Source organism: Durio zibethinus, chromosome 19 (assembly GCF_047325235.1).
Source record: "Durio zibethinus cultivar Kanyao isolate XHJ-2024 chromosome 19, ASM4732523v1, whole genome shotgun sequence".
NCBI lineage: Eukaryota > Viridiplantae > Streptophyta > Magnoliopsida > Malvales > Malvaceae > Durio > Durio zibethinus.
The window spans coordinates 3,891,592-3,963,680 of NC_143180.1; the positions used below are offsets into that span (position 1 = coordinate 3,891,592).

The window sequence follows — 72,089 nt, forward strand, 5'->3', positions numbered from 1 at the left end:
CTTTTTCTCTTTCAAGTCATCTAAATTAAGAACTTGAATCGGTTCTATTACCTTTTCAATAAATATAGGATTTACATAGCTATGGTAATACCCTGGATTCGAAGCTGATGGTATTTCGAGATATACTGGATATGTGAACTGTTGTGGTGAAATATCTTATGTGGGCTAAGCTTGTTGTGGACCAAAACTTGAAGGATACAAAGGGTCGACCATTTTTTATGATGGAAGGCCTTGTTGGCTTGTATTTTTTTCTTTTTCTTTTCCTTTGTTTAGCTTATTGAAATCATCTAGAATATTGCTCAACTCATTCTTAATCTTTTTCTATGCTTTTTCTAGTTTTTCAAATTTGTGAGAGTTTTTTTGCTCTATTTGTCTGGCTTTAACTATTGTGTTATATCAATGGATAGGGTTCTCGCTAGATGGAGCTATCCTTGAACCTTGAATACCATATCTTAGAATTAATAAATTTATATGACTATCTCATGGTTATTTTGTTAGGTGTAATAAGTGAAAATGCAATGAATGAAAATGCATGTATGCAAAAAATATTTACCTTAAGACTGTGCTTAACTAGAAGATTACATTTATTCCAAAAAACTTTTATTTACATTGAGTTTATCATCCTAGAGTTATAACCATAAAATTGTTTGATCTGCTCATACTAGGCTCTGGCTTCTTCGATGAAGTTCAATAGATGCTACCCATGTACTCTTACTGGGGCCACCACTTGTTTCAATGCCTCTGTCTCTTCTACCATCTCTCTTACTTTGCATACTCCTTTACAAATTTGGATCGTTAGGTGCTCAATGTATTTCTATCTTTCTAAGTTCTCTCTTTTATCACACCAGACTTGGTATGATAACTCTCTATGCTCTCTAACCAATGCAGCAATATGGTCTTTTTGTTCATTCAACTTTTGTCTCAACTTGCTTAGAGAGTTATTCAACATGTTATTCTCTGTCTATACTTAGGTACTTTCTTTTTTCAATTCAGTATATTCTTGTTTCAATCTTGCATTCTCTTCAGTCAGCTCAATAATTATTATCTCTTTGGCCTTTTCTCTCACACATAACCTCTTATGTTCTTGGTGTAGCTCGTTAGGTCTTCAATAGCTGTATCACGTTCTCTAGCAATCTTGCAAACTCTAGCTTCATGTCTTTCAGCTCTATTTTTCCACTGATCTTTTTCATCTCGAAGCTTCTGGATTTCTTGTTTTAACTTATTTTTTTCAGACTCAAATTTTTTTATCACAAGCTATAATTCTGATGGTGTCTCTTCAAGCTTTTCTTTTGTTGGCAGTTGAAAGCTTTCATAAGTGAATACCATTTTTTATCTTTATCTTGCTCTCCAAAGTAAATACTCTAGAGTGACTTTATCAGTGAATGGTCCAGGACTCACTCTACGAGAATTTTTTCATGCTTTAATCACTTCATTCATCCTTTGAAATGCTTTTGACTCACTGTAAGAAAAATCTGATTGATGAAGCCCGTGGGTCATAGAAATGAACTGTTCTACCCCAAACTATCTTCTTACTAGAAGTGGCGCATAACTTGTTGCCCCTCATAAACCTAAAAATGGGACCATAGTATTATCTCCACACTGATATAACATAGGTTCATGATTCATCTATGCGACCAACCACCTTACTTTGGCACTTGTCAGTTATTATAAGAAAACTATCCACTCTTTTTTTTACTTTTGTTTTGACCACCTACTTTCACAGAATTCTTTGATCGAAGCTTGATTGCGGACATAAAGCTTCGAGAAAGTAACTTTTCTCCATTCGAAGTGGCTTTTCATCTATAAGTATAATAACTGTATGCAGCCTATAAAACGCCCTCTATTTCATCGACAGTAACTCAATGATCTAATAGTCTCTGTTAATATTACCGTTGAAGGGTTACAACCATTGATCACACTCTCGAAGAAATCAACCACCACTATTTCAATATAACCCAAAACCTTTAAAAATATCATCATTCCGTATATAGCTAAGGTAAATACATCTAGCCCCTATTCTTCATTGGTATGTTGCACTAGAAACTCCTGAAAGAACTCCAAGGTAGGCAAACCTGTTCTTGTTTCTTCTTTGTATAAGAATCAACAACTTTTTTGTCTATCCCCATGAGTCGAGCTAAATCTTTACGAAATCCTAACTTGTGTTTTTTTACATATATTTTATCAGGAGCCTTGAGGTGCAAACCCAACAAAATTGAATATTCTTCGATGGTTGGTGTCATATCAACTTCATTGAAGATGAAACACTTGTATGCTAGATCCAAGAATTACGCTGTAGCTCTGATTAATTGATCATCGATAACTACTGTGAGAAGGTGTGCTATATGCTCGTGTCTCTGATAAAACTTCTCTTGTCTAGTTGGGCTCATCTTCTTCCATATATCAACCAATTTTTTTAGATTATTTTATTTAAGGATAGATATTTCTTGAGACATGGTAGAATCATAGTTGATTGGTCATCTTTAGTTGCATCTTTTTTTTATTGGATTTTTACTTCATTGGGTAGCTCACAAGGAGCTAATACAGATGAAGAGCAAACTAATCGTTCTGTGGAGTCCATAAAAAACTTTTTGTTGAAGATCGTCTTTCAAGCAAATATTTTTTATACAACTTTATGATATGAGCATGAACCAATGCAAAAGAATGAGAGAAAAGGTTAGTATGCCAAAAAAAAAGAATAAATAAATAACTAAGTAAATTAAAACATCACACAGAATAAAAGGAATTAACCCTATGCTTTTGGTCAATTCTAAAAGGGAAGGATGATGGCTCTATCTATAGGTTAGGCACTCTTAAGGTTCACTATATGTGGTTTGAGGTTAAAGTCTAAAGGTTTTCAAATTGCTCCTTACATAATTATCCATCACAGACTAGCAAGGCACTCTAATCCTCACCCATTATAGGCTACAAGCAAAAAAGGTTCAATTTGAGTGGGAGTATTCCGTTAGCCACTACAGAGGCATTAAATCTCATGAAAGCAATAGGTACTTTACTCCCTTTTAGAGGGATGAAGCTCGGGTATAGAGCTCATGTTATACATATGCATATGAATGACATAACTAATAAAGTAAATAAACATGAATAAATAAAAAATTTATACAAAAGGTTCAATTTTATTAGGCTTTTGGATAACACAAATTTATTTGCTGGCCTGACTTTCAGACGTTCCCAGTGGATTCGTCAAATTATCATAATGAATAGATCAGGGGATTTATTGCTAGATATTGACTTGAAAGAGTTGCCACCAATCTTTTTTATCTAGGTGTAATTGGCCACTTAAGAAATTTATCATTTTAAGAAACACCTAAGCCTAAGGGTCCCTAAAAAAATAGGTTCAGGTCTACTAACCGGAACAAGGTTCGGGAGTACGATTACGTGTGAGGAAGGTTATAGCACTTTCACAACGCCCATCGAAAGATGGTACCAGCTTAATTTTGTGTTATCCAATAAGCCTTAAAAATTTACCAAGTAGTTAATTATTGAAAATTATTCTCAATTGACTCTAATACTGTTAGCAAAAAATTGAGAAAATCCCATCACCTCAAGAGTATGCAAGGAAACTACTATTTTACTTGCAGAGACTCTATCATCGGATTATTTAACATTAATAAAAATTCAAAAAGGAAAAGAAATAAAATGAAAAAAAAAAGAATAATGATTCAACTTTAGATATAAATCATTTTCTCTTCAAAAACTCATTGTTTTTGTACAAGAAAAATTGATACTTTCAACTTTTTCTCCAAAAAACCCTTTTTTAGAAAATTATTTTCAAAAAAATTGATACTTTCAACTTTTCCTTGAAAATTTTTTTTTAGAAAACTTATTTTAAAGGAAAATTGATACTTTCAACTTTTTCTCAAAAATATTTTTTAAAAAATTTATTTTAAAGGAAAATTGATACTTTAAACTTTTTTTCAAAAATATTTTTTAAAAAACTTATTTTCAAGGAATATTGATACTTTCAACTTTTTCTCAAAAATATTTTTTTTGGAATTTTATTTAAAAAAATCATTTAAAAATAAAATAAAATAAAAATAAAATAAGAAATACTAAATAATTCTAATCTAATCAATAAATAATAATAATAAAATAAATAATAATAATAATAAAAAAAACCTTTAGAACGGCTCAGCTCGAGACAGAAATCATGGCTGGGATGATGCGGCTTGGTGGCTTGGCTCGACTGAAAAGGTCGGCAGAGGCATGGGTCGAACCTGGGTCAAAAGCGGGTTGGCGCTACGGGTCGGGTCGTCCGATTGAAAACGCGCGGATCCTGGGGTTTTCTTAAGCATAAAATGACGTCATTTTTCGACACTATAAAAGGCTCTAACTTCTGTTTCCTCCGCAGACTACCTCCCTTCATTCTCTTTCTTCCCCTCATTTTTATCCTTCTTCTCTTTACCTGAAGAACACAACCCAGAATCCAGTTGAATTTCCATCGAATTTTGAAAAATAACATCGAAAACTTCAAAGTTGGCCGGAAAACTCATCGAAAAATTCAAGATTTGCCAAAAAATTTCATCGGATTCTGAAAATTTTCTAAAAATTTTCCAAAAAAAAAACTTCAAAAATTCTAAAAAATTTTGCACAAATTCCTAAAGCTATATCTAATACACCTGAACCTTTTTAGCTTTCATTTTCTCTCTAAGTGTGTGTTTTCGTTCATTTCTGTGGATCTATTTATAGGGATTGATCAGAAGAGTTTTTGATCAATCCCAATTCCCTCTTGGATTAGGATCCAATCTTTGAATCCAATCTAGACTCTGATTGAATCCCAAATTCACAGTAAAATTCTCACTTTTTGATCAATATCCTTTAATCCCAGCAAAAAAAAAAAGATAAATAATAAATATATATATACTAATAGATAAATAATAGATAATAGTTAATAATAAAAATTTATATACATTAATAGATAAATAATAATATATATTAATGAATAATAATAATAGCAATAAATAAATAAATAATAAATAATAAATAAATAAGATACAAAATAAAAATACAAAATTAGCTTACCCATTTGGACCAAGCCCAATTGATCTGGGCCTGGACCAAATTAGGTGTCTACAAATTTTATAAAACAAACTTGGAAAATCAACTAAAAAAATTCAAATATTCAAAAGTAAAAAGTTGAATTTTATCTTAAAAAGTAGAATCTATACTGCTATATATAAAAAGAATCCTAAAAGATTTTGAGGTTACTATGTATACGATTTTTTGTGTTGGTTTTTCATGATTTTTCTCCTCTGTTCAACAAGAAAATTAGCACAAAAAGAAAACCAGAGAAAACTAGAAAGTCATGGTTTCAACAAGATGAAGTGGATCTCTTTCTAGTAATAAGAGATCATTTTCTTCTAAAGATAAGCCTCTATTTCCAAAATGATAAAATGTGCCAGCATAAAATGTATTTGAAAACAATTTTTCTTTTTAATTTTTGGGTTTTGAAAATTAACTTTTTAGTGGGTTTTTATCTCAGGTGAAAAATGCAAAGAAACCGATGTCAGTTTTAGAGAATTTCAAAGAAATGTGTATGTCACCCACCATGGATCCCAGAGATTATGGGAACGGCAAAGCTTCAATCACCAGAGAAAATGTGAACGCCCGGAAAGGCGAGACATCATTAGCTACTATCGTGGTGGCAGCACAGATCGTTGATGGTTTAATTATTAGTTTTGAACTCTCCACGATTGTTAAATTTCTTTGCAATTTGAGAGTCATTATAGTGAATTTGGATTTTTATTTGAGTTTTGAGATTCATCATATCTCAAAATTTCCTAATATCACTTTTAGTGAGGTTTTGGATTTGCTTTTTAGTTATTTTCTTTCTCTACATGCTTTGATTTAGTTATTTTCGTAGTCGATATTCCATTAAAATTTTAATTTGTGACACTTGATTTGGTGCTATTGTTTCGAGTTAAAAATTTTAGGTTTTTGATTTTCGATGATCTTTCTCAGATTAGAGATTTGTTGTGTTTATTATTTTTTGTTGCGTTTTTTGGAAACCTTTTTAGGTGAAATTTTTTTCTTGAATAACTAAAAGTTACCTTTTTTGTATTTCTTTAGGATAAATAGAAACAGCAATCCAATTTTCTTTAGGTAGCTTTAGATAGCTACACTTTGCTTTAAATTGGGTTAGTAAAAATTATGAATTGGGCCAAGTGAACATTTAAATGGGAACAACAAGTTGGCAAATGGCAATTATGAAGTAGGCTTTGGTTTCGAGTTGTTGTGTTATGTTACATTTCCCAATTGCCCAAATGATTTCAAGTAAGATAGAAAAGTTGAGATGTTATCAAACAGGTCTAACGTTTGTAGCCTGTAAAGTCATAGCCTTTTAATTAATAAGCTTGCTAACACTCCAGCCTTTTTGTTTGTGTTTTTAATTTTCTTGTTTAGTTAATGTGTTTTCCTCTTTTATTGATTGTTAGTGTTCTGTTATGGTAAGGTTATCTCAATAATATAAAAGCTACAACATCAACTCTTGATTCAGATAGATGGTTAAAGATTGGTGATCTTTACTACATCGATGGTAATGGCTTCCTATTTGTTGTTGATAAGTTGAAAGATTTGATTAAATATAAAAGACATCCGGTGGATAAAGCATCTGAGTTGTGGATAGTTAAGTTGATGATATTTTTTACTGTAATGGCTTTGTTTGCATTGTTGTAGGTGGCCCCTGCTAAATTGGAGGTATTGCTATTTTCTCACCTAGAGATTTATAATGTTGTTGTTATACCCTAAGTTTCCCTCTTCAATGATTTTATTTGAGCTAGCTTGAAACTCCATTTCTCATACATGATACACAAATTTTCCCTTTTTGATAGAAAAGTATGTATCACAAGGAACTAGGATGACTTTGAAACATCTGTTTCTTTGATATGATCTCTTGTAAGACTATGGTTTTGATATCTAATAGTTTCAATAATTTGAACGATTTTGTTTATAATCATGAATAATTTTGTTCATTAAAAATTACTTAGTTTTTTTTTCCTCTTATGTCTTATGCTTCATACTACTAATTTTAGAAATGAAAGTTTGTGCTAACACCATTGTAGGGAAAAAAAAATGTGTTTTTGCATGTTTTTAAGATGTTTCGGGTGAATAGTATTGTTCTTTTTTATCAATGCTTCTAATAGAATGGTTATATTAAAATTCATAACTTTTACCTTTATATTTAGCTTGAACTTAGTGCAATTTTACTACTATATTTGTGCAAGCTAGATAGCATCACAATGCAATTAAAGATGGAACAATCTACCTAAGCGCTCTCTTTTTTTTTTTTGTGCTTAACTTAATTATTTTCACTTGATTTTTAAGTTTTCATTGATCATAGATAAATTTCTAATTCAATAGAATATAAAATTTTTTTATAAAAAACCATGCAAAACTGAGCTTCACGCACTAGTTTGATTATATGAAAATTTATAACTTTTACTTTTTTATTTTAGCTTGAACTTAGTGCAATTTTCCTATTGTATTTGTGCAAGTTAGAAAGCATTACAGTACAATTGAAAATGGAACATCTACTTAGACGCTCTTTTATTTTTTTGTGCTTAACTCAATTATTTTTTTTTTATTTTTTGAGCTTTCATTGACCATAGATAAGTTTCTGATTCAAAAGAATCTAAAAAATTATTATAATAAACCGTGTGAAACTGAACTTCACGCACTAATTCCATAAAAAGTTGAATCTTTTTGTTCTCATCGTGAAGTATTGCCGTAAAACCATGAAAAAGCCATGGCTGAATTATCTTTTTTAGTTTCTCTGTTATCCAAGTCATTTTTACGAATTATTCACGAATTTATTCACGAATTGTTCGTCAAAAATTTTATTAACTTTCACTAACAAATTTAACATGAACGAGTTTTGTTTTATTTATAATTTGTTTATTTAATTAATGAATATTAAAATATTATTCATGATTATTTGTTAAATTTAATAAATAAATTAAATGAACAAAAATCAAACATATTCATCAACTATTTATCAAAACGTTTTATTAGCTTACAACCTTTATTGATGCTCAACAAAATTTTTTTTTTTTAGGTTGATGGGATGGCTGCAGAATTTACCGACATAAATCGAAAAAAAAAAACATGAACACTTACCATGGACTGCAGAAACTTTTTATTATCTTGGAATTGAGCAGAATTTGGATTGTTTGCACAGTTTTTTTTTTTTTTTTTATATATATATATATACGGAAATGCCTCAGAATTTTTAACTGAAAATCTGAAATAAAGCCATGTCTGTTGTGCTTAGATCTAAACCTATAAATACTGTTAATCTTTCGTAGTATTTTCCTTTTATTGTTGAAGTGAAACGTAGTTCATTTAACAGCATTAACAGCCAAGGGCACTGTCATGTCTAAATGTTCATTTAACAAGATTAATTTGGTACACATTTGATTGTCACGTTATTGTTAAAAAGAATTGATGTCTAAGTTTTTTGCCACAATATGGGCTCGTCCCTGAGTTTCTTTCCTACCAGAACTTTTTTGCTCAAGAAGATGGATTGTCCAACTACTTTTATTAATGTTTCACGAATATGTCACTTTACAAAATTCAATTTATTTCAAATTTATTTAAAATTTATTTAAAATTATTAAATCCAACTCACTTTATCTATATGGACCATTTTCGAGTTTCACATGAATTTTTCATTAATTGTCACCTACTTAAGTTATGTTATCATTCCATATCTCATATAAAAAATAAATAAGAGATCCAAGCGCATATTTTGAACCCTTCACCCTTAAGTGTTTTCTACAATTCATCTTTTTTCTTTTTAACCCTAATATATTTACCTAATATGAATGTTAAAACTCATTCTAAAGATCAATCTTTGACATCCCTTTAATCATGATTATAGCTCTTTAAACATGTTCAAGCTCATGATTCTTTTTCTTAAATCATCAAAAATGAAAATCGAAAATGCAATGATCTCGATTAAAAACAATTTAACAAAACTTAAACTTAAATGAAATAGAGTCGAGAAAAGAAAAAGGTTATTAGTATCAAAGCTCTCAGCCAGATACATGTTGCACAAACTCAAGGAGAAAAATTGTCAAGAAGTGATTGTAGATTGATTGAATGCTTGAGGCTTACCGACCACTAAATCGGACAGATCAAGTACTTGTTCGATTCCACTATCCCAGCCACCATCGCTACTAACAAATACAAAACAAAGTTGAGATTCGAGAAAGATTGAAAATGAAAAATTCTGCTACTGTACCTGCAAGTGTTGTGTGTTGAAGTCCCCTGTTCATTTGGCAACTTCCTCGTATTAAATCTAACAATTTAAAAATATAATATAAAAATTATATGAAAAAAATGAATATAAATTTTAATATAAATTATATATAAATTTAACAAAAATTAAAATTATATTTTAAGTTTTTTGTGTAATTATAATACATAATTTTTATATAAAATATAATATAAATACATAAAATATTAATATTTTATGTTATATAAATATACAAATTATCAAATCTATCTCGAATGATTTTCGCCTGAGCAACCTTCAACTGGAAGAAGCTGTTTGCATAAAATCAGCTAACAAATATTAGAATCAAATTACGACTTTGGAGTATCTTATAAGCTAAGGCACTTTCTTTCATGTATTTTGCTTGCAAAAATTTGACGTAGGATTTAAGGATAGTAACTATTATTTTCATAAATTCGAACTCTCATTTGTGATTCAGTTTCAAACTTTCACATCAAAAAGGTTTGAACCTCAATCATTATAGGCTGAAATTAAACACCAATAATTTGCATTTCGATATTTATCAAAAAATGTGTTACCTCTTTAATTAGTAAGTAATTACCTAAGTTATCAAATTTTCTTTTTTTTTCTTAATTTGGAATGAATTATTGACATGGAAACAACTTTGAAAATTAATTTTCTTTCCCGAAACAGGTACATTTTTAGCTTATTCTATGTCATGATAGATATTTTTCTCTTCAACACTTTTATTTATCACAATAATACTTGGTCTAAATACATTTTTAGATCTCTGTATTTTTCTTTTTTTGGTAAATAACAAGTGATCATGGGAAAATTATTATCTAATATTACAATCACAATTAAATATTATATATCAAAGAAAGTTTTCATTATCATGCCTTGTATTAATCAATAAAACATTTTTATTGGGACAAAGTTTAGGTAAGATGTTGAAAATCAATCAAATATTTAATATTATCCTTGTAGCAAATCAAAATTGATGTAAATATAAACAAAATCAATAATTTTGTAGACATATTAATCAACAACAGTACGATTTGTTGGTAGAGTATAATCTATAACAATCTGAAATATAAAAACACATGTTTTTAAGTTATTTTTTTCATCATAAATACCATATAGTAATAGAAAAATATTATATGCTTGGTCATGAAAATGCTTTATCTTTCTTACATTATTTTTGTAAATGCAAATATTGTACATAGACGTCTTCGTGAATGCTGGGGCATAAGCCAACAAAATTGAATTATAGTGGCTTTGCTTCTTTTAATGATTATATAGTGGATTGCATCTTTTTTTTTTTTTGGGAATAAAATTTCAATTACCCAAAAAAAAAATTTATGTTCGTTGAAAAGTGGGCATTAATTATCTCATGGCCAGCTCAAGCCAAAATTCTATATATAGTGTTGTTTTTATCTCGTTTCCTCAACGGAGAGAAATATGGAGTTAGAACAAATAGAACAAAGCAGCCAAAATACTACTACTGTCAATAATGAAGATGGACAAACAATGATGGATGATCATAAAGGAGGAGGAAGGACAACTTTGCCCTTCATTCTAGGTATGTAAACTCTTTACTTAATTAAACACCTCCATTCAATTAAGTACTAGCACCTTCATATATCAGATTATTAGTTTTTTTTAGTACTTGAATTTATCAAGTATTGAATTTTAATTATTAAAATTAAGAGTTTAACGTTTTACCCATAAATAATATTGTCGTCGGTTAATATTGAATTATTAATTTAATTATTGTTAATATTGACATATTAATTTCTTATATGATTAATTTATCGGTTTTAATTTTAAAATTTTATTTTGTGCTTAATTTAAAATTAGTTTATCCAAACAACCGTGCAAGTAAAGTTTATTGTGAAACGTGTATCGAGTTAGTTTAGCTAGAAAAAAAATGCATAAAATTTTAGCTATTGTAAAGGTTTAGGGTTTGGGTTTCTCATGATTAAAACGAAGTGATTAAGGCAAATATTATGCAGGAGCAACGGCGGGGCTTTCCCTTGCATCCAGTGGGTGGACAGCAAATCTGATAGTATTTCTAATAAGTGAATTCAATGTGAAGAACATCACTGCTCTTCAAATCAATAATGTGATACTTGGCTGCAACACTCTCTTTCCCATTGCTGGAGCCATTGTTGCCGACACCTTCTTCGACTCTTTCACCGTTATCACTACTTTTTCCTTTGTTTCCTTACTGGTAGTACTTCTTAAAAATCTCCTTTCCTTATTTACTTAATTAATTAATAGCGATTAAAATATCGTTACATGTCGTTTTTTTATTATATATTAATTTTTTTTTCAAATATATATTTTAATGAGGTACATGACAACCATAATATTTCGTTTGTGGAATTCAAAATTTTCATTAATAATATATTAAATAATTCTTAGCCAAAATTTATGAAATTAACCTTAGTTTCTTTCTATTATATATATATATATATATATATATATACACACATATATACATATATATATGTGTATGTGTATGTGTATCGTGAGTCAATTGATGTAAAGTCATCAATTGATTATAATTAATGATTAAAAACCAAATAAAAACAAATAAAAGGGAGACATATAAATAATTTCCTCCCAATCAACTCGAAAATAACACTAAAAAACTAACCGGTAATTTCAAATCTTCTTATTGTTTTTCTACTTATTTTTGCCCACTTTTTATTTATTTATTTATTATTATTATTATTATTATTATTATTATTATTATTATTATTTTAATTTCACCTATCTTGCTCATTCACTTACATAGTGGGTGTGCCATAATCTAATACTAACCCTAAAACATTAGTGATATATATGTCATGATTATTAGATGGGTAATCATGTCTTCAATTGTTTATTCTTTAAACACTTATCCCTTAGTTATGATTTCCTCCTACGAAAATTTCTCCTGAATTTTAAAAAATAATAAACTAATGATTTTTCATAATTGGTATGATTCGGTAAGATATTTCGGTGGTTTGGCGCAACCATGGTCTTTGGGGTTTTTGGTTGTTGGGGAAAATATGTTTGTCTGAATATTTGTGTCTGATAATTGTCCGATCATATGAATCAGTTAGCCTTACTCTTTGGATTTGGTCGTACGTAGTAAATTATTAAACTTGATAATTCGAGTTATTGTATCATGTAAAATATTATATTTATATTATATTTTATACAAAATTACTTATCATAGTTTATGTCGACATAAAAATATAAAATATAATTTTTTAATTTTATTAAACTTATTTATGATTTTTTTTTTAAATTTTAAGTCGTGTTATCTCTGTATCTGATGAAATTAATAGTTACCATTTCTCTTTTTCTGGCTCACAAAAAAAGACGTATATGACGTGTAATATTTCATTTTCATTTGGTAATTTTAAAATTCAATTTTTGAATCGCCATATATTAAAAATATTTCAAATCCTTTTTTTTTTTTTTTGGTTTCGTGACTAAATGATTGTATTCACTTATCATGTAGAAGTAAAAAAAAAAAATTGAATGTAGTAATCAGCTATTTAACTTTGTATTTTTGGAGCTTAATTTCAGGGAATGATATTGTTTACCCTAACAACCACAATCCACTCCTTGAAGCCTTCACCATGTGCAATGGGTTCACTTCAATGTCCCACTCCATCAAAGCTTCAATTTGCAGTCCTTTACATGGCTTTAGCACTAGGTTCTCTTGGCGTTGGGGGCACAAGGTTTACAATTGCAACTATGGGAGCTGATCAATTCGACAAACCCAAAGATCAGGAGATGTTTTTCATTTGGTATTTTTTGGCCTTATATCTTGCCAATGCTATTAGCTTAACAGCCATCATCTACATTCAAGACAATGTGAGTTGGGGTGTAGCATTTGTGATTTGTGTCGTCGCGAATGCTATTGCTTTGATACTATTTTTGTCGGGGAAACGCTTTTATCGACGCATCAAGCCCAACGGAAACCCGTTCGTTCGCCTTTTGTGTGTAGGATTTGCGGCCTTTCAGAAGAGGAATGTATCAGGCACTTTTGGCTATCAAGATTATAACTATGGAAGTATAGAGGCAGCAAATATCTTGAAAGATGGTCCTAGCAATAGATTCAGGTACGCAATTGAGTCCTTAATACCAAGCATTTAATTCTTCGTTTGATAAGAAAAACAAAAAAAAAAAAAAAAAGAAAAGAAAAAAGTATAGCTATGAATCTCAATCATTTGATTGAAACATTTTAGCACTATATTTTTAATTTTGAAGCAAATTTAGTCAAGATGTAATAGCTGAAAAATATGTTGTAAAATATTTGTTAGAAGTTGTTTTATGTCACTTCAGCTTGTAACCTATATATAACCTACAATCTCTATGGCAGATTCTTGAACCGTGCAGCCCTAAAACCTGAGAGTGATGACACTCAATCGAGTGGTTCCAATGCAAAATCATGGAAGCTATGCACGGTGGAAGAAGTAGAAGACCTCAAAACCATACTCAAGATCATGCCATTATGGTCAAGTAACATTCTCTTAAGCACCACTATAGGCATGCTTAACAACCTATCGGTCCTCCAAGTCCTAACCATGGATCGACACCTCGGACCACACTTCAAAATCCCAGCTGGTTCTTTCGTTGTGTTTAACCTATTAGCCATAGCTCTATCAATTTTGATCATCGATCGCTTCCTCCATCCAATATGGAAAAAATTCATCCCTCATTGGACTTTGACACCTCTTCGACGAATCTGGATCGGCCACGTCATCAATATCATCGCCATGATAGGGTCTGTCCTAATCGAAATGAGACGTCGCCATGCGGTTCGAACCAATCACCTCACCAAACAGCCTAGCTCCGTGGTTCCCATTTCCAGCCTATGGCTTGCGGTGCCACTAACAATTGTAGGTATCAGCGAAGGATTTCACTTCCCTGGACAAATTGTATTGTATTACCAAGGATTTCCAAAGTCACTGAAAAATACATCCACGGCGATGATAGCGTTACTAATTGGAATTGGATATTATGCAAGCACCGGGATCATAGATTTGGTTCGTAGAACAACAGGGTGGTTGCCGGACAATCTCAACGATGGAAGAATGGATAATGTATATTGGTTGTTGGCAGCGATTGGAGGGGTGAACTTGGGATATCATTTAGTTTGTGCAAAGTTGTTCAAGCACGAAAATATAGAGAAGCCTAATGATCCTGTCGGTGATCTTCCTAATTAGAAGAGAAATTTTCTAATTTGGGGATATAATATTTGTGCTTTGGTTTAATTTTAATGCGATTAAGTCGGTCAAATTATACAAAAAATCCTTATATATTTGTGAAAATTTAAAATTTAGTCTATATATTATAATTCGTAACAATTTAATTCTCATATTATTTTAGTTTGATAATTCGAGTCCAATCACAAACTTTATTAAAATTTTGCTAATACAAATGTTGGCATGGTTGTTGACTTGATGACAAATGTATTGACTTTATTGATGTGATATTGACTTGATAATGTCACAATTTGAATGAATGAAATTAGTTGTAAAATTATATAAATGATCTTTGTACATATACAAAATTTAAAATTTAATCCCTATACTAGCATAAATTTAAAATTTAATCTCTATATTCGTACAAAATTTAAAATTTGGTCACTCTAATATAAAATTTTTTAAAATTTTAAGAATTTTTTTAGTTTTTTAAAATATTAAATTTTAAAAATACTTTAATCCTTTAATATAAAAATATTTTTTGAAATATATTAGTTTTATTATATATAATTAATTATTAATAATATCATATTAATAATAATATTATTATTATCAGTTATATTAATCAATTATAATATTAATAATTTACATTAATATATCAAAATTAATATTATTTTAATTAGTTTAAATATATCATGTAACAAAATTTATAATGAATCAAATTATTGAATAGAGTTATATTGTAATGAATTTGAAATAAACCATGAATAAAATGATCATTTTATCTAACTAAACAAAATAAGAGATTTAAATTTAAATTCTTACGAGAGATGAGCTCCTATTTATTTGAAAGACGGATACTAAATCCTAACAAAATAAAAGGTAAAAATTATTTATTTGATAAACCAAAACATTAATATCATGTATCATAATGAGAATTTTCAATTTTTTAGATCTTCACAAAAAAAACTTATCTAAATAATTATATTAAATTAAATAATAACTTTAATTTTAAAATCAATACATATTAAGTTTAGTAATTTACTTTAATATATTTAGAATCTTGAATCTAAATTTGATTATAAAAAATCATTTAAATAGGGTTTGATTTTAAAAAATAGAAACATTATTTGATAGATAATTTTACTTTTGTGGGATTTAATTATAATTCTAATTCATATATTGACAAATTTGTGATAGATTTCTAATAGAATTGTGTAAGTTTTTTTTCCATATAGCCACAATATACTACAATTGTGACAAAAAAAGTGTGACAAAATTAATAATATATTTGTATTTTATGCCGAAATGTAACAAAAAATGGTGAAAGAACTAGTATCAGTATTTCACATGTATGACAAAAAATTATGATAAATTTAGTGACAATATATAAAAATTGTGACAGAATATTGTAATAGATTTTTCAATATTTGTGACAAAATATTATGAGAAAATATTATATAATTTAACAACTGATTTCATCTATTCTAATTAACAAGCCAACAAGTCAATGCCAAATCAGCAAAGTTAATGTAATGCCAAAAAGTCAATGGCTACATCAGCATTTCTAAGGGCAAAAAATCGATGAAGTTAGTGATGATGCTAAAATTATTAAATTAAAATATTACGAGAATTAAATTTGTATAAATTATAATATAAAAATTAAATTCCAAATTTTCACAAAGTTTAAGGATCTCAAACAGAATTTGACCATAAATTAATATTATTTTATTCTAAATAAATTGATATAGACAATAACAATTATTCTATGATAAAAAAAATATCATAATTATTTAAAATAGATAATTAATTAAATAGTGATAATTCTTTAAATTTATTCGACAAACATATTTATTTTTTAAATCATTTACTTATTAATTTTAAAAATATTAATAAATAAATTTTATTTTATTTTAAATAAACTTATATTAACAATAACAATTATTTTATAATAAAATAAAAGGTCGAAATTATTTGAAATAGAAAACGATATAGTTGTTCTATGATACAGCAATGATCTTCTATTTATGATTCCATTCAAGTGAGAAAGGGGAAAGGGCTGAAATAATTCGTTACTCTCATCTCCTGGCATTGCATTTGCAACTCCAAAATTATCTTCATTGGAACAATTACAAACGATAAAGGCCACAAGACTGTATGGTCTAATACAAAGTATAATCAGCAATTACATTCCATGTAAGACATGGCATGAATGTTTGCAGGTTGTCTGGGATTTATCTCACTTTAACAGGTTTGGGAAATGACAAACAAATCAAAACTAGAGACATACAGTAACATGTCACGAGGAATGTGGTACGTCCTTTGGCCTCTATTGAAAATTGATTTGCTTAGGACAATTTAATCCAGTCCCCCTTTAAATAGACTCAGAATAGATGCCCCTCACAGCCCCAGCCTGAACCCCAAAGTATCATGCAAGAGATCTACGGGATATTAATAGCCAAGTATATTATTATAAATATTGCATTCACTCTAATAACGAGTTCCAAAACCGAAAATGTCTAGATGTTTGTCAGCTTGTTACAGGCTTGAAAAGACAAATGTTTCTATCAAATAAATTGGAAAGCCACACATTATTTGCTAAACAGATCTTTGGGAGATTTATTAGCTTGCTCTGGCCCTTTTATCTCTTTCTCCATTCTCCGTGAGAAAAGACCCAGCAGACTCAAACTTGAATATTTTAATCTTTAGTAATTTCAAATTCAGCACCTATTGGCAGATGATCACTCGGGTGGCTATAGTTTGGCAATCCACCGGTAATATCAGGCGAATCCAACACTGGAAGTTCGAGAATACTAACAGGTTTTAGGCAGTCAGATGGGGAAAAGAAAATGTAGTCAAGCGTATTTGTGAAGTTCGGGGTGCAGTTTGTAAATGGTGGTTCTCCTCTTGTGAAAGCATGAACACTGCACAAGGAAAGGGGAGGTTCTTCCAAACATCCAATTGATGATGTTGACGAGTTGCCAGAAATAAGATAATGATAAACCTGAAAAGATAAGAACATACAGAATGTTGCAAAGTGTAAGGCTGCAGAAAGAACAAAAAACTAGTTGTAGGCAAACTAGTAAAGTCATTCACAAAACTTATCAAGATAAAAAATGGCTTATTCAGAATGTCAACCATAAACAGACTATGCAAGTCTGACTGCCTAATAAGGCTTCTGTAGAGGATGAAGCCAGGTTTCTATCCCTGAGTGGAATAATACCCAAGGAAATAAGCCCAAAGATGAAAAGTGGGAGAACAATGTACAAAAAAATCATGGAGTGCGATATCACAAAAATAAGGTGGCCCAGAAAACATTCTAAAAACCAGTCCAGGAGGAAGGGCAAGGTTTTTGACTGAGGACGCTTAAGGTGAGTTAAAAAGAACAATGAATGTCAAATTAGAGTATTGAACAAGTCAGGCAATGCCTTTGGATGCTCAAGTTCACCAACCATCACACTTGAGCTTTCATGGGGTAAAACTGTCCATTTTCATGTGCTAGATATATAATACAAAACAAAACTACGCAAGACAACCTGCTACTCAGCACAACCTTAGTTCACTCGCACCCACAGTCTTCCTTCTAGAGGTTTATTCTTTATGCTATGTTTGATAGGGAGGATGGAAAGCTTTTTAATCCAATGGTTGAGATTCATAACATGTGCCGTTTTGTAATTCAACTATCAGGTTAGTTTTCCTACATAAAATTGCATGAAATGGTCGAGAAAGAAGCCATAGATAACATGAAACTATTAGCAAATTGAAGAATTATGAAGCCTAAGGGAAATAGGCTTATCCACCTGGAACCTAGATAAGCATTTATATATGTCTGTATATATATATATATGAAAATTTTAATAAATAAATAAATAAAATGTACTAGCTAACCTTATCTCCGGGAGTTGAATTGAAGTCACCAGACAAAATTAATGAAGGAGTACATTCAAATTTGTCTGTTACCAATGTTTTAAACTGAGCTAAGCGTGATAAAAGATATTTGGCTTGGGCAAGCTTAACATCAGCTAACTTTGGATCCCTGGAAAAAAACAGCAATAAATGTACTTATAATTCAACCCCATAGAATCCAAGATGTATAACACATTATACCTACATTAAATGGATAAACAAAATTTTGGATAGTTTACCAATAAAGATGTGTGGTTGCCAGAATAATGACATGATCAAAAGGATCTTTGAGTTTAAAGGCAGCCATAATTCCTACACAATCTTGTTTTAATCTTACACGTTGATCATTGGGATCTCCATGATGCGCTGGACTACTCCTAACAGAAGAATCTGATAACAGATCATCCAAGCAGTGAACTACCAGCGTACAATATCATTACTAGTTTGTAGTAGGAGATAATAGCAACTTCCATCGCGAAATAATATATATATATATATATATATGTACTGAGAGGTAGAGATAAAGCAAATAAAGGTTTAAAATTTGCTTAGCATATGCAATGAACTACATCATTTTTGTTATTCATCAAATTATACTTGTGCTCTGATATCAACTAATAAAACTTGACTGAGAGACATTTAGTGCAGATATTATCTATGATAAACATAACCAGAAGACGGTTTGTGATTAAAATGCCATCACCAGCTCAGCTGATGACAATGCTAGTTCTGCATTTCTTTCCTCGTGAAAAGCCCTTCTCCAGCAGAAGACTGAACCATCTTAAAAAGTTAAATTTTAGCATTCTGCAGAATATTTAATCTATTCTTATCGACCTAAGCTGCAAGCAATGACTTTATACAATAATAATATGATTTATGAACCAGTGAAAGTTTAGCAAGCAAAAATGCAATAAGCTATTACACGATTGCTTGCTTTTAGCAGCCTAGGATGCAATATGCTTTTATACGACTGCTTGCTCTTCTGCAAACAGAATTTAAGTTAACTAGGGAAACACAATTTACTAACTTCCAAAAACCACAGAAAACAGGGTATCTCTAACTGATCTATATGTTTGATGATTTCCTATAAAGCCTTTCATTCAATGATAACACCAAATAAAGCTTCTCTCTGATCCATCTCAACTAGTAAAGGACTTAAAAACCTCCCAAAAATTGCTGGAGAAAAAGTGGAAGAGAAGACACTAAAACAAATGCATGTACAGTAAAACTAATTGTCCATTGTAATTCAAAGCAGGTTAAAACAAGGGTAACAGGTAGCACAGTAATTATTGAGCAGTCCTCAAAACTAGGGTTAGAATGTCTAATAAAATTATGTAACACAGCTTTAAGATGCCAAAATATCAAGTAACAAGTCATAATAAGTACAACATACATGTCGTTGGATGCAAAAAGAAAACATAACAATAGAAAATCAAGCAACAAGTCATAAGTACAATACGGGCGTTGTTGGATGCAAAAACATAATAATAGAAAAATTTACCATTCTTTGGATCAGCACCATTATTTGTATTGGTCAGTGTCTCATTCTGCTTGTTAGCAGATAAGGAGGTTTCACCCTGTAACAAGTCTACAAGATCATTGTATTCTATTGTTTCCTTCGAAAGTAATTCTGCACTGAAGCAATGTGTGACGGTAAGTTTGTAAAATAAGATAGTATGTTGGCTTCCTGCAAAAGGAGGACTTCATAAAGGCAAAATTTGCTGCAAAACACACACAAAATGTAATGCATAAACACCCAAGAAAGAGAAAAAACTTTAATTTGAAAAAAAGTTGTTGTAAAAAAACCTACTGTATATACGCTAGAATATTCTTCAATATTCTAGTATACATGTTCAAGGAAATTATTTTGAAAGAAAAATAGAGACTAGTTTCAGCATACCAGTTGTTCTTATAAAATATTCCACACCCATCATGCCTCTGTCCACCTCTCTGAACGTATATACTAGAATATCCATGTTCCTCAGACTTTCTTTTATAAAAGGAATCATACTCATCTACTTCCTGGTATGTTTTTAGACCATAAAAAAAGGGCAATTAGAATAATATGCAGAAATATACACAATGTATGAACGCACATGCACTGACATGGTCAATGCATGAAAGAGCAGAAGCTGCAGAGGGAGATGAAGGTAGCAGAAAAATGTGCAAATTTATGAACTTCATTTAATAGAATGAAGCAAACCTGAAGGCAAAAGAAGTCAGCTCCAAGGTTTTTTAGAAGAGTTAAAATTGACTGTGAACGAGTGTTCCATCTGTTACAAAGTAGAATCAGAAAAATTAAGAATAACCTACAAGTCAGTTTGATTACATAAACAATCGTAAACAATCACTTGGTTATTAAATTGCAGAAAAAGAAATTTGAAAAAAGAAAGGAAAATGCAAATTTACTAGATAATCAACAACTATCCTTTTTGTGGTAGCCATAATCAAGGTTGAAAGAGAAGATAAACAAGTGAAGGATGTGGAGAAATTCCAAAGGTAATAAAGAATGGAAATTTGGGTTGAAAGACAACGCACGTGGTAATTTATTTAATATACTAATGAGGTTAAAAATACTAAACTTGGAAAGCCGTTAAGAAAGAAGAAGGAATGGCAGTGGCAGTACGATAACTGAAGAGAAGAGAAAAGATGAAGAAGTAATTAATTGACCTGAGACAAGGAAACGGAGAATGCAGAAACAGAGACCTCTTGATGTACACCTGTAATACATACAAGTATACGAAACGTAATACTACTTTGAAAATGGAAGCTTTGGATTACTTAAACAAAACAAGAAAAAAAATGATCCCAAATCCCAAATACTAGTTACCTGAGCCAAAATGTTGTATGATACAAGACGGAATTTGATAACATCATGTTGGCTTCTGGCACTGGCACTACCGTCTATCCTAACAAATTCCCGCATTATTGGTACTGCCTTGCTGCTGCTACTCCCTCCCGTGCTTGTCCTCATACTCATTTTGCCACTTCTGTCCATTTTCAATTTACTACTAAAATTTTAAACTGGTCAAAAAAATTAGCTTTTATTTTTATAAACACTGTGCATTGCAGAGCACAGCCAAAAGTACCTGACACTACCGATGATTGTATGAATGGTTAGGTCAGCAGATAAAGCTAGACTTCTGATCTTGATTAAGGGTTGATTAGGGGTGTAATCGATCAAGTTCGAGCCTATACAATACCAAGCTCAAGCTCAACACCAAATTCAAAGCTCGAAACTTGGTTCAAACTCGATCGAGTTATATTTTTTTATCTCGAGCTCGACTTGAAATAAAAATCAAGTTATTCGAGCTTAGACTCGTTTAACAAGTAAAAATAAACTCGATTCTTATACTTGACAAAAACACAACAACAACAACAACAAAATCCAAGCAAATAAAAGTCTCTCAATTCAAATACAACATGCAAACAAAAGATATAATTAAACTTAGAAATTCAAGTCCTAATTGAAAGAAATTAAATTATCCCAATTCATTGTGATTGCTTTTGCTGGTCAGTCTGTATCTTATAGTCATTTTTGAATCCAGAATATGTGCAACTGGCTGTTTATGGTATCTTGTGAAAGAGCCCAAACTCAAATCACTGCACGGCCAAAGGCCTCTATTCTCCCAGCTATTCAACTACATGCGCTATTAGAAGAAAATCTTAACTAAGTGCTCAGTTACATTGCCAATAATTCTTTTGCATAAAGCATACCTATGCAGGAATATAGGGAGAGAGACACCTAATGTGGAATATCAACAAGGGAGCTAACAGTAATGGCAAAAGAAATGAGCACAGACAAGCTGACCATTATGAATTAACCAAGGAGCTAGTCCGCTTGACATTCATTGCAAAATCTGAAGTTTTTAAGAAGACCTTGACACGAGTAAAGTCCAACAACTCTTTGTTAATCCAAATCATATAGATTTCGTTGAATTACTGGATAACTTTCCTTTTTTCTTGACATTTAGGGAGGAAAAAAGAAAATGAGCAAAGCTGATTAGTCTATGGACTAATAATTAGTCAAGAATTATAGGGTTTAAGCCCAGGTTTTCTCAGAAAATCATATAGCAAACAGTTAATACATGAGATTCCATATTCATAGTCAACCATAATCACAGATTAATCAACCAAGAAGAGATATTCAAGTCGAATCATTGATCAAAAGGCAATGGTCAACAAGTTCAAAGTTGACCATGACAAGATTTAGAAAACAGAGAATCTCCATGATTGGAATACGATGAAGGAATAATGGTGAAAACTTAAAAATGGTACAACTCAACTATTTTTTGTACATAATAGTACAAATTTAGGTCAATAACGAAAAAAAAGGCCTAAAACTTTTCTAATGTGATAAACATGCGGAAGCCCCTGAAAAAGAAAATTTGATAGAAAAACACGAAAGTGGCATAACGGCAATTAGACATAAATCCCAACCATCAAGAAATGCAAGGAAAGAAACCACCCAAATTCTTGAATATAGAGATCCACAGGTTTGTGTTTGTTCTTTTCAAGCAGAAACGTACACAGATAATTAGTTACCTTCTTCAAGGGATAACTTTAGCACCCGAGATTTTGCTGCTGAAAACGATCTTGGCCTCCCTATTGCTGCTGTTTATTTCAGTTGTCAAAGAGAAAGAGGCGTTGCTGGCCTATATTTCTTGGGTTTAAAAAGGAGGTTTTGTTTTAAAAGTTTGAAAAAGGTTTACGGCCATGACTGTTAGGTACTGAGAACATGGGCAAAATATTAAAAATTATATTTATTTAAAAAAATTTTATAATCATAATTTATATACAAATTTTTTTTTATCCTCAATCATACATAAAAATTCCATCGCAACAAATATTAGAACCTTCCAGTTTATTTTGCAATGTATTTAAATTGAAGGCAGGGAAAGAAATGAAAGTAAAGTAAAAAAATGTAAAGAAAACAAAACCCCGTTCTTTTGATTAGATAAATTTTTAATTTAAGAAAAGGGAAAGAGATCGAAACCAATATTTGCTTCCTCTTATAAATTTAATTTTTTTAATATCTCAATTTGAAGGAAAAATCATAAAAAAAAAGTTGAAAAATATTTTTTTATAAAAAGATTATTATATTCATCTATTTATTAATACTAAAAATTTAATAAAAAAATTTAAATAGATCACAATCATCCTGTAATTTTATCAAAGTCATCTATTTTTTCAAGTAAGTTTCACATATCTTTTTCAATATATAATTTTTTTTAAAATTTTTTGATGATTTGATTTTGATAAATGGTTGAATATGAATAGATATATTTTTTAAGTTTATGAGATGACAGACTAACATAAAATCCATCAATGCATGTTTATAAAATATCTTTATATTTCACTTGATTAAAAACTATTGATATAACAGCAATGTGAGGTCAAACAATATAACAAATATATCATGATCTAAGAGTGCTCTAAAATCATAGATAATAAAATGTTATAATTGAAAAAAATTACTATAATGAAACATTTCCTTTCTTTTTTACTCTTTATTCAAATAATAGTTATTAGAATTCTTTTCATTTTTTTTTTATTAATTTTAATTATTCAAACAAGTGTTACATATATCTTTTTCTTTCATTTAAAAAATTTTCTTTTCCATTCTTTTCCTTTCCTTTATTAATATTTATCTAAACATAACATTAATTTCTCCAAAATCCAAATCAATGCACTTCAATATTACATTTGAAATTATTCAAAAAAAATTTTTATTAAAATCATAACAAAATTTTTCATAAACAAAAAATTTTTATAACCTAATATTACCCCATGAGTTATATAATCTCATAAATAAAGTTTAAAAATTTAAACTTTAAGATAGTAAATTAACTTTTAGAAAAAAAAAAACGTAATTAAGCTTGTAAAAGGTTTATGCTTTACTTTAAGTAAAGATATGCCCAATTTTGATTTGCGCATGTAGTACAAACGACCCAATACCACGTTTTTTTCGTTATGATTTCATTTCATTTACTTTTTTATTTTATTTTAACTCCTTTTTCTTTTTCTTTCATGTTTTTTGCTAAATATTCAACCTATTACTCATATTATTCGATTGATTAAAAGTTTGAAATCGCTCTTATTTATATTTATAATTAAAAAAATTATAATTATGAAATATGTGGTAATCTTAAATAAGCTTGTGGAAGGATTAACCTAACATGTTAATAAATTTTAAAATTTTCAAAATCTTGTTTAAATAATTTAACTTTAAGAAATTCAGAGGAACCATAAATTTTTTAATTTGATGAAAAATAATAATCCTTAAATAGATAAACAATCTCTTAAATATTTGTAATTTTTTCACGAAAGAAAAAAAATCATTACTTCTTTTCTTTTAAAACTTTAAAAAAAAATTTGTATAAAAAATTAACAAAGTCTTATCTAATGAACTTTTTAATAAAATAAAAAATTCAATAAGAAATGAAGTAAATCTACTACTTCATGAAAAATTTTATGAATATTTTTTATGTATATTTGAAAAATAAAAAAATTTTAGGAGGATTTTCTAAAATTAAATTCAGATTAAATCATAACTCTTATGATATAATCAGTATTAGAATATGTTTTGTAGGAATAATTACTTTTTAATTTATCTTTTCATGTAATAAGGTATTTTCCTACTTTTATTAAGTCAAAAAAATTTTATTTTGTTAAAAATAATGAATATTTTTCTCGTATGCATATTAAAATAACTAATTTAGTAGGATATTTTCACAGAGAAATATTTTTTTAATCCTATCAAATCTGAGAGATCAAAAAAAATTTTATGGACAAGATTTATTAGCACCTAATAAAAATGAAAAAAATATAAAATTTGCTTTTCTCATAATTTAATAGAGCAAGTTTATACAAATTTTAAGCTAAAATCATCATCATAGAAAAAGTAACAAAATTACTAAATGAAATCCCATCAAATTCACAAACTATTTATATTACTGCTATAATAGATAGTAAAAAAATTTTTGTGAAAAAATTTTATGATAGAAATAATTCAAAGTTAAAACTTGAAGTGATTGAACTTCTAAAAAAATTATTTAGAATGAAAGATTTAGATTACTTTATTTTTTTACTATTCTAGTATTAAAATAGATAGAAATAATGGAACAAATAAAAAATAACTTCATCAATATCTTTTAATTCAAAAAATAAAAAGACTATAAACTTGAACAATTAATAAGATAAATAAAGAAGATAATAAGTCAAAAAATTATATATTCATCAACACTCAGCCACTAAAAAGATGGATATGTGTCGGTATAGCAACAATAATTGTCATAGTCATTATCTTTTGCAATTTGTCAAAGCTCATTTAATTGTTACCGAACGTACCAAACCTAATTAATAGGAATTGATTATTGATTGTAACAATAAAAGGAGATACAAAGAAGTATAGGTGGACTCTTTTCTCGCCATTTCCTCTTTTCTTGTTTAACTTTCCTTTCACTCTTGTAAATTTTTATATTTTCTCACTTTTATTTGTAATTTGCATAAGAGATTAAGTTTAAAAAAGGAGGTTTTGTTTAACTTTTCTTCAGTTCTGATTTCTGAAAATAACCATAAGCTGCCATGTGGTAGATGTTTTGGGCATTTAACCGGAAATCTAATGTCATGAGTTAGGGTTTTTCTATGTCTTGTGTAAATTACTAAAATATATACATTTTTATTATATTTTATATAAAAGTTACATGGTATAATTATTTTTGTACAAAATTATAAAATATATATTTTTACTTTTATTAAATTTATGTATAATTATTATTAAATTTTTAAATTATATTTTTATTTTATTTTTATATCATATTATCGTATCATATTTTAAATTAACAGTTTTAATTATCGTATATCACCTCGAACCCATTAGTTTGATAATTTTTTTTAACTTTAATTTGTATTTATGGATGAAAATGAAAAGGGTAAAGAAATTATTCTTTAAATTTTTAAATTTTATTAGTAAAATTACGAGAGTGATATATTTTTTTAAGATATATTAAAAATAAAATAAGTAATAATTTTTAATTTTATTTGTAAAATTAAAAATTTTTGTTATTAATTAATGTATTAAAAATAAATTCGACGTGTAAATTTTATTTGGTATAAATAATTTTTTGAATGGATGAATTTAAAAAAAAAAAGTTTGAATTGATGTTTTCCCTTTTCCTAATACTTGATCCTAACCCTACTTGTATACAATGGCCCTATTTGCATAATTAATACAATGGTTGAGGTATATGAAAAGAGCTTGAAAGTTGAAAATGGCCCTGTAACCTTCCTTGGAAATACCAAAAACAAGGTGATAGCAGCGAACCGGAATAGAACTTAACTATAAGCATTGAAAATTGTTGACTATAAACTTGCAAACCAAACCATCTTATCTCAGGCCTGTCATGTCTTACACCAATTCATTGCAGGACTGGCAAACCTGAGATCAACAATAGAACCATTATCTTTGTCAAAAAAGAACTTCAATAACTGGTTTCTTCAAACAATTTAGGTTTCATTTGTGAAGATGGTGCGAATCTCGTCATAGGATTTTGTATCTATTTCGTATCATATCTCTTAATTGTGTTTAGAATTATTGGATTTACTTATTTGATACTTCAATTTTATATTGAAAGATTTTAACAATTTATTATAATATATAAGTGAGGTTAAACTTAAAATTTATGAGATATTTTTGTATGATAAAATTATGAGATATTTGGATTAAAGTTGTTAATATATCGTAAGTTAAATGTAAATCTTTACAAATTATATTATGCTGTTATCAATCGAATGATAATTAAATGCTACACTATAAAAGTTTCCTCTAAAATGTCAACATCTAATATAATTTTAGTTCTATTGTTCTATTTATATTTTATGTTACGTTTAACGAGAATATCAAATTTTAACAAAAAAAATTTATGATACATTAATTTCACATTGAAATGTTATGAATATTTATTATGATATATATGTTGATCATCCATATTGATAAATAAAACTTTTATTTATTTGTTGAACAAATAAATAAACTAAAAAATCATAACTATATTTAACAATAAAATATTAAGAAAAAATATTTAAAATTCATACTTACGAGCTTTTTAAAGATAAAATTATAAAATTTTCGTATCAAAATAAATAATATCTTACAAATTAAATACCGTCCTACCATTATTTTAAAAGTAGCCTTATTAAATGAAACTACAAGAATTATACAAAAAACCCAATGTTCACTTTAGTGATCAATTGTTTGATTTTTCCGAAAAGGAATTAAACGGAGACTATAAATTAAGCTATGGGAGAATAGACAGATTAATACATTTCCCGGTTCTCAACTGGCTGATGAAGGGTTCATCATTATATATTGAGCGGGATTTTCATTCCCAGTGGTCTAACAACGTGGACTGATAACAATTAAAAGAACAACATGGAAATGAATCTTCTTGGTACCATTTACTATTGATTTTGTTACATGTAATTTATTTGGATGGCTATATTGCAAATCATCATGAATGACTGTTTTTAAGTCACTTTTAGGAGTCCAGATGAATTCAAGGCATGAATGGCTTATGCTAGATACTAATTTTGCTGACATTTTTGCCTTGGGATGTTTGTTTAGTAATAATTTATTTCAGGGACTTAAATTGTGTTCGCCGTTGTGTTTTCGGTCACGTTGTGTTTATGACGATTGCGGACATAACGGAGACCTTCCTGATCATTATGGTTATCATGGTCGTGAAATTTTTTTTTTTTTAATTTTACTCAACTTACTATAAAATGTAGTAATTTTAATTATTAGTTATAAAAAATTTTTATTTTATGATTTTTAAAATAATTTATATCATATTATGTGTTTTATTTATTTAACGAAAAATATTTATAATAAAATATTCATATTTAAAAAATTACTCATATGATAATTAAAAAATAACGAAAAATAAATAAACATATGAAAAATAGATAACCATAATTGATGATACATTTGATTCTTTAATTACCATATACTCATCAAGATATTGGCAGACTATTGTGCAAAAATCAGCTAACAAGTAGTTAGGCATCCATAATTTAAACAGGGCATTACTATTTATGGGGTAAGAGCATTACTATTTATATAAAAATAAAAATGATTGAAACGGATGATGTGATTCTTTCAAAAGCATGAACTATTTGCTATTTTTAATTTTGAGTCGAAAGGAGTAATCTTATTGTTCTTTTATTCTGTGGAACTCAGTATCTAGATCATATATCATAAAATTGGCTTGGGGATCAACTATTAGACTTTGCTACTATATGTCGATCTATTTCTCATCTAAATGCAATAATGCGGTTTTCCAATTGATTGTGTGAACTATGATGGCACAAGAGAAGTGTGCTCTGTTAATTTTGTTGTTACTTTATAAAAAAAAAAAATGCTTTTCCTTAATTAATCATTCTTGGCTTTCTTTTGCCATCTGGTCCAGAGATTTTTATGTTTCTATTGTTTATAGTGTTGCCTATTTATGCCTTTTTTTCAATTTTGTACCCAGAAAGCTGCAAACACTGGTTGGCGTCCTCAGGATAAAAGTTCAAGATGGGGAAATGACAAATTTGAGGGTTCAAAAGAGTGAGAAAAGTTTTGGCATGCAGAAGCATGTAGTTCAAGAAGGTTTTCGACTATCAAGGGGTTTATGGGAGGGAAGGTAAGAGATCTAGAAGCTATGATGATAAAGATGTTGGACAAACTTCAAACAAAGATTATAATCATAGAGAAGAAAAGAGATCAACACAGCATAATGATGATTATCGGTTTAAAAAGGAAGAAAAATGATCTAGAAGGCTCAACAATAGCAACTTTGAGCCGATGTTACCAGAAGATCATCATAGGAGGGATGAAAAGAGATAAAAAAGGCATGATGATGATGGGTTTGAGCCAAGGCCCAGTAGAGATCATGATAGGAGAGAATTTATTTAGGAATGAATCAGAATCTTATCATTGAGAAGATGGTGATAAGAGAGGTGGGGAGAAATAGTCAGCCTATAATAGGGATTCTTCCTTCCATCGACATGAATAAAGTCAAGAGCTCAAGTCAGATAGATAAAATTTTTATATATGCAGAGAGGACCTCTGTACTTTACCTTTATTTCTTGTATGGTGCAAGGTGAATCCCGAGCTTTTATTTGAAATACCTGTATTCATCATAAATATTTTGATACACAATCTTTTTTGTTAGTATTTTTTTTCAGTTGGATTGATAATTCAATTTTGATGAAGTTTTTATCTAGAAACACTCTACCATTTCCCAGTTTTGGCTTATAAATACATCAGATGAAGAGATCATATGCTCCGTGGTTTCCAGGATCCAACTCAAGCAAAATGGCTACAAGCACAAAACAAATTAGTAAAAGTCACAGAAATTAGGTTTCATCGTGGTTTCTTGCATTCTGGAGAACAAATCTATTGCATCTCTCCCATGTCCATTACAACCTTTGGCTGGCATTCGAATGCGATGACGTGAAAAACTGATCTTGCACTTACGGAAGAAACCAAAGTGAAAGGGTGCCCGGTTTCCATCCTGAGAACCAAAATCGCTGTTTAATCACCCAAAGATCGCACGAACACTGTCGACGCAGCCAAGAACTGCATTTTATCAGGGACAAATTGCCAGGGACCCGAATTTTGATACAAAGAATTACTAAAGCCAAATTTGCAATCAAATTGAGAAATTTAGTAGTAAATTTTTTTTAAAACAAAGAAACAATTAAAAATTTAAAATATAAATAAATTTTATATCATGTCACTTTCGTATTTTTATTTATATCGTATTGATGTTATATTTTAAATTATCAAATAAAAAAAAGTTAAAGCAAGACAAAATATATAATTTTATTTGTACAAGCCAAATTTGTAATTCAAAACGAAAAATTGGTAAAAATATATTAAGGGTTTTCTAATATTAAGGATAAAATGATAAAAATAATTATAAAATATTAAAATATAAAAGTTCGATTAAGTTCGTGAATTATTTGAGTCAAATATTATAATGTGTGAATTTTGCTCATTTACTAAATTGAGTTACTCGAGTTTGACTCAACATAATCAAACTAAATTTAAATTTTATTTGAGTCAAATTTAAATAATTTATAAGTATTAATATATCATTTATATCTCTAGTCTTAACAAGCAAATATGATCGATGGATCAAAGTCACTCAACGCCTCTTTTCACTTGTTTTACAAATAAGCTCGACAATTTCAAACATGACATGATGATATGACAAGAAAATAATATAAATAAAAACTATAAAAGTAATACAGTTTAAATTGTAGCAAAAATCATAAATAAATTTAACAAAACAAAAAAAAAATATTTAATATTTTTATGTCAACACAAATTATGATACGTAATTTTGTATATCTAAAATACAACATAAAAAAATAAAATTTTAATATTTTATATGATACAAATACATAAATTATCATACATATTTATTAACCTCTCCTAAACGAAAGATAATTAAAATAAATAAACAAAATAGTTTTAAAAGCTAGCTGCTTATCGTTTTGGTTTCTGTATGGTTCACCTAACTAGAGTAAGGCCGCTTGGCCCAAGAAAACTAGGGTACGGTTCGCAAGCCTAAAACCCAAATTTCAAGCCCATCAGCAACAGCTTTAAACCATTCTCCTAACGAGACGAGAGTAGAGGTCACGCCAGAGGATACATGTCAAGCAAAGGGATAGGCTACCACTCAGTTTCACTTAAATTTTTTTTTTAGATTTTATTTTATAAATATGCTGTGTGCACATACTTCATGTATTCAAATTAAGCTGAAAAGTTGTATTATAAATCATAAATCAATAACTGTCCATTAATTTGTTGCAAACCCAAAATGAAACAAATAACAAATTTGGCACTCAATAAATTATTCTCTCATTTTAAATTGAAACAATTTTTTTAAAAGATTGTTGATGTCGTCGACAAAGTGTAAAATATAAATGGAGTGATAACAATTAAGATTGGATTTAATTTAATTTTTTAGATAATATATAATATTATAAATTTTTAAAATTTAATTTGAATCTGAATCATTTTTCTTTTAAATCCGATCTAATTTGAGTTGAATTTTATTAATTTAATTTGATTTATCGATTTTAAATTTTATTATTTTATTATTATTTTATATATTATTTTAATAAAATTTTTAATATATTTAAATAAATTTTTATATAAAATAATTATTTTTATTTTATAAAAATTTAAAAATATATAAAAACTAAAAATATATAATTCGGTTCGGTTTTTTTTTTAATTTTTCATATTCTATTCTGAAATCATATTCAAATGATATATACATTTAATATTTGAACTTAATCCGAATTGAATAAAAACATCGATTCAAATCAAATAAAATATTATAGTGTTAAATCAATTTTTATTTTTTAAATTTTTTTCTCACTTCTAATATATATATATAAGGTATCTTCTTCCTAATCAATCAAATATACCTTCCATTCCACTATAAATCTTTTAAGTAAAAGCTCTTAATTCAAAATTTTAATTCAAGTATTTCATAAGAGAACAATAATTTGTAGAGAACGAAAAGATATGGGTTCAATTATTTAAAAATGTAGTATGAGACCAATGAAAAGCAAATTGTTTTTCTAGCAAAAATAGTAAAAATTTGCTGTCCCAATTTTCATTTTTATTATAAGATCTATATCCAAAATGAAGTTTTAAAAATTCACAATTGATTTTTTTTTGTTTTGTTTTGTTGGGATAGTATAATATAGTATAATTTTATATAAATATGTAAAAGTCAAAAATATTGACAAAAAATTTAATGTGAATAATTTTTTTTTAACATCTTGAGAAAAAGTTTAAACAATTGCTATGCGTTTTACATTTAATTATTTTTATTTAATTTTATATAAATTTTAAAATATTTCAATACATCAATTATATTTATTTTCATTAAATTTTCAATTGACTTACCTATTTTATGGTCAATTATGCTAGGGGCTCTTATACATTGCGAAATTTTAAAATTTAGTTATTATATTATAATTCATAAAAATTTAATCATCATACTATTTTAATTTAATAATCATAGTTCAATTACTCATTCTATTAATTTTTTATTATTAAAAATGCTGACGTAACCATTGACTTGATGATATAAATATTGACTTTGTTGATGTTGTATTGACTTATTAGTGGCAACTTAGATGAATGAAATTAGTTATAAAATTATGTAAACAATCTATGTATTCACACGAAATTTAAAATTTAGTTCTTGTACTTGCACAAATTTTGAAATTTAGTCACTATACTCTTACGAAATTTAAATTTTCTTCTAATATAAAAGATATTTTAAATTTTTTAGAACTTTTTTTTAAATATTAAAATTTAAAAATATTTTAATTCATAAAATATAAAAATATTTTAATGCATAAAATATAAAAATATTTTTTGAAATATATTAGTTTTTATTGTATATAATTAATTAGTAATAATATCATAATAATATTATTATTATTGTCATTTATATTAATCAAGTGTAATATTAATAATTTAAATTAATATATCAAAATTAATATTATTTTAATTAGTTTAAATATATCATGTAACAAATTTTATAATTATCCAAATTATTAAATAGAGTTATATTTGTAATGAATCTAAAATAGATCATGATTGAAATGATCATTTTATCCAACTAAACAAAATAAGAGATTTAAATTTAGATTCTTACAAGAAATGAGCTTCTATCTATTTGAACAACGAATTTTGAATCCTAACAAAATGAAAGGAGGAAATGATTTATTTGATAAACCAAAACATCAATTTCGTGTATCATAATGAGAACTTTCAATTTTTTGGGTCTTCACAAAAAACTTATCTAAAAATTATGTTAAATTAAATAATAAGTTTAATTTTAAAACTAATACACATTAAGTTTAGTAAATTACTTTAATATATTTAACATAGTGAACCTAGATTTGATTATAAAAAATAATTTAAATAGGATTTAATTTAAAGAAATAGAAAAACTATTTGATGGATAATTTACCTTTATGGGATGTAATTATAATTATAACTCATTTAATAAATTAATAAAAAATAACAATTTTATTAAAATTAGATAGTGAAAGATTTGTATCGACAAATTTGTGATAAATTTTTAACAGATTTTTGTAAGATTTTTTTTTTTTTTCATATAGCCACAATATATTACAATTGTGATAAAAAAGTGCAACAAAATTAGTAACATATTTGTATTTTATAACAAAATGTAACAAAAAATAGTGACAAAACTAGTAATAGTATTTCATATGTATAATAAAAATTTGTGATAGATTTAGTGACAGTATATATAAATTGTGACAGAATATTGTGATAGATTTTTTAATATTATGACAAAATATTACGAGAGAATATTGTAACAATTTTTAAAATTTAATATTTTAAAAAAACTAGAAAATTTTTTAAAAATTTAAAATATTTTTTGTATTAGAAGGATTAAATTTCAAATTTCGTTTAAATACAATAACTATTTACATAATTTAACAACTGATTATCATTTCTAATTGACACTTCAATAAATTAATGTCACATCAACAAAGCCAACACCATGTCAAAAAAGCTAATTGCCATGTCAACATTTTTAATGGCAAAAAGTTAACGAAATTAGTGATTGAACTAAGATTATCAAATCAAAATAATACAAGAATTAAATTTATATAAATTATAGCATAAGGATTAAATTCTAAATTTTCATAAGTATAGGGACCTCTAACATAATTTGACCGGTTAAATTCCCAAATTTGTTTCCAATTTGGATATGATTTCCATTACTTACATGCTATTTTATGAATTGGATTGCATGAATCAATAAATCAATTAGAAGCTAATAAATCTTTCAAAACCACTCAAGTAAAATTGACTTTGGTTGGAATTTTTTATTTTCCATTTTAATTAGCTCGTGAGAAGTAAAATCAAGAAACATCAAGGAGACAATTCAATACCATGGTCAACATGAAATTTCTAATAATTAACATTATAAGATTCACAACAAAAATAGATCACTGCTACAATATAGACTCTTTTTTCATAGAATTATTAATTTATTTGGTGGTGATAAAAATAAGTAGGTTAATTTTTCATGGCTTCGGGCTTGCCATTCAGAGTTACTTCAATGCCAGAAGCAGAATTTAGAACCAGCCTTGAATGAAAGACAGAATTATTTATAAATTTGGAATAAATTATTTACGTGGAAAACTTTGAAAATTAGTTTTCTTTTATTTCCTCCCATTTTAAACAGGTACGATTTTAGCTTATTTTATTTTATATATGTCATGTTGAATTTTTTGTTACTTCAACACATTTATCACAATAATAATACTTTGGTTCAAAAATGAAGGCACAATAATACTATACATTGAAAAATAAAAACTATAGTTTTACAATACGAAATTTTATCTCAACGGCTAGAATTTTTAAGATTTTTATTTAGAGTGAATCTTATATTTCAAGTCAGAAGTTTCGGGTGAATCTTATTATAATGTTAAGGATATGAGATATATCATATATTTGAGCTTAAATATCCTAGAATTTTGCAAGTGATGAGGTTTATTGGATGCTCAAGTTATAAATTTTGGAGTGTCTCCAGTTTCCTTGATTTATTTTGCATATGAAAACCTGGTAAGATTTAATGATAGTAAATCTCTTTTATTTTATAAATGTTAATTTTCATTTGCGATTCGAATTTGAGACTTTGGAACTAAAAGCAATCATTATAATGTTTTTTTCTCGAGACTGGAATGAAACGCCAATCATTTTCATCAAATGAGGTCATATTAGGTTATGAGGTTGGCAAAGATGGTTGTTTAATTACTTTAAGCAATCAAAATTTTCCTTTTTCTTTTAATTTCTTTTGCACTTTTAAATAGTGATTATGAAGTTGAAGGTAGGGGACTTTGGAAAGGAAATGGCCAAAATTATCTTATTACTATTATGTGGATGAGTATTCATTATAATAACAACCCAATGTTGGTGAAAAAGTTATCAAGTAATTGTTTCTCTTTTTATAAGTATGTGTTAGGGGCATTTTAAGATTTAAAAGGCAAAATAGATCTTTCATATGAGAGAATAAGTTTTTCGTCAAATCGAGATAATTTGGTCAATTAGGCCTAGTTAACTGATAAATCGATTTGAATTCTTAGATTTCACGTCAACTCAGTTATCTCAGCTAGATTTATCATCCTTTAATTGAATGGTTGATTGTCAGCATAGTTTGGGTTTACAATGCAGCTCTAACCCTGTTATTCGGAGCTCGAGCTAAGCCCAATATCCCTATCGCACAAGTCCAAATATTTTTATTCAATTACTCATAAATTAACTAAAACTCTAATTTTCAAACTTATTTTATACTTTTTGACCGAACACTAATTTAAGCATTAGAACACAAATCCCAAAAGGACTTCCAACCTTTATCCTTGATTAATCTCCTTCTTTTGTGTTTTCAAGTTCTTACCTTCATAGAAAGCTTCGGCACCAACAATACTAAGAAAGAACAAGTATAATTGTTACACAAACTTATAATGTGGAGACTCTTTTATAATAATTTCCTCAAATTATTATGCACTGGCACACTAGTTTCTCTATATGTCACTTCTCATTTAATCCACTCACGGTACTTCTCACTATTTTATTTTTTATTAAAAAAAATTATGTAAACACTCATATGTGTCCGGAATCAACAGAGTTATTTTTATTAGTACTATTATATTATATGAATTCTTAGATTTCATGTCAACTTAATTATCTCAACTAGATTTATCATCCTTTAATTGAATGGTTGATTGCCAGCATAGTTTGGGTTTATGATGCAGCTCTAACCTTGTTATTTGGAGCTTGAGCTAAGCCCAATATCCCTATCGCACAAGTATAAATATTTTTATTTAAGTACTCATAAATTAACTAAAACTTTAATTTTCATACTTATTTTTTACCTTTTTTTAGTTACATCATGAGGGCAAAGCCTTAGTACAAGTAAATGGGAAGGGGGATGCCTGGTTTGAAATCAGGCCCTTGATGTCCCCTCAAACGTCTTTAGCTATTAGGCCAAAGGCTTGGGAACTATTTTTTACCTTTTTTTCTTACTTTTTAACCAAACACTAATTTAAGCATCAGAACATAAATCCCAAAAGGACTTTCAGCCTTTATCCTTGATTAATCTCCTTCCTTTGTGTTTTCAAGTTCTTACCTTCGTAGAAAGCTTTGGCACCAACAATACCAAGAAAGAACAAATACAATTGTTACACAAACTTATAATGTGGAGATTATTTTATAATAATTTCCTCAAATTATTATGCACTGGCACACTAATTTGTTGACACATGCGATGACCTATCTACTGACTAGACCCAATCACAAGGTTTCTATTTTCCTTTTTTATTTTATTTTTTGATTTTTATTTATTTTCATAGTTTAAGTTTTGTTTTATTTTCATTTCTTTGGTTTTTATTTATTTATTTAGTAATTCAATTTTTATTAATAAAAAAAGAAAAAATGTCTTTTCTTTATGGAAAAACGCAGATGACAAAAAAAAATCTTTTCAAATAAGTTTTCGAAATAAAATAAAAAAACAAAAAAAAAAGATCTTTTTAAGTTTTCAAAAAAAATTTATAAAAGCAAAAAAAATCCTTTCAATAAATAACAAAAAAATATTTTTCAAATAAAAATCCTTACAAAATAAATTCATGAAATTTACCAAACTATTGGAGAATTTTCATGGATTTACTTTTTAAAAATGGAATCCACCAAACTATTAAGAAATTTCACAAAAAAAATTTTCAAAAAAAAATTAAATAAAAAAATAAAATAATTTTTATCTTTTAAACTATTGGAAGATTGATTCTAAATTAAATCTTGCCAAACTATTGGGAGACTTAATGAATTTTCTAAAATAAGATTTTTGTAAATATCTTTTGCAATAAAATCTCACTAAACTATTAAGAGACTTGCTTTAAAGTAAGTTCTACCAAATTATTGAGAGACTTTACTAATTTTTTTAAAATAAAGATAGACCAATAAATCTGATGAAGGAGCCTCTTCAGAGTGAGATACTAATTTTCATGAATACTCTTAGGTGAAAGAATTATCTTAAATTGCTACCAAACTATTGGAACAATTTTAAGATATATTTTCAATATTAAACTATCCAATAAATTACAAATGTGATCAAGGTTTAGATAATTTGAAATCTAACTGGTACTATCCTTTGAATAAGCACTGTGAGGGTGCTATAACCTTCTTCATGTGTAACTGTACTCCCGAACTTGAACTCTAGTTTCGTGGATCAAATTTAATCAGGTGGCCAATCACACCTAAACAAAAAAGATTGGTGACGATTTTTTTAACCCATATCTAGTGGCAGGTCCATGGACTTATATGTTATGATAGTTTGGTGACTCCACTAGGGATGTAAAGAGTCAAGTCAATAAATAATTTCTTATTTTCCAAGCCATGCTTAACAAATTTGAAATTATTTTATTATTTTTCATTGCTTATACTTGCTTTATTATTTATTATTTATTCCTTTTCACTGTTTATACTTGCTTAATTACTCATTTGTTTTTCTTCATTGTTTATATCTACTTAATTATTTATTTGTTATACATATACCTATTATCCATTTGCATATGCATAACAAAAGCTTTCCACCTGACTCTACCCTTAGGAGAGAACGAAGTACCTATGCCCTCGTGAGATTTCATGTCTTCTCATGGGCCTGCGAAATACTTTTACTCAAATTGAATTTTTTTCGCTTGTAGCCTATGATGGGTGAGGATCGGGGTGCCTTACTAGTCTATGATGAACTATGATGTAAGGAACGATTTAGGAATCTTTTAGAGGTAATCCAAATCGCATATAGTTAATTTTAAAAGCCTAACCATAGATAGAGCCATGTCCTTCTATCCATTATAGTTAACCTAAAATCTAGGGTCATATTGTTATTTTACTTGCTTTATAGTATTTATTCTTTATTTTTTTATTATTTATTTAAGGTGACTAATTGATTTTCTTGTCTTTCTTTTATTTCTTTTATTTTTGTACATATTCATAAGCATACATGCAGATTACATATTATGCTTACTAATTTTTTTATTGTGTATGCATGCATTCATGCATCACTACATTTATTATAATGGTTCCATAAACATCATTATAAATTTGCACTATAATTGTGAGAAATCAAGGTTCAAGGATAGATCAACACCAGTACTACACTCGAACTAGAGCCAGAAAGATAGAGCAGGATAATGCAAATTATTTTGAAAGGATAGAAAAAGGCTTAAGATATACTTGAAAAAAAATTAAGCAAAACTCTAAAAGCCCTAAAAAAGGCAAATAGAAGAAAATAAGTGGAAGAAGATACCTCATAAGAAGTTACTGAATTAGCATATCCTCAAGGTTTCAGCCTACATCAAACTCAGACCACCCCAAGCTTTCAACCATAACAAGCTGCATTCTGAATTACAATTACCTAGGAATGACTTATGTACCTAGTCATGAGAATGTCCAAAGTTATAATAATCTCATTTTTATTGAAAAAACAGTCGAACCCATTTAATCCCCTACTTTAAATAAGACAAAAGAAAAAGAAAGCTGTAAATGGTTGTACCCCTAAAAAACTCTAAGATCGATCAAGCCATGAGCATGAGCTGTAGAAGGCATTGATTTCTATGGATCCATGGATGCTGCCAATCTTTGGTTTTAGATGTTGTAATTCTTTGAAAATTTAAGATACCAAAATTTGATAAGTATAACAGTACCAAATACCCCATTACACATATCATAATGTACTATCATAAAATGGTAGCTTACGTCAGTAATGAAAAGTTGATTATGCATGTGTTTCAAGATAGTTTGACTAGATCTATCGCAAGATGGTATGTCCAATTGGATATAACTCGTATTAAGTCATGAAAGGATCTAACTCGTTCCTTAATTAACCATTATCATCACATCATAGATATGGTTCCTGATCGTCTCTCATTACAAGGGATGAAGAAAAAAGTATTCAAATCTTTCAAACAGTATCCCAAAGGTGACGGGATGTTGTTACTCAAATACAATTCCCTTTAACGAAAAAAAATAATAGTGCTATTTGTAAGCACTCTCAAGTCGTTATATTATGAAAAGATGATAAGAAATGCGACTAAAAATTTTATCGACATGATGATTTCAAGGGAGATCATTGAAAATGCAATCAAAAGTGATAAATTGGAAGAAAGAAAGTCTTCTGCTGCTAAAAAAAATACCTAAAAAAAAGTGAAACTCAAGATGTGAGCTTCGACAAGCAGTAATCTAAAAATTATTCTCGATCAATCTATCCTACATAACATTCTCTTATAAGTCATGTTTCTGTTATTGTGTACCAATCAACTCCATGGGTTTCTTATCCATCCACACCTAGACCTTTTGTTCATCAAACTACCCCAACAATTGGTGTGTGAGAATCATAGAACCGAGAAAAGCCTACATTTAACCTTATCCTTATGAGTTAGACAGATTTGTACCAAAAATTTTATAAGAATGATTTAATTGCTCCCATTCCTACAAAAGAAATCGAACCTTTCTATCCTAAATGGTATGATTTCACTGCTCACTGTGACTACCATTTTGGGGTGGCGAGCTATTCCATCGAAAATTGCATCCCTTTGAAATGTATGGTGCAAAGTTTGATCAAAGAACAGTTGATAAATTTTGATATTAGTGGAAATATGGTATCCAATATCAGTGGTAATCCATCACCCAATCATCCAGGGGCATAATTTTAGAGAGTTTGATTGAAATTGCTTATCATCTTGGACTTATTGAGAATACAAATACTTTTATGTATTTGGATTTTATCTTATTTTTCATAATTTTAATAAAGTGACATGTTTAATCCATTTTCATACCCATTATTTATTTTTACCTTTTTATACCTTTTCCCCACACCCATTCTTTGTTTCCAAATAGTGAATGTTCAGACAATTGTGATGATAGTTTAGGATTTGATTTTGAAAACATAATTCGACAATCTAATTAATAGATAAAAATTATTGATCTATAAGGACTGCTAAATAAAAAGACAAGTCTGGAGAAGAATTTTAAAAGTGATGCAACACATGATCTTTGCTCATTCACAAGTCTACTATTAGTCAACAAAGATTTTTCATTGAGAGTATTCATGTTCGAAATGAGAAATGGCAATCTTTCTTCTATCCTTCAAAAATTATTATCCCTTACTACCCCATTTGAGTCCGTTGAAATTTTTTTTTGAGGAACCCTAACTAAGGATCACCTCCACACTGAAGGGTAAAGTCGAGAAATTTATAATTTCAGGGGCAAAGCCCTTTTATGTTCAAATTTTCATGAAAAATAAAAAAAATAAAAGAGAAATTGATGAGGCAAAATGCCAATGTGCTCCACCTAAAAAAAGTAAAAAAGAAAGAAAAAAAAACTAATAGGAAAAATATTAAAGTGCTTCACATAAAGAAATGATCCCTGATTTGATTACCCTGTAAATACAATTTGGGTCTATTTTACCCAATTTTTGAAAACTTTTACCCTAGCCTATGTTACGTTTCTTAAAAGTCCATTTTGATCGAACAAGAATACTCAATTTGGAGAATCATGAATTGAATTAGGGTAAATTTACCATTGGATTGTTTGAAACTTTGATCAAAGTGTCATTAATGAAAAAGGGAAAGAGAAATAAAAAAAAAATGAAGAAAAAATGTGCAAAAAAAAAAAGCAAAAAAAGGGCAAAAAAAAAATTACAGGGAAAAAAAGCAAGAAAAAAAAAGAAGAAGAAAGAGGAAAAAAATGACTTAAACTGAAAACCTGAAAAAGGCAGTTTAAATGAAAATAAAAACTTAAAAAAAAAAAACTTCATATGAAGTCCCTAGAATGAGGATGATGACAAGCTTAAAGATTGAAGATATTAATAGAATGTGTTTTTGAAGGATGATCTTGAGTTTGAGTTTAAAATTGTCGAAGTAATCATTATTTTGGATGTTAATGTCCTATTTGAATAAATCACAGTATTTTATCTTTGTTCACCATTGAGTTGTTCTTGACCCTACCTTTTGTTCTCTCAATAATAAAGATTCATTTTTCTCACTCTTTACCAAATGAACATTCCATGAATGAACCAAGAAAATGTATCATGTTTGTCATTAATTTAAAAAATGCCAAATAAATGAATGACATTTTTCATAAGGAGTTTTTTATTTTTTTGAAAAAAATTCAAGATGAGATAAATGAAAGAAGCATGAGAAAATGATTTACAAGGGGGTAAACAAGATGACTCAGTGATGAATTTAGTGATAGATTGATTGACATGACTTGTGAGTTGTGATCAGATGAGAAGAATGACATTGATCAGCTGATAAATTTACTTTGAGACTATTAATACCGAAAAGCTAAAAAAGATTGATGGCATCTTAAGAACCTTGTCACCACATTGAAAATTTCATACATTACATTTGCATCCCGAATAGGACATGCATCGTTGCAATATCATCATTACTCATTCGATTTTGGCTCAGTCTAGATCATTTTTTAACTCGTGGTTTTGTCCTGATCTCCTGATTTTGGCTTAGTTTAGATTATTTCTTATGACTTGTGGTTTCATCCCAGTCATTTATTTTTTATCTCGACTCAATTTTGGTCGCTTTAGTTTTTGACTCGTGGTTTTGTTATGGTCACCCGATCTTAGCTTAGTCTAGACATTTCTTATAACTCGTGATTTCATCTTTGTCATTTATTTTTTATCTCAACTTGGTTTTGATCACTTTGTTTTTGACTCATGGTTTTGTCTCGGTCACTTGATTTTGGCTCAGTCTAAATCATTTCTTATGACTCATGTTTTTATCCTAATCATTTATTTTTGACCTCAACTCAATCTTGGTCACTTCATTTTTTGACTCATGATTTCGTTTTGGTCACTCGATCTTGGCTCAGTCTAGATCATTTGTTATGACTCGTGATTTTATCTTGGTCATTTATTTTTTACCTTAACTTAATCCTGGTCACTTCATTTTTTGACTTATGGTTTTGTCTTGATCACCTGATCGTGGCTCAATCCAAATAATTTCTTATGATTTATGGTTTTGTCCTAGTTTCACCAAAATCTAACCAAGAATCATGCTCGGACAGAACCAATCTAGGCTTGAATCTTGGGATTGGATTTTGTCCGATTCCTAAGGCTGCCTATAAATTAAATTGAACATTACAATGAATAACAGATAGAGGATTAACTGGGGTGAACTAGGGAATTGGTGAAAAAAATTGCAACTTTGGCGAAATTTTTTGTGTAGTATTGGGTTTTGGGATTCTAGGTTCGATTTGAAGTTTTCGAGTATGGTTTATTGATTCTGGTTTAGATTTAGGTTTGTGAGGTTAGGTTTGGGTTCATGAAGGATTTTTGAAGGAATTTGGAGAATCTAAGAATTTTCAAGGATTTTTTCTAAAAAATTTGGGTTTGGATGAATTTTTCGATGAATTTTCCAATGGGATATGAATTTTTCGATGAGTTTTATGGCAAAATATGAATTTTTCAATAGGATTTTCCAGAAATCAGTAAGGATTTTCAGTTTTTGATGGGATCTCGATTGGATTTTAGAGAGAAAAAAAACGTTTCTAGGTCTAGAGAAATAGTAGAGGCATTTAAGATAAAAATGCTAAATGATTGCTTTTATACTGCTATGAAACAGCAACATTTTGGTAGCCCAAGATTTGAGCTCTCACCCGCTAACTCGTGGTTGACCTGCGTACTGACCCAACCCGATCGCAAGGTTTTTCTTTTTCTTTTTTTATTTTATTTTATTTATTTTTATTTATTTTCATATTTTAAGTTTTGTTTTATTTTTATTTCTTTTGTTTTTATTTATTTAGTAATTCAATTTTTATTAATAAAAAAAGAAAAAATGTCTTTTCTTTCTGGAAAAATGCAAATGACACAAAAAACAAAAAAAAAAAACTTTTCAAATAAGTTTTCGAAATAAAATAAAAAGACAAAAAAACAGATCTTTTCAAGTTTTTTTAAAAAAATAAAAAAACAAAAAAAATCATTTCAATAAATAACAAAAAATCTTTTTCAAATAAAAATCATTACAAAATAAATTTATGAAATTTACCAAACTATTGAAAAATTTTTATAGATTTAATTTTTTAAAATGGAATCCACAAAACTATTGAAAAATTTCATAAATCTTTTTTTTCAAATAATAATAATAAAAATATAAAAAATATAAAATAATTTTTATCCTCTAAACTTTTGGAGAATTGATTCCAAAATTAAGTCTTACCGAATTATTGGGAGACTTAATGAATTTTTTAAAATAAGATTTTTGTAAATATCTTTTGTAATAAAATTTTACTAAGTTATTAGGAGATCTGCTTTAAAGTAAGTTTTACTAAACTATTGAAAGATTTTACTAATTTTTTTGAAATAAAGATAGACCAATAAATTTGATGATGGAGCTTTTTCAAAGTAAGACACTAGTTTACATGAATACTCCTGATGTGAGAGAATTATCTTAAATTGCTACTAAACTATTGAAACAATTTAAAGATATATTTTCAATATTAAACTATCCGATAAATTACAAATGTGATCAAGGCTTGGATAATCTGAAATCTAACTGGTATCATCTTTTGGATGGGCGTTGTAGGGGTGCTATAACCTTTCCCACGTGTAACCATACTCTCGAACTTGAACTTTGGTTTCGTGGATCAGATTTAATCAGATGGCCAATCACACCTAAATAAAAAAGGTTGGTGACGACTCCTCTAACCCATGTTTAGCGGTAGGTCCACGAACCTGTACGTTATGACAAACGACAACTTAAAAATAAAGAAAAGATTGCACGTAACCTGTTGAGATGTCACCTACTTTACTTTATATCTCATTTATACACCACACACCACTAAGAACAAAGCCACACCCTTTATATAGGGATTTATGTTAGTTGTAGCACCCACTTGGAGAATTCTAGAGAGGCCAGGCAACAATATCAAATTTCACTTTAAAAGAAAATCAGTCTAAATCATAGAGAGAAAAAAATCAAAATCCACTCAAGAAAAAACTAGAGAAGAAAAGGGAAGTAGTTCTCAATATTTTAAGAAAAGTATAAGACCAAAAATTTGAAGGAGATAAAGCAAACATGACATTGGCACCAAAGCAATGTTATAAGTACGGATTTGAAATGGTTAAAGAATGAAAATATTATTTCCACTCAAACCCTATTAATATATATATATATATTCATTAGGACTACTATTAATTGGTGATTCTATGATTCCAAAGTGATTATTTTTCACACAAAAAAGTTTTAAACATGTTATAATATCTCAATTTGTTTTTAAGTAAAATTAAGAGTTATTTATTTTGGTTGTTTAACTCTCAATTAAGATATTGTCTTAATTATTTTAACTAATAATATCAAACCTAGCAGTTACCGATTTTTAAAGAGTACATTGTTGTTATTTAATTGTTGACAATGTGTTTTAAAGAAAATTGAATATTTTCTTTTAAGGAAGTCAAACGTGAATGGAGGAATATTGTTTTATACTTATTACTCATGTGAAAGTTTTGAGGAATGAATTTTGAACAAATAAGTAAGTTATTTATTTTGTTTTTAATTGGTTCAATTCCTCCCTTGATAATTTTCCTTGAATTTTGTTAGTTTACTTCTAAGAAAGAATAAGAATTTTATATAATTTTTTCTCATTTCACTTTCCTTGTTTTGAAAGTTATTGCAAAAATGATAATATTAAGGTTTGACCTTTTTTATCATTATTTATTAATGTCAAAACTGTTCTTTTTTAAAAGAAGTAAAACTCAATGGAAGTCTTTTGCATATGTTTATCAAAATAGTAAGAACTCATAAATATCTTAAAGTAGTTGTTTTGGAGATATCATATATGTTGAGGTTGGTGGGAGTTTATAGGTTATTAGTTTGGGTACATTGTAGACATATTCATGAATTTCAAATTTGTTGAAGTTGATCTCATGTTGAGACAATAAAAATTTTGAATTGTATGAACATATGAATATGAAATTTGTTCATAATATTTTAATAGTTTTAGAAGTGAATTATTAAAATGACACCATGGAAGTCCCAAAACAACAATAGTTATCACATTTTGTATGATGATAGACATTACATAATTTTGTTATGATTCCTTTTGCTGTTGTGCTCCTTAATCATTATTCAAAATTTGATTAGAGTAGGTTTGTAATTCACTGGATCTATCAAAGTCATTGTTATTTGATTTTATGATAACATATTTTCTTTATGTGAGGATTATGGTATTACCTAGTTTATAATATGGATATATGTATTTATGAAAAATGGAACCTACTAAGGTTTTTGGTTGATTATGATAATATATGCATTATAAATTTTGATTATGAAACCATTATTGTTTTTGATTTCTTTACTTTGTTAAATGTATCAATTGCTAATTACCTACATGATATAACTTAAGATGAATAAGTTCATAAGGTACTATAAAGTTAAGAGGACATAATTGTTTTATACATTCATCATAATTGTTATTTGTGTATATATCTAATTGTATGTGCACATTATATTGACTAATTTTATTTGCACATCTCATATTGACATGTCATATTATAAAATCTTAAGACTTGGTGTATCATTAAGTATGACTTTAATGTTCTTAAGGTATATCTTATAAGTGATACTAACAAGTAACCTTGAGGATAATGAGTAAACATACAGGTACATCTAGATATTATAAAGATTTCTCAATAAGTTTAGAGAAATCAACAAAAGGACTAACAATAAAAATAATACAATAAGATCATATTTAGATGTTATTTTCTTTTTATACGGCCACACTAAGATCCATTACTAATAAAGTCTCTAATATTTCTAACCATGGATGGTCTTGTGTTAATAAAGGGCACAAATGATGCCATAATTCAATATTAGATGTTTTATTTGATAGCATTATTAAGATATTGTCTCAATGACTAAATTATTTTTAAAACTAAGGCCTGATCAAAGTAAAGTTAATTAGCTTGAAGTTTTATTTTCTAAATTATGTTTTCTTAAAATAAACAACTTGATCAATATTGCTCAAGTGGGAAAATATTAGAATTTTTCATAATGCGAGCTACTATTAATTGGTGATTTTATAGTTCAACAAAATAGGTTGATAAATTTAATCTTAATATGAAACATGTGGGATACCCAATAATATGTGTGGGCTTTGCATATTTTATTGAGTTAGTGTGATTTGACAATTGTATAATCTTTTGGCTTAGTAAGTCTTTGATGGAGATGCTTTTAGGGTTTTAATAAAATTGAGGTCTACTCTTCACTTTTAATTAATTGTATCTACTCATTAAAAATCATCATAAAAAGAAAAGAGTGAAAAAAAAAGATCTAGTCTCTCAAAAAAGCTATTGTACTTTCACTTATTATCAATACTTGACCAAATAGATGCTTAAATTAATTGATTGGTGTTGTAATTATCACATAGTAGATCTTAGATTATGCTTACAGGACTCAAGAGTGAGTATGAAATATGAATATAAGTTCAACACTTATTTACTCATTTTTAAAATTTTTTTTCATATATTTAGATTGTCTGACTCCTTACTTGCGTTTATCACATATATGTTGAACACAGGGTACTCAAAAGAAAATGAAGAACACAAGTAATTAATATAGTTCATTTAAGATTTTATTAAATAGAAAATGAAAACAATCACAAAGATATGGGAAGATAAGTGTAATATTAGTTAAAAAGAAAAAAATACAACTTGGTTGAAGACTGTAATCATTTTTAGAAAGCTAGAAAATTAATTTAGCTTTTTTTTTTTAAAATTTAATGAACGTGACTTAATATTTAATATTTGTGATAAGTGGGTTTGTGAATGATGATGTGGGTGCAATAAATATATCAATAATAATGTGATTTGAATTTTTTTAAATTATAATATATAAAATTAAGTTAAAGATTAAAAATAAAATAAAATTAATAACTTTAATGTAAAAATCAATTTAATTTAATTAAATATATAAAAAATAATCTAGTGTGTAATATATACGAAAGGATTTTTAAAATTTCGAGGAAATAGCTATAATGAGGACCGCCCCCAGCATGGTACTAGAAAAATTAATATTAGTTGCAATTGGTCTTGAAAACAATTAATGTTTGGATAAAATTCGTGTTGGTGTATAGCTGTCTTGACAAGGGCAACAACCTAAAATTACAAAGTGGAAAGCCAATTAATAATTAAGGCTAGAGATTTTTATAATGTTTTTGTTACGATAATCTAGTTAATGTTCGAAAAAAGAGAATGAGAGAAAACTTGGTAAAAGAAAATTAAGAAATTGAATGAATAATACTTAAGAAAGAAGAACTATTTATACTTATAGAATAAGAATATCAAGCTTGGATGGCTTGAGCTCTAAGTAGTAGGATTAGGGCTAGCATTGTTGGTCTAACCTAATCTTGCAATCAACAACTTAATTAAGAGACAACAAATCAATATTCTTATGTGCATTAAAGTGATAAATTGAGATCATCAAACTAGCATGAAATTTTAAACTTTAAGTCGACCTGACACGTCAGCTTAAGTCGAAACGATCAAATTACTCTCATTTAGTTGAGGCAAAATATTTATTTTATCCTTTGAATGATAAAGTGCCACCAACAATTGGTAGCATTAATTCTTGTCTCATTCATATTTGATAGCTACCAAATGGACGTTTATTAAATTCTTAATGAAAATAATTATCAAGAGACACTAGCTAAGACATTATATTAGAAACTGACCAGCTCAAGCAAAAATTATATAGTTCCTTTCCTTTTGTTTCCTCAAAGAGAGAAAGAGAGAAATATGGTACCTTCAATAGAACAAACTGAAGGAAACAAATTCTCCAGCCAAAATTCTACCCCCAATGAAGATGGAAAAACAATGATGGATCATAAGGGAGGGGGGTGGACAACTTTCCCCTTCATTATAGGTATGTATACTCTTTGGTTAATCTCTAGTAATTAGAATTAATTTCGTCTAAGGTACTAATCGTTCGGTTTTAATTTTGAAAATTCGTTTCATGGGAATCAGTTTGTCCATGCCAATGAAGTTTATTGTGAAACTCGTCTCGGGTTAGTTTAACTAGTAAACGAAATAGGTTGATTAATTTTTCTTGATTTAAGCAAATATTATGCAGGAACAATGACAGGGGTTTCCTTGGTAGCCGGTGGGTGGACAGCAAATTTGATAGTATTTCTAATAAGTGAATTCAATGTGAAGAACATCACTGCTACTCAGATCAATAATGTAATACTTGGCTGCACCAGTCTCTTTCCTGTTGCTGGAGCCATTGTTGCCGACACCTTCTTCGACTCTTTCGTCGTTATCGCCACTTTTGTCGTTGTTTCCTTATTGGTAATACCCTCAAAACTCACTTATTGGTAACAATTTTTTAATTCTGTTGAATTATTGGAAATATATATACAATAAAAAGAATTTTTTTCGTACAATCGGTTTTGTTAGGCAAGATATTTTGGTGGCAAAGGTACCATAATGGTTTTAGATGTGTGGTTCTTGTAGTTAACAAAAAGATGTCCTGTCCAATTATATCGTGTTTTTGTGTCTGATAATTGTAACATTAATTAACCATCCTTGAAACATTAATAAATTACAACATTATTCGAATTGAAAACTTCCAAATTAAAGAATCTCAAGTTCTAATGATCTCCAGGAATATTCTTTTGTCTTTGCATTGATATTATAATTGTTTTTCTTTTTTATACCAAACATGGTAGTATTAAAGCTAGATTATGCCATAATCCTTTTATTTGTATGTGAAATTACCATCTGTGTATTCAATCTATTTTTCTTGATCAATCTATCACAACAATATCAAGGTATTTTGTTTTATTGCAGCCACAAATCCAACGTCGGATCTCTTCATTACTAATTAATTTAGGGCTAATGTTATGAATGAGACTTAAATTATAATAAAATATTTAATATGATATCTGGATTTTAAAAATTTTTAATGTGATATTTGAATTATAAATTTGTGAACTAATATGATGCTTAGTGTCATAATGTATAGATCGTGGATCTACCACTAGACATGGATTAGAGGAGTCGTCACAAATCTTTTTTGTTTAGGTATGATTGACTACTTGATAGAATATGTTCCACTTAAAGAAGAGTCTCAAGATTAACTTAGGTATCTTTAAAAGGTAAATTATGATTTATGAAACTAAATTTTAGGTTCAGGAGTATGGTTATATATGATGAAGGTTATAGGACCCCACAACGTCCATCCAAAGAATAGTACCAGTTTGATTTCAAAAATTTCAAATTAATATGTTTATAATTTAACAAAATATTTAATATTAAAAATTAATCTTAAAATTATTCCAATAGTTTAGTAGTAATTTAAGATAATTCTTTCACATCAAGAATATTCATAGAAACTAGTGTTCCGCCCTGAAGAGCCTCCGTCGTCGAATTTATTAATGTATTTTATCCAAGAAAATAAATAGTAAAATCTTCCAATAGTTTGGTAGGATTTATTTTGATACAGATCTTCCAATAGTTTGGTAAAATTTTATTATAAGATTGTTTTTTAAAAAATGCATTAAATCTTTTAATAGTTTAGTAATATTTAATTTAAGATGCAAATCCTCCAATAGTTTTTTAAGATAAAATACAAAATATTTTGTTAACAATTATTTAAAAAAAAATTGATTTATGAAATTCTTCAATAGTTTGGTAGAATTCATATAAAATTAAGTTCATAAAAAATCTTCCAATAGTTTGATAGAATTCATGAGTTTATGTGAAATATAGTTTTTTATTTTTTTATATGTTTTTTACGCTATTTTCCAGAGATATAATAATAAAATGAAATTTTATAAAATATTTAATAAATAAAAAATTGCTCACTTTTAAAAAAAATTAGTAAAATAAAATAAAAAAACTAAAAATAAAATAATAAAAAACTTAAAAAACAACAATGGTAAAACAAAAATCAAAAAATAAAAATAAAACGAAAAAAGAAAATATGTAATTAGGTCGAGTCAGACACGTGGGTCGTGCACGGGTTGACGCATGGATTCTAGGTTGGTTGAAACCGTGTCATTTGGCACTAATATAAAAGCCAACCCCTTAATCTTTTCTTCAGAAGTACCCGATCCTTTCTCTTTCTAACCAAATTTCTCTCTATCTTCTCTCTAAAAAACTTAAGAACAAGCCACCGAAAATTGGGTAATTCATCAGTTTCTAAAAAAAGTCATCGAAATTTGACTAAGAAATTCAAAGTCCATTGGGAAATTCAACGAAAAATTCAAACATTCAACCTAAAAAACTTAATTTTCCAAAAATTTCTCAGAAATTTCCATATTTTTCTAAAAAATTCAACCCAAACCCAAAAACTTCAATCTTTCAAACTTTCAACCCATAAATTATAAACCTTGAAACCCAAAAATTTCTAAACCTAGAATATTTTGTCCAAAAATTAACTCGTCAGAAACTTTAAATCCAACAATATTTCTTTCCCAAAAATTGACTTGTCTTTCCTCTATAAATTCCCTTTTCAGTTTCTCTGTAATATTGTGTTCAATTTATAAGTTGCTTTAATAGAAATTTTAGGGTTGAGACAAAACCAATCCAAGCTTGAATCCTGAGATTAGATTTTGCACAAACATAATTTTAGGCCTAGGTCTAGCAAGTTGTCTGATTGATTTGATCTCGGATTAAAAGTCTTTTGATTATGCAAATTGATTTCCTTTTGTTTCGGTTGATTTTAGACTTAATTTCCTTATTCAATCACAAATTAAGAGAAAAGGAAAGATAATAATAATAATAATAATAAAAACATCAGCTGAACCCAGACACAGATGAGCATTTACAGTTGCCCATCTTTGCACATCTTTGTTATATAGGGAAGATGAAAAGACCTAGATATCTACTTTGTCCAACCCAAAATGAAAGTCAAATTAATAGGTGAAAATTATCAAAACTAAGCTACAGTCAGAAAGATAATTTGAGTTAAGTTGAGATCGAAAATAAGTGATCGGGGTCGAATCATGAGTCAAAAAAATGATCTAGGTTGAGCCGAGATCGATTGACCAGGATTTAACTGCCGGTCAAAAAAATGATTTAGACCGAGCTGAGATCAAATGACCAAGATTGAACCATAAGTCGGAAAGATAATCTGAACTGACCTAAGCTGATATTGAACCACAAGTTAAAAAACCAATTGACATAGACCAAGTCAAGTTTGAAGATGAATGATCGAGGTTGAAACACGATTAAAAAAATGATCTAGATAAAGCTGAGGTCAAAATGATTGGGATTGAACTATAAGTCAGTAAGATGATCTGGATTAAGCCGAGATCAAACAACTGGGATCAAACTGCGAGTCAAAAATATAATCTAGATTGAACCAAGATCAAACGACCAGGATCAAACTTTGAGTCAAAAAGATGATTTGAGTTGAGTCGAGATCAAAATAAGTGATGATGCATTATGCAAGTGCCTGCTTATCTAAGATGTAAATGAAACCTCAATTGTGGTACTAAAGTTTCGATAGCTTTCTTTCACTTTCTCATCTTTGCATATTTCTTGCAAGGAGATTACAAACCATTCTTTGTCATTCAAGATAAGCACTTATCTTTATCCCAAATGGAGCTTTCAAAATCAATGACTTTATCATACTTTGAGGATTTCATTTTTGGCCCTTGTCTTTTTTAATTCTCTCAAAGTAACGCCTGATTTCTTATGACATTACTCAATCATTAATCATTATCCTAATTTCAAAATATAAGATATAAATTATGTACTTATTCTATTTATGGAAAAGCATAAAAGGAAAGGCAAATATTGAAAGTGGGATATACATAGGATGAAATGAATATCATTTATTTGGAGAAAGAGTAAATTACAAATGATAGCAAAGGAACATAATAAAGGTGTATAAGGACAACTATTTGGGATAGCGATGTCTCAAGTTAAACAATCAGATAATCGTGATAACAAATCTTGGATTTCTTTCAAAACTCAACCATATGATGCCTCCATCACTTCAGAGCTTTACAAAATTCATTGATTTTGGTGTCCTCTTAAATGAGGCTATATCCTTCATATCCAAGTCGCCTTTACAGGTTTTTAACTTAAATAAAGTTCAAGTCACCCTTTAGGGTTTTCAACTTGAACTTTTTTTTTTTTTTATACCAGCAACCCCTTTCGAGTTTTCAACTTAAACTCTTTTTTTTTTTGCTCAAGCCACCCTTTCGGGTTTTCAACTTGAACTTTTTTTTAAGTGAAGTATTTCTTCACAGCATCAGAATTTAAAGGATTAGAAAGGTTATCTCCCCCATCTCTAACAAAATTAGGGCTCCCCCTGAAAATGCCCTTTTTACATGTTAACTTTATAGGTTAAATGGTGATCCAAGAGGGGGGTGAATTGGATTTCTTCAAATTCTTACCAAACAAATGATTTCAATATAGTTGAATAGAAATTAACACAATAAGCACTTTTGATGAAAATATAATGCAAGCAATAACAATTAATGAATCTAAAATCAAATATAAACAATAATAAATTGTAAGGAGATAAGGATAGAGAAATCAAAGATAATGATTTATAGAGGTTCGATCCTTCTCCACAAGGCACCTATGTCCTCTTTTCTTGGTTGTCCACACCAAGGCTTCAATCCACTATTCTTGAATTGAAAATACAACCTATCTTTTTCTTTCTAAGACTTAAGATAGAAACCTCTACTCTTTATAGTATTTTACCCAATCTCACTACAAAGCTCTCAAGAGGATACCTCATCTCTTGTTCTCTTCCACCCTTGTATATCAAAGATAATTTTACAAACAATAGAACAACCTCTCTAAGGTTAAGTGTTTGCTTAGTTTAAGTAGAAGAAAATGATGAATGAACAACAAATAAAAATTGGATACAATAAATACAAAGATATAGACTTTAAAGCTCTAAAAACTCTTGATTCTTTAAGAGAATGAAAATGTGGCTTATTGGCTCTTGCTCTCTTGATTCATCTATCTTCTTGGTGTGTTGAAGTGCTCAATTTATAGAGAAATTGAAGAGGTAGTCGTTAGAAGTGTTTGGGAGAAGAAAATAGCCGTTAGAACACCAAAAAGTAGTCGTTGGATTGTTTCCGCCCAGAACCAATCAATCCTTTCTACGAGGAGATCAATTGGTTCATATTTTGAACCAATTTTCCTTCAAAAATCATGACTTGATCGATCCCTTCCATGAGGGGATCAATCTTGTCAGTGGATGGGTGGTTATCTATTATTCTGCACTCTACTTACTAATTTGAACATATTTTGAGTTATACAAATCCAAATCATAAATCGTTTGAATATTTAAAAACTAGACTTAAAGGGCTTTTTATCATTTAAAGTTCATTACCTAATTCATTGTGTACGAATTATAGTAATTTTTCAAAGTTACATTTTATGCAATTTTTCTGACAACTGCAAAGTGTCTAGTAAAAATTTAAAATCTTTTCTTAAAAAATTTAGATTTTGATTTTGTTTAATCCATTAGAAAGTAAACCCAAAGAACTTTCTAACCATATAAAATTTAAATATTAAGACTTTGTGAATTAATACAAAAAAATAAAACAAGTTCAATGTTGAAAAACTTTATTATTGTAAAACAACTTTCTCAAGTTAATCTATTTCTCAAAACCAATATTATCAAAATTATATTAAGTTCAAAATGAATAAGTTCACTTTAAAAACAACAATTGGACTTTCATTTAAGCTCAAATAAATAATCTTTAAAGATAGATTTGGTTTGAGAAATATGAAAACAAAGAAAAGTTTGTTTAAGCTTTGAAAATCATATTATTTATTTAGTACCAAAATATAAAACTTAAGAACATGTACTAAATAAAACCTTTTACAAAATCTTGATCAAGTTTATTTAGCTTTAATATTTTGTCATTTCAAAATAAGGATCAATTCAAGGCTAACATTACAATATATGATTATTCCTAATTTGCAGTCCATTTCCTCCTATCATCATGTTAACTTAGAAGAATCTTTTTCTACACCAATTCTTTTTCTCGAAATTGATGAGGTTACACCTTTTTGTTATGAGCTCTCATTATTTTTTTTGGTGTAATTATTCATGATAAAGTGCTGTTAATCTCTTTTCTTTAATGAAGTTCAATTACTTATAGCGCTCTTGGCTCCATTTAGATTCTTCTAACCGAACTTCCCTTAAGATTCTAAGAGATGGGATTTCTACTTTCATTGGCAATACGACTTTCATTTCATAAACCAAAGAAAATGAAATTGCCCCAATGGAAGTACGTATTGATGTTCAGTATACATGCAAAGCAAAAGGTAATTTCTCGTGCCAATCCTTATATGTTTTGGTCATTTTTTTTATAATTCTTTTGACATTCTTATTTGCAGCCTTTACTACTCCATTCGTCTTTGGGTAGTATGGAGTTAAATTATGGTGCTCAATCTTGAATTGAGCACATATTTCTTGCATGATTTTGCTATTTAAGTTCTTTGCATTATTGAGATGATCTTTTTTGAGATTCTGTATTTACATATTATTTCTCTCTTGATAAACTTGTGAACTACTGATATAGTTACGTTTGTAAAAGAAGTTACTTCGACCCATTTAGTGAAGTAATTCATCATCACAAAAATGAATCTATTCCTATTTGATGCCTTTGGAGTGATAGGACCAATGACATCTATTTCTCACATAAAAATGGCCAAGGTAGTGCCATAACATCTAAAGTAGTGGGTAGAGCATGAATCTTATCAGCATAAATCTAGCATTTATGATATTTTCAAGCATAATCAATGCAATCCCTTTTCATTGTCAACCAATAATATTTGATTCTCATGATTTGTTTTGCCATCATATATCCATTTACATGTGCTTCATATATACCATCATGGAACTCCCCAATGATCTTCTTAGCCTCAGAGGCATTTACACAGCATAATAATACTTGATCTTTGCTTCTTCTATACAAAACCTCCTCATCTAAAAAGAATTCTATAGTTAATTTCCTCATAACTCTTTTATCATTTTTCATTGCTTGATTCGGGTATTACTGATCCTTTAGATATCACATAATGTCATAATACCAAGGATTTCCATCTTTTTCCTCTTCAAGGCTAGCACAATGCATCGATATATCCTTGACATCTAACTTAATGGGCTAAATTTCAGCAATATTACCAATTTGCACTATTATAGCAAAGGTGGCTAGAGCATCTACAATTTGATTTTCTTCATAAGATAAATGTTCAAACTAGAACGTCTCAAAGTACTTGTATAACTTTAAGATGTATTTATGGTATGAGATGAGTTTTGAGTTCCTCATTTTTCATTCTCCTTTCAATTGATAGATAACCAAGGCTAAATCCCTGAACACCTTTAATATTTTAATTTTTTTGTCCATAGCAACATGTAATCCCATAACATAGGCCTTGTACTCAGCCATATTATTTATGCAATTGAAATTAAATCTTACTGTAATGAGCTAGTAATGTCTTTTTAGTTATATTAAAATTGCTTCAATCCCATGCCTTATGGCGTTAGCAACCCCATCAAAATACATTCTCTATGAATTTTCATCATCATTTTCTTCTTTTTGGTTTTGAGACAACCATTAAGTCTTCATCCAAAAAATCATGTTTTATGGGTTTATAATCTTTTGAGGCCTGGTCCATAAGAAATTCAGTAGTGGCACATCTTTTGATCATTTTTTAGCTCACATACACTATGTTATACTCTGAAAGCATCATTTTCCATCTTACGATTTTTCTTGACAATAATGGCTTCTCGAAGATATACTTGATTGGAACCAATTTAGCTATAAGCCAAGTTGTGTGATAAAGCATATACTGCCTGAATCTTTTAACTATCCAAGCCAAGGCACAACACATATTCTCTAATGATAAATACTGTGACTTGTATTCCTTATACTTCTTACTTAAGTAGTAAATAGCTCTTTTTTTTCTACCAGATTCATCATGTTATCCCAGCATACATCTCATCAACTTCTTATACATCACTATGTACAGAATCAGTGGTCTTTCTGAAACAGATGATGCTAATATTGAAGGATTTTACAAGTATTACTTAATCCTATTAAAAGCCTTTTAACATTTTTTATTCCATTCATCGGGATAATTTTTTCGGAGGAGCTTAAAGATGGGGTCGTATTTGAAAGTAAGTTGAAAAATAAATCGAGAAATGTAGTTTAAGTTGCTTAAGAAACCTTAAATTTTTTTTGGTGTACTTGGCAGAGATAAGTTCTGAATGGCCCAAATCTTATTTGGATCAACTTCTATTCCCCTTTCACTAACTACAAAATCTAATAATTTTCTTGATTTGACTCCAAATGTACATTTAGACGGATTCAACTTGAGCTGAAACTTTTTTAACCTCTCAAACAGTTTCTTAAGGTTGGCTATATGGTTCTCTCACTTTTAAGATTTTGTGATCATATTATCCACATACACGTCAATCTCTTTGTGCATCATATTGTAGAATAGTGTCACCATAACCTTTTGATAAATTATCCTAGCATTTTTTAATCCAAATGGCATAACTTTGTAATAAAAAGTTTTTTATATAGTTACGAAAGTGGTCTTTTCGATATCATCTTGAACCATCTTTATTTGATTATAGCGGAAGAATCCATCCATAAAAGAGAAAACTGCATGTTGGGCCATATTATCCATCAATGTATCAATATAGGGCAAAAAAAATTATCTTTCAAACTAGCCCTATTCAGATCATGATAATCCACATACATTCATACTTTTTTATCTTTTTTAGGGATATAATTATGTTAGCTACCCACTTAGGATATTTGGCTACTTGTAGGAAGCTTGCATCAAATTATTTTTTACCTTATCTTTAATTTTCAATAGCATTTAGGTTTCATTCTTCTTAATTTCTGTTAAACTGATTTACATTTAGGCTTTAGAGGTAGCCTATGTTTCATTATCTTAGTGCTGAGCCCAGACATACCTTGGTAGGACTAAGTAAACACATCCATAAATTCTCAAAGCAAATCCTCTAATCGTTGTTTATCAACCACTAGGAGTGAGGTATCAACTTTTACTTTTTTTTTTATTTTCGATATCACCTAAATTGATCATCTTAGTAACTTCTTAATGAGGCTCAATAGATTTATTCTCTTGCTCAATTAATCTCATTAAATTTAGAGATAAAATATATTCTTCAAAATCTTTTTTAGTGTCAAGTTCATCAGTATTAATTGAATTTTTAAAATTAAATCTCTGATCATTGTCATGATTATCTTCATATTTATTTGGGGACCTGAAAGTGAGTAAAATAGAAAACATTAGCATAATGCTTTGATGGAAAATTGGATTGAATAAAAGAAATGGATAAAATGCATGCTCCTATATTTCATTGAAATAATGAATAATAAAAGGTCCAAACATAAAAGATCATCCCAATATTGTTGAGCATAACCAATTGGGAATTGTAATGACATTGAAAGAAAATCAGAGATAGCAAGCTTATAGATGACACTTCAATTCTTCAGCTCATAGTTTGGTGGGCATAGGTAAACCAACACTTCTTCATTTTAGCTATCATTGCCTACCATTTGAATGAATAGTTTAGCAAAAGCTTTTTTCCAACTTGGTTTGTCTGTGGTGCTCTCCTCAGCCCCTAGGTACATATATCTTCCAAGAATAAATGTTTCATATAAATAGGGAACAAACATTGGCCTATTTTTTACCCTCATCATATTATCTCACATTCTTTCTATTTCATAACCCAGACCCAATCTTCTGCTATTGTCTATAATCATTGGTAGTTCTTTTATCCCTTACAGATTTTTACCCAAACCAACTTCAATATTCCAACCCTTAATCATTTGACTGATCACAATTTTGTTGAACTTTGGTTGGTGTACTTTAAGTCTTTCGTCTACTGTGTTGACAAGTTCAAAAGATCGATAAGAGCATTCCACTAACTCTTTTATAGCTTTTACACATGAGACATTTATAAGCTGAATTACTAGTAAATCTTCTTCTTCAACCATGATCACTAATTGACCTTTCACATTAAATTTGATCTTTTGATGTAATAAAGAAAGACAGCACCTACCATGTGAATCCATGGTCTTCTCAATAAACAGCTATAAGATAGAGAAATATCCATAACTTGAAATTGTATATTGAAAACACATGGTCCAATTTGCATTGGTAACTCAATGTCTCTTAATACTTCACGCCTAGTCCCATTAAATGCTTGGACCACTATATAACTGCTTTTGATGTGAGACATATCAAAGGGCATTCTTGTCAAAGTAAACATGGGTATGATATTAATAGTCAAACCATTATTAATAAAGATTTTGGCTATTATACAGCTTTTACATTTAATAGTGATATACAAAGCATTGGTACTTTCTCTACGCTCAGATGGAATCTCATCATCACTGAAGGATATGTAATGTGATACCACTAAGTTTGTTGCCAAATGCTCATATAATCCATAGACACATTATGTGCCACATAAGCTTGATTCAACACTTTCAGTAAAGAATTGTAATACGATTCTAAATTTAGTAATAGTGATAATAAAAAGATTTTAGCTGACATCTTGTTCAATTACTCCGTCATAGAATATTCATTATGTTTCACTAATTTCAAAAACTCGCAAGCTTTTTTTTCCAGCACCTACTTTAGGATATCTTTCTTTAAAATCAATTTGGCTCAGTTTACTTCTCTATCACCTTCATTTTTTTTTTTTACCTTCTGTAAGGTTTTCGAGGTATAACATCTTCCACTTTTGGTCATGCCACCTATATCGGTTATGTTAGCAGTCTCAAATTTAGGCATAGTTTTTTTTACCCCTGAACTGTTACTTTACAACCATACTTTCATGGTACAACCTTTTCATTCTTATAGGGGAATGGACTTGGGACTTTGAATATCACTAGCTTGGGATAACCTTATCCCTGACTAACTTCGACTTCTTATTACAATGTATAGTGATTAGCTTTAGCACCAATTTGTCTGTCATAGCCACTTTGATTTTTTTGTGACCTCTATCTTTTCATACAACTTTATTTGGTAAAAATCTATCAACTTTTGTATCTCTTTATGAAACTGCTTGTATGTTTCAATAGAGTACCTTTGAGCCCTACTGTGATACTTGTATCTTTGATTTGGGACACATCTCTCATGATATGTGCATAAAACTATCGGTTATATCAATCCAACCTCGTAAAGAGCCTCATATAATTGATCGAGTGACATTTTGATATCATCTACTTTTCTTTTCATATGGCTTTTATCCTTACTCAAGGCATTCATTGCATGATTGGGTAATAGGTTACCACTGACATTTGGTGTTATGTTTCCACTAATGTCAAAACTTATCAACTCTTTTTTAATTAGACAATGCACCCTATGTTTCAAAGAAATGCAATTCTTAATAGAATCACTAGTCACCCCATAATGGTAATCACAATGGGCAATGAAATCATACCATTTGGGATAAAGAGGTTCAAACTATTTTGTAAGAATGAGAGCAATCAAGTGGTTTTTGTAAAGTTCTTGGTATAATTCAGTGTAGCTTATAGGAATAAGATCAAATATAGGTTTTTCTCAGGTATTTCATGGTTTTTACACATCACTTGTTGGGTTGGTTGGATGAGCAGAAGACTTTGTTGTGGTTGAATGAGGGGGTTATATAGTTGACTAGTAGGGGGATGTAGAAGTATGATTTACAATATGGTGATATATGGGATAGATTGATTGAGGGTAGTTTCTGAATTATTATCCTTCGAAATTCACAACTTGAGCCCACTTTCTTTCTTTTTAGGAACCTTTCTAGCAACAAAAAACTATTCCCCTTCTAATTTACCATTTTTATTGCATTTTTAATGATTTCACCTGAAATCACCATATCAACAAAATTCTTAGTCACATTCCCTATCATCTTCTCATAATATGAAGACTTTAGAGTGTTTACAAATAACACTGTTATTTTTTTCTTTATTAATAAAGGTTGCACTTGAGTAGTGATATCCCACCATCTTTAGGCGTATTCTTTAAAAGAATATGTTACTTTTTTCTCCATACCTTGCAACGAAAGACGATCGAAACCATATCTATAATATGGTAGTATTGATTGATAAAAGATCAAGTCAAATCATTTCATGATCGTATGTGAATCTTATCTAATTGAACGTACCACCTTATAATAGACCTGATTAAACTATCCTGAAATACATACATTAGCAGTTTTTCATTATTGGCATGTACTGTCATCTTATGATAATACATTATGACATGAGTAATGGGACACTTAGTACCATCATACTTTTTAAACTCTAGTACTTTAAACTTTGGTAGTATCATCATGTTTGGCACCAAACAAAGCCCCACAACATTTATGGATCCATAGAAGTCAATGTTTTCTATAGCTCATAATTTTTCTTCAATCATACTTATTGTTTGATTAGTTTTAGAGTTTTTTAAGGACATGGCCATCGTAACTTCACTTTTTCTTTTACCTTATCTAGATTAGGGATTTGGATTGGCTCGACTACCTTTTTAGCAAATATAAGATTAGTGTAACTCTAAACATTTACTTAGCTAGGTGTATAAGGTATTTTTGAGTAGCTGTAACTTGGAAACGTGATTTGTTGTGACTGAAAGCTTAAAGTGGTTTAGGTCTGATGTGGATTAAAACCTAAAGGATATAGTGACTCAGTGACGTCATGCTAGATATCTTCTTCCATCATTTTTCCTTTGTTTATCTTATCCAAAGCTTCAAGGATATTGCTTAGTTTCCCCTCAATTACCTTTTAAGCTTTTTCCAACCTTTCAAAACATTTTGTATTTTTTTGCTTCATCTTTCTGGCTCAAGCCCAAGTGTTATATGGATGTTAAGCTATTCTTACACTTTAGTACCATAATTTAAAATTAGTGATCATGATATGATTTGACATGAATGAATGTAATGCAATGCATGAAAAAGAATGGAAAAATATATATATATTTGCCCTTTTAAGGATTTTAACACAAGTGAACTTTCTTTTATTCCACAGAAGTCTGTTTTACATGAAGTTTAATATTTTCCCTTTGTAAAAGCCCCTAATCTGCTCGTATTGATCCTTAGCCTCTTCAATAAAGTTTAGTAATTGCTACCTATGCTTTCTTGTTGATATGACCAAAACTCTTAATGTCTCAATTTTTTCTGCCATTTTTTTCGCCTTAATCACTATCTTGCTTATCTCGACTATAAGATGCTTTATGTATCTTTATCTTTCTAACCCTTCTCTTTTGTCAAACCACACCTAATAGGATAATTTTCTGTGCTTTTTCATAAGTGTCATGATGTGATTTCTCTATTCATTTAACTTTTGCTTTAGCGTCTAGATGTACTTTCTAAACATTTCATTTTCATGCTGAGCTTCGACATAATCATCTTCCATTTAAGAGTATTCATTTTTTAGCTTTTCATTCTCACAAGCCAAAACTATGTTGTTTATTTCTTTGGCCTGTATTTTTATGTGTAACTTTTTACATTCTTGTCATAGCTCCATCAGCTCCTTAAGGGCATCATTTCATTCTCTGATGACCTTTGAGTCTTGCTCATATTGCACTCTTTGAAAAATCTTGTGGACTTAAATTTTTAACTTTTTTACTTTGTCTTTTCACTATTTTATTTTTTCTTGACGCCTTATAATCTCTTATTTCAATTTTTTTTTCTTAACTTCATATTCTTTCTTTGTAAGTTCTGACTCTAAAGATACATTATTCAACTCATGATTCAATAACTGGCAATGGCCCTTGAACATAGACGTAACCTTTTTACTTTTTTTGGCTTTTCAAATCAAATATCCTTTAATGACTTTATCAATAAATAGTTCAAGGCTTATCTTATTGGGCTTCTCTAGGCTTTGATTATGCCATCAATTTTTTGAAAAGTTCTAGGCTCCCCATACGAACAGTCAAATTGGCTGAGCTTATATGTCATAAGAATAAATTTTCAAATCTATATTATTTTCTTACCATCAATGGTGCATAACCTGTTGACCCCATAAGCCTAAGAACGAAACCCTTATCTCATCTCCACATTGATACAATATAGGTTTTCGGTTCATCCATGGGGTTAACCATTTCACTTGACAAACTGTGAGCTTCTGTGGTAAATATTTCTATTTTTTTTTATCTTTACTTTGGCCCATTCACTCTCACAGAATTCCTTAACTGGATTTCGACTACGAAAATAAAGCTTAAAGAAAACATTTTTTTTTGCATTTGAAATGACTTTTCATCCATAGATACAATAGTGGTATGCAATCCAAAAAATGAGCATTATCATTCTATCTGTAAAAATTCAAAGATCTAATGATTTCTACTAATATAGCTGGTAAAAGATTACATCCCCTTTCAATCTATTCAAATAAATCTATCATCTCTATCTTAATGTAGCCTAAGACCTTGGGGAAAATGACCATCCCATATATTGCTAGAGCAAACACATCATTCATTAATCATCATCAGGGTGTTTGATAATGAAGTCCTAGAGAAACTCTCATGAAATACCCTTATGCTCTTTTTTCTCTTAGATATATGAATCTGTGAGCTATTTTTCTATCCTTAAAATATAAGCCAGCTTTTTATGATACCCTGATTTTTGTTTCTTTACATATATTCTGTCTGGATACTAAATATGCATACCCATCAGAGTTGAGTATTCTTCTATTATTGGTAGCAAATCGACTTTATTAAAGATGAAGCAATGATAAGAAGGATCTTAAAATTGTACCATAACTTTAATGAGTGAATTTTCAACCCTTATTGATAAAAAATGTGTAATATGCCCAAACTTCTGACAAAAAGCCTACTGTTTTGAAAGAACCATGCTATTCTATATATCTAAAAGGCCTTTCAAATCATTTTGTTTGAGAAGCAAATGAACTTGCTTTGGTAAACTAGAGACATAATCAAGAGGTAAATAATCATCTTTTTTTTTTGCTACCTTTTTTTTTACTCTATCTTCACATCTATGGGTGAATCACATTTGAAAAGTGACACCAGAATGTCTACACATCATATAACTTAGATTGAGACTAAAGCAAACTTATCTAAAAATAAAATGGGCTTATACTTGGTCTAAATTCATTAAATAAATACATAAATAAGGTAGGTTGGAATAAAAAGATTGTGTTCACACTAGCTAAAAAAGAAGAGCATAAACATGGATGAGATTGTGATCAGATTCATTATTATATAATCTGTAGGAGTAAATGGGTAGATTATGTTCACATGCAAATCTTATGATTTTAGGCACGATTCTAACAATGAAATATGAAAGTTTTCATGCTTGGAGGGACATTCTTAGCCTATATATTTTTTATTATTCTTTGGTAAAAGGCTGAATGGAGTTTTCTTTATCCTTAGGCAATCTTTTAGATTATTTTTCAATGTTTTGTATCTGTTAGGTAGATTTTCTAGAGCGATAAAATTTTATTATTCTGTATCCTTGATTAGAATTCTTATAGTGCTATTTCTATATCACTTAGTTTCTAGTCTTTGTGGTGAACTTTTATCTCTTTTAATCTAATAATCATAGTCTATCATTATTCAAATTCTTGTAAGTTATCACCTTTGTGAGTTTTTCTATTTACAATTAATCTTTACATCTTAAACATCAATTCCTAGCATCAAATTAGTATCAAAGCTATGGCAGGTCATTATCATCAAGCACCAACAGAAAAGGTTGAAGGCAACACTGATGTTATAGTAACTACTAATATTAACCTAAGGGATATCTTCATAAAGAATATGGATAACAGATCTTTTAACTATAACATCAGTTGTATATACAAGAAGAGAGACAAAAAATAATGAGGCAATGAAGGAGAAAATAATAAGATGAAGGAGAAACCAATCCATTCTATGGAAAATAGTGATTATGATGATAGCACCCTATCTCACCCATGACAAGTTAGAAACTATCTATGCGAAAACCAACTTCAACCTAGCATATTCAATTTAAAAATAGAGATTCATGAGTTTGAGGGGAAAATGCAACCTAAAAAATTTTTAGATTGGCTACATATAGTGAAACGTATATTTGAATACCATGATGCCCCTGAATATCGCAAGGTGAAACTAGTGGCTATCAAACTTAAAAAGCATGCATTTTTTTGGTGAAAAAATTTTAAAAAGCAAAGGGAAAGAGAAGGCAGAAAAAAAATTATAACTTAGAAAAAGATGAAAAGAGAGTTAAAGAGAAAGTATCTCCTAGATAACTTTCGGCATGATGTTATCTTTAGGCTCTATAACTTGAAACAAAAAGATCTCTCAATGAAAGAGCATACAATTGAGTTTGACCACCTAATGTTAAAATACAAATCGGTGAAACAGGAAGAACAGACTATTGCTCGATATCTTGAAGGATTGAAGATTAAGATAGCTAATATGGTACAGCTTCAATCCTATTAAACTTTCAATGATGTATGCAAGCTTGCCCTTAAGGTAGAGAGATAACAAAAAGAAGCCAATGATAGCAACTTGAAGTTTTGGGTCTTGAAAAGGTAAGCCTCAGTCTAGTGAACAAACTAAAAGGTGTTTTGAATGTCAAGGGCTTGAACACATTACCTCAAAATACTCAAACAGGAAGATTATGACTTTAGTAGAGGAAGGCTTAGAGAAAAATAAAGAGGAGTTGGTTGAAGATGATCAAAACTTTAAAAAGAAAGAAGAGGTAACCTATGGTGATTATGGAGCATCCTTAGTTATACAATGTAGCTTAAGTATTGCACCTACTAAGAAAGAAGATTGGTTGTGTAAAAATATGTTTCACACTCGGTGTACTGCCCATGAGAAGGTATGTGATGTTATAATTTATAGTAAAATTTTTAAAAACTTTGTTTCTACCTTTATAGTGCAAAAATTAAGCCTCAAGACAGTGGATCACCCCCGACCATATAAGCTATCTTGGCTACAGAAAGAAAATGAAATTAAGGTTAGCAATAGGTGTTTAGTTCTTTTTTTCCATAAGAAAAAATTATAAGCATGAAGTGTGATGTGATGTAGCTTTGATGGATGCTTGTCATTTACTGCTCGAAAGACCTTGGCATTATGATAAGAGGGTTATTTATAATAGTTACTACAACACTTATACATTTATGAATGATGGATGCAAAATCATCCTAGGCCCTACCAAGCCTATGGTGATGTCCAAACCAACCAAAGGGGAAAGAAGCAACTTGTTTACCAAGGCTAATTATAGAAAGAAAATTAAGATGAGTGGTACTATGTATGCATTGGTGTTGATTAAGGAGAATAAAAATAGTAAGGAGCCTTCTGCAATGATACAATCATTATTGGTAGAATTTTAAGATATTGTTCAAGAAAAGTTATCAATTAGTTTACCACTAATAAGGGACATTCAACACTATATAGACTTTATCGCAGGAGCTATTCTACTTGACAAGACAGAAATTTTCTTAAGGAGTTATGTGGGAAAGAAACTAAAAAAATGAAAACTTATTTTACTACAAGAAGAGTTTACCTACAACCATTCACCAAATCAAACCATTAGTTGTAGCATTTTTAAATTGTTCTTATTAAGAATGCAATTTATCCTTTAGATTTAATTCAACTTTATGCTAACTAGCATTTTGATGATGTAAAAGAAAAAGCCAAGAGTATCAAAATATTTCATGAACAGGTTCAAAATAGAATTTTACAAAAAATGAGAAATATAAAAAGGTAATAATCATGCATCAAAGATATGTAAAGTTCAAAGAATATGATTTGGTGTAGGATTGCTTGCATAAAAAAAGATTTTCACAAGAAAATTTGGTAAATTACAACCTAAAGCAGATAGCCCATTTCAAGTTTCACAATGCATTAGGGAGAATGCTTACAAGATTAAGCTTCTCGACACTTATGAAGTATCTTCTACCTTCAGTATTTCTTATTTGTCACCCTACCATAGTGAGAATACTAGTTCAGACTTGAGGATAAATATTTTTTAATCAGAGAAGTTGACACTGGAGTATTTGCACATTATACAACTTAGGCTGAAACTAAGGCAGACTTATCCAAAAATAAGATAGGCCTATGTTTGGTCCAAATCTACTAAAAAAATACATAAATAAGGTAGGCTAGAAGAGAAAAATTGTGTTCACACTAGCTAAAAAAAATAGCATGAATATAAATAGAATTGGAGTCAGATTCATTATCATGTAATCTGTAAGAATAAATGGGCAGAATATGTTCACGTGCAAATCTCATGATTTTAGGCACAATTATAGTAATACAATTTGAAAATTTCCATGCTTAGAGGGATGTTCCTAGCATATATATTTTCTATTATTCTTTGGTAAAATGGAGAATAGAGTTTTCTTTATCCTTAAGCAATCTTTTAGATTATTCTTCAAGTTCTGTATCTCTTAAGTGAATATCTTAGAGTGGTGAACTTATATTATTTTGTATCCTTGATTAGAATTCTTAAGATGGTATTTTTGTATCCCTTAGTTTTTAGTCTTAGTGGTGAACTTTTTATCCCTTTTAATCCAATAATCATATTCTGTCATTATTCAAATTCTTATGAGTTATTTTCTCTGTGAGTTTTTTCTATTCGCAGTTAATCTTTGCATCTCAAACTTCAATTCTCAGAATCAAAAAGTATAGACAAGGTGCAAACTTAATGTTCTGTGGATTCTATGAAGACTTCTGTTAAAAATACTTTCAGGATAAGAAAATATGCAATCTACTTATATGTTTATGAATATGCACAATACGAAAAGAATAAGCAAGACAAGAAAATTAGTTAGTCATCTCAATATAAAATAAAGAATAAACATTATAAAGTAAATAAAATAGTAACATGACTTTATATTTTGAATTAACTATAAAGGGTGGAAGGACATAGCTTTACCTATGGTTAGACTCTTAAGTTAACTATATGTGGTTTGGACTATTTCTAAAAGGCTCTCAAATTGTTTCTTATATCATTGTCTATTACAAACTAGTAAGGCACTCCAATCCTTGCCCATTATAAGCAACAAACGAAAAGGGTTCACGAGTAAGAGTATTTTGCTAGCCCATACAGAGACATGAAATCTTACGAAGGTGTAGGTGCTTTATTTCCTCCTAAAGGATAGAGCTTGGGTGTAAAGCTCATGTTATGCACATGTATATAAATGATAGATATATGAAATAAATGAATAATTAAATGAAATAGAAGCAAGGAAAAGAAAAAAAGAGGAAAAAAAACTCGAATTTATTAAGCAAGGCTTAGATAATAAGAAATCATTTACTAGTCTAACTCCTAATTGTCCCTTACGGAGTCACCAAACTGTCATAACATATAGATCCATGGACCTATAGCTAGACATGGATTAGAGAGTCACCACTAATCTTTTTTGTTTAGGTGTGATTGGCAACTTGATAGAATCTGTCCCACTTAAAGAGGAGTCTTAAGATTAACTTAGGTATCTTTAAATAATAGATTCTAATCTATAAACCAGATTTTAGGTTCAGGATTACGGTTACATGTGAAGAATGTTATAGCACCCCCACAGCGCCTATCCAAATGATGGTACTAGTTTGATTTCAAATTATCCAAGCCTTAAATATGTTTATAATTTACCAAAATATTTAATATTGAAAATTGATCTTAAAATTACTCCAACAGTTTAGTCGTAATTTAAGATAATTCTTTCACCTCAAGAGTATTCATGGAGACTAGTATTCCGTCCTGAAGAGGCTCTATTGTCAGATTAATTAATGTATTTTATCCATAAAAATAATTAGTAAAATCTTCCAATAGTTTTGTAGGATTTACTTTGATATAGATCTCTCAATAGTTTAGTGAGTTTTTATTATAAGATTATTTTTTTAAAAATGCATTAAATCTTTCAATAGTTTGGTAAGATTTAATTTAAGATGCAAATCATCCAATAGTTTGGTAGGATAAAATACAAAATATTTTATTAACAATTATTTTGTTTTTGAAAATTGATTTATGAAATTCTCTAATAGTTTAATCGAAATCATATAAAATTAAATTCATGAAAAATCATTCAATAATTTGGTGAATTCATGAATTATTTGAAAGAGATTTTTTTCATTTTTTATATTTTTTTGGCTATTTTCCAAAGAATAATAAATTGAAATTTTATAAAATATTTAATAAATAATAAATTGCTCAATTTAAAAAAAATTAGTAAAATAAAAATAAAAATAAAATAAAATAATGCAAAAACTTAAAAAATGGTAAAAAAATAAAAAAATAAAAAAAACCTGCGATCAGGTTGAGTTAAACATGCAAGTATAGTGTGGGTTGACGCATGGATCTTAGGTTGGTTGAAATGGTGTCATTTAACATTGGTATAAAAGCCAACCCTTCAGTCTTCTCTTTAGAAGTGCCCGATTCTCTTTCTCTAGCCAAATTTCTTTCTAAAAAACCTAAGAACAAGCCACCGAAAATTGGGTAATCCATCGATTTCTAAAAAAAGTCACCTAAATTTGGCCAAAAAATTCAAAATTCACAAAAAAAATTCAAACATTCAACCCGGAAAAACCAATTTTCCTCAAATCTCTCAGAAATTTCTAGATTTTTCTAGAAAATTTAACCTAAACTCAGAAACTTCAACCTTTCAAACTTTCAACCCAAAATCCGTAAACCCTAAAACCCAAAAATTTTTAAGCCAAAATATTTCGTCCAAAAAATCAACTCATCGAAAACTCTAAATCCAACAATATTTCCTTCATAAAAATCAACTCGTCTTTTCTCCAAAAATTCCCTCCTCAATTTCTCTTCAAAATTATGTTCAATTTATAAGCTACTTTGATAGAAATTTTAAGGTTGAGATAGAATCAATCCAGGCTTAAATACTGTGATTGGATTCTACCCAAACATGATTTTAGGCCTAAGTCTAGAAAGTTGTTTGATTGATTTGATCCTGGATTAAAAGTCCTTTGATTATGCAAATCGATTTCCTTTTGTTTCGATTGATTCCAAATTCAATTTCTTTATTCAATCATAGATTATGAGAAAAAAAAAGAAAATAATACTAATAATAATAATAATAATAATAATAATAATAAACATCAACTGACCCCGGACACAGATGAGTGTCTACACTTAAAAAGTTTTTTTTTTTACCTCATATTATCATTTGGAGTTAACCACATTGGGAGTAAACATCATATTAGTTATCAGATTATAATTTAAATATCACATTAGAAATTTTTTAATTTTAAGTATCACATTGAATATTTCATTATAATTCAAGAACTATTCGTAACATTAACTCATTGATTTATCCATCTATTAATATAGAAGTGAAAATTTTTAAAAATGATTATACTAGTAACAATATTTGGAAATTATTTTCAGGGTATGATATTGTTTACCCTAGCGACCACAATCCACTCCTTGAAGCCTTCACCATGTGCAATGGGTTCATTCCAATGTTCTTCTCCATCAAAGCTTCAGTTTGCAGCCCTTTACATAGCTTTAGTACTAGGCTCTCTTGGCATTGGGGGCACAAGGTTTACAATTGCAACTATGGGAGCTGATCAATTTGACAAACCCAAAGATCAAGGGATATTTTTCACTTGGTATGTTTTGGCCTTATATGTCGCCAATTCTATTAGCTTAACAGCTATCGTCTACATTCAAGACAATGTGAGTTGGGGTCTAGCATTCGGTATTTGTGTCGTCGCGAATGCTATTGCTTTGATACTATTTTTGTCGGGGAAACGCTTTTACCGATGTATGAAACCTAACGGAAGCCCATTCATTAGCATTTTGCGTGTAGCATTTGCGGCGGTTCGAAAGAGAAATGTATCAGGCACTTATGGAAATCAAGACTATTACTATGGAAGTGTTGAGACGACAAATATCTTGAAAAATGGTCCCAGTAAAAGTTTCAGGTACGCGATTGAATCTTTATTCTATTTAATCAACAAATTTCTTAATATCAATCTTTCAAAATATTATCTCACTTCTATTAAATATTTAACTTTTTTATGGTTATATAATAAAATTAGACATATTTAATTATAGTCGGTTGGTTTTAATTTGAATATTTGATATAGTATTAGATGGCAGGTTTTTTAAGGATTTTGTGTTTGTTTACACTTGATGGGTCTATTAAAACAACATTATCCCATATCTGTTAAATATATATTGGATTTTCTATGTGATTTTATATTTATATTGAATTTTTTCACTTAAAGTCAAAAAGTTAATTAAACGCTATTATTATGTATAACCTTTGTTTTAAATTTGTATCATATATAATTCATGCTTTATGTGAAAACGAACTCATTCTTCTCTTACCTTGGGTTTTCATCTGTCATCTTTTTAAATTTTGATCAAAAACTCATTTTGCACATGAAATTTTTTTTATCAAATTGTTAATAAGATTTTCAAATCTTTTAGTGTGTATTCCAATCTTTGATATCTCAATTCCCAATTATTTCATTTGTAACAATTAAAGAAAGGTAGTTGAGAAGACTAAATCTAATTATAAGAAGTTTTTTTATTCCCTATAACACGATAACAATGATTTTATATGCATGTCAACATTTTTACACATTCAACATTTTGATGCAAGTTTAACAAATTATAAAATTGTACTTGTATCTCCCATCCTCAAATAAAAAAAAAAAAAAATCAAAGAACTTATCTAAGGCAAATGCCATGAGGTATATATGGGTCCTGTTTCCTATACCCTACAATTTCTATCATTGGATAATTATTTGACGGGCTTTGATGCATTTGTGTCATTTTCATGCAGATTCTTGAACCGTGCAGCGCTAAAAATTGAAGGTGATGACAATCAATCGAGTTGTTCCGGTGCAAGATCATGGAAGCTATGCACGGTGCAAGAAGTAGAAGACCTCAAAACACTACTCAAGATCATGCCACTATGGTCAAGTAGCATTCTCTTGAGTACCACTATAGGTATGCTTTACAGCCTGGTGATCCTGCAAGTTCTAACCATGGATCGACACCTGGGATCACACTTCAAAATCCCAGCCGGTTCTTTCCAACTTTTTAACCTACTAGCCACGGCTCTATCAATTTTCATCATCGATCGCTTCCTCCATCCAACATGGCAAAAATTCATCCCTCATTGGACTTTGACACCACTTCGACGAATTGGGATCGGCCATGTCATCAATATCCTTGCCATGGTTGTGTCTGCCCTAATTGAAAAGATACGTCTGCACGTGGTCCGGATCCATCAGCACACCAAGCAACCTGGCTCAGTGGTACCCATGTCCGGCCTATGGCTTGTGGTGCCACTCACAGTTTTAGGTATTGGTGAGGCACTTCACTTCCCTGGACAGATTGCATTGTATTACCAAGAATTTCCAAAGTCACTAAAAAGTACTTCCACAGCAATGACTTCGTTGCCAATTGCAATTGCGTTTTACCTAAGTACGGCGCTCATAGATTTGGTTCGAAGAACAACAGGGTGGTTGCCGGACAATATTAATGAAGGGAGATTGGATAATGTGTTTTGGATGTTGGCAGTGATTGGTGGGGTGAATTTGGGATATTATTTGGTTTGTGCAAAGTTGTTCAAGTACCAAAATCTAGAGAAGCCTAACGATACT

At 29.1% G+C, this 72,089-nt stretch overlaps 3 protein-coding genes across 5 annotated transcripts in view; 2 read left to right on the top strand and 1 right to left on the bottom strand.

Moving 5' to 3' along the window:
* The first annotated feature begins 10,711 nt into the window (after nt 1-10,711).
* On the top strand, nt 10,712-14,481 carry LOC111309525 (protein NRT1/ PTR FAMILY 2.7-like). The gene is made up of 4 exons (XM_089748642.1): nt 10,712-10,832; nt 11,266-11,483; nt 12,836-13,374; nt 13,635-14,481. Exons 1-4 carry the CDS (start codon nt 10,712-10,714, stop codon nt 14,479-14,481), a joined length of 1,725 nt encoding a protein of 574 aa, XP_089604768.1.
* A 2,428-nt stretch (nt 14,482-16,909) lies between these two features.
* On the bottom strand, nt 16,910-23,083 carry LOC111310279 (carbon catabolite repressor protein 4 homolog 4-like). 2 transcript variants are annotated; one of them, XM_022909581.2, is made up of 9 exons: nt 22,912-23,083; nt 21,197-21,356; nt 21,037-21,086; nt 20,570-20,639; nt 20,267-20,388; nt 19,868-20,001; nt 18,606-18,756; nt 18,349-18,496; nt 16,910-17,464 (listed from the first exon to the last, which is right to left on the bottom strand). In XM_022909581.2, the coding sequence occupies exons 2-9, from the start codon at nt 21,344-21,346 to the stop codon at nt 17,159-17,161; spliced, it is 1,131 nt and encodes a 376-aa protein (XP_022765316.2). In that variant the 5' UTR covers nt 21,347-21,356; nt 22,912-23,083; the 3' UTR covers nt 16,910-17,158. The 2 variants fall into 2 exon arrangements, with proteins under 2 accessions (XP_022765316.2, XP_022765315.2); XM_022909580.2 differs by lacking the exon at nt 22,912-23,083 and having other exon boundaries at nt 21,197-21,379.
* A 25,132-nt stretch (nt 23,084-48,215) lies between these two features.
* The window catches only part of LOC111309526 (protein NRT1/ PTR FAMILY 2.7-like), a 24,127-nt gene continuing 253 nt past the window's right edge, over nt 48,216-72,089 (top strand). The window contains exons 1-4 of one of the 2 annotated variants that reach the window (XM_089748383.1): nt 48,216-48,417; nt 48,625-48,842; nt 69,856-70,394; nt 71,264-72,089. The exon at nt 71,264-72,089 is cut by the window's right edge and continues 253 nt beyond it. In XM_089748383.1, coding sequence (XP_089604509.1) covers nt 48,291-48,417; nt 48,625-48,842; nt 69,856-70,394; nt 71,264-72,089 — 1,710 coding nt within the window. In that variant the 5' untranslated portion in view covers nt 48,216-48,290. Of the gene's footprint in view, nt 48,418-48,624; nt 48,843-50,387; nt 54,801-69,855; nt 70,395-71,263 lie in introns of those variants that run through there. The other variant, XM_089748384.1, reaches the window with a different exon arrangement.

Coding starts and splice junctions, on each gene's coding strand:
- LOC111309525 (XM_089748642.1), top strand. CDS start 10,712: ATGGAGTTAGAACAAATAGAACAAAGCAGCCAAAATACTACTACTGTC. Junction 10,833..11,265: donor AACTTTGCCCTTCATTCTAG/GTATGTAAACTC, acceptor AATATTATGCAG/GAGCAACGGCGGGGCTTTCC. Junction 13,375..13,634: donor GGTCCTAGCAATAGATTCAG/GTACGCAATTGA, acceptor TCTCTATGGCAG/ATTCTTGAACCGTGCAGCCC.
- LOC111310279 (XM_022909580.2), bottom strand. CDS start 21,364: ATGGACAGAAGTGGCAAAATGAGTATGAGGACAAGCACGGGAGGGAGT. Junction 18,757..19,867: donor TGGTGCTGATCCAAAGAATG/GTAAATTTTTCT, acceptor ATCTGTTATCAG/ATTCTTCTGTTAGGAGTAGT. Junction 18,497..18,605: donor GCAACCACACATCTTTATTG/GTAAACTATCCA, acceptor GTTTTTTTCCAG/GGATCCAAAGTTAGCTGATG.